General features: G+C 39.4%; 2 protein-coding genes across 4 annotated transcripts; one reads left to right on the top strand and one right to left on the bottom strand.

Annotated features, from left to right (window-relative positions):
* The first annotated feature begins 1,178 nt into the window (after positions 1–1,178).
* On the top strand, positions 1,179–32,043 carry CSTF2 (cleavage stimulation factor subunit 2). 3 transcript variants are annotated; one of them, XR_008201591.1, is made up of 16 exons: positions 1,179–1,311; positions 2,443–2,521; positions 3,079–3,248; positions 3,848–3,984; positions 4,748–4,867; positions 4,961–5,098; positions 8,871–8,994; positions 14,584–14,646; positions 17,400–17,459; positions 18,101–18,242; positions 19,031–19,206; positions 19,491–19,768; positions 26,556–26,666; positions 27,382–27,506; positions 29,670–29,782; positions 31,978–32,043. XR_008201591.1 is itself a non-coding variant. In XM_052663275.1 (15 exons), the coding sequence occupies exons 1-14, from the start codon at positions 1,254–1,256 to the stop codon at positions 27,502–27,504; spliced, it is 1,779 nt and encodes a 592-aa protein (XP_052519235.1). In that variant the 5' UTR covers positions 1,179–1,253; the 3' UTR covers positions 27,505–27,506; positions 29,670–29,836. The 3 variants fall into 3 exon arrangements, 2 of the variants coding, with proteins under 2 accessions (XP_052519235.1, XP_052519237.1); XM_052663275.1 differs by lacking the exon at positions 31,978–32,043 and having other exon boundaries at positions 29,670–29,836; XM_052663277.1 differs by lacking the exons at positions 17,400–17,459; positions 31,978–32,043 and having other exon boundaries at positions 29,670–29,836.
* A 971-nt stretch (positions 32,044–33,014) lies between these two features.
* Positions 33,015–56,355, bottom strand: NOX1 (NADPH oxidase 1). The gene is made up of 14 exons (XM_052663482.1): positions 56,313–56,355; positions 55,940–56,094; positions 52,421–52,516; positions 42,731–42,841; positions 42,180–42,264; positions 41,700–41,845; positions 41,415–41,596; positions 41,195–41,327; positions 39,756–39,848; positions 38,489–38,724; positions 38,110–38,272; positions 37,579–37,725; positions 37,266–37,390; positions 33,015–33,141 (listed from the first exon to the last, which is right to left on the bottom strand). The coding sequence occupies exons 1-14, from the start codon at positions 56,353–56,355 to the stop codon at positions 33,015–33,017; spliced, it is 1,842 nt and encodes a 613-aa protein (XP_052519442.1).
* Between the last annotated feature and the right edge of the window lie 5,534 nt (positions 56,356–61,889).

Genomic DNA, 61,889 nt, shown 5'->3' with positions numbered 1-61,889 from the left:
TTCCATGATTCTCTGAGATGTTATACCTATAACAGCATCAGACAACACCTTCTATCTTCATTTTGCTGCAAACTGGAGGCAAAACAAATGTGCCTCTCTGGGAGTGAAGCAATGAAGGGAAAAGACAATCATGGACAATAGCAATGAGACGTAGGGTCATAGGTATCTAGCCTGTATCTGAACCCCCCGCCCCAAAAAAAAAGCTTAGGAAATATCTCTTGTACACATCTCCTCTTTTTTAACCAATAGGAGTGGTTGATGAAGTGACAGAACCAACAGTCCATTCTCCACAAATGGCTGAAGGCAGAACAAGCCGTGGTGCCTCAACCTGTTCTTCGTGGTTCGTTATTATGAGCCATTGATCCACCATCACCAGGCCCTATGCTCTTAAGTTCTTTCCCAAAAATGATTTCAAGTTACGCCATTAAAATTCTGAGTTATATTTGAAAGTAGTAGATACATCACATAAACATTCATCCTCTGGAGCCAAAGCAACCCGAGTTAAAATCATACCTTAGCTGCTTGCTGTGTACCCGGGATCAAAGATACTTCCAGTTTCGATGTTTTCTGATACCCTGCCTGCCAACATCCTCCGTCGCCCCGCCCCCTCACCACCAAGCACAGGGAGCCCAAAGGCTACATGAAAGCAGGCAAATTTGTTCTGTTTTTACTTCCCCATATCCTCAGCTATGTTGACGCCTTGACACTGAGCAACCCTCATTCTCTAGGATGCCTCGACTCTTTCTCTCAGTCCGAACGTTCACAGCTTTTGCAAAAGAATAAAACTCACGCCGCTGGGGCGGGGCCACGCGTTTCCCTTCCCTAACAGGGAGGAACTAAAGTTAAAGTGCCAGGGTTGTTTATCAAATGACTTCCCTGTTACTATGGTAAAGCCGCCGCCACCATCATTTTTGTGGTCAGCAATTACTTGCGTTAGCCTAAGGAAAAAATGAATAATAAGAAATTCTATATACTAAAAGCCTTCAAATTAACCGAGCTCTAGCTCAGAACCGGGTTACTCTCAAGCGGGGTACGGGGAGAGGGGGACAGGGCGGGGGCCCTAGTGCTCCAGTGGAAGTAATACGTGCCGATTGTGACGGAATGACGCCGAGGGACGGACCCTGCGTCCATCCGGCCCCAGCGCCTCCGGCTCAGGCGCTTCCGGCTCACGGGCCGTAGGGAAGTGTGTTCCGCGCTGGGCTCGAGCGCTGTCCAGAAGTCTTCGGCGCACCGGAAGCCGCCGGAAAAGAGCGATGGCGGGTTTGACTGTGAGAGACCCTGCGGTGGACCGTTCTCTACGTTCCGTGTTCGGTGAGAGGAATTCTGAGGAACCAAGCATCGGGGAGGGACAGAAAAAGACTGGGAGCGGCGGGGAATCCCCTCCCTGCGCCTCAGAAATCGCCATGGGAGCCATAGGTCGGGCTTACAGCTCGACCTGCCTATCCTGTGGGGCCCCTAGCCTGATAGACTCGTGATCAAAGTGATGCATCCCTTCCCCCAAGGTCTCTCAGCAAAAACTACAGTGTTGTAAAAAACTACCGTTTAGCTTCTATGCGTTTCTCTTTTCATGAGCTTCAATTATTAGCCAGAAGCGAGGGATCATGGCAACTGTCCTGTGGTACTTCTCACCCTCTAACTAGAATACAGGTTGTGTGCTGAGGGTATTAGAGCCTGTGTTCACTTCCCGCCCTCTCATAAGGGCTTTCATCCTCTGCTTTTTACCGGTTACATTTTAGTTCGTGTTTAGTAGTAGTGGCTACCTGGCGTCTTAAGGTGGATTGTAAATGAAAGAATGAATGAATGAACGAACGATTAAAACCACGTTGAAGAAATTTTAAAGAGGGTCGAGTCTATTCTGAGTAATCTTCAGCCGAAATAAGTTTGTTGTTTTTTTTTTTTTAAGTACGCGTGGTGATTTTAAAGCATCTTTTGGAAGAAACGTGAGGAAATAGTTCCCAATATTTTTCGTTATAGTTGTTTTACAACAGAATAATTTTTAAACATCCTCTAGTACACTCATGGTCATTCTCTTTTGAGTGCATGTATATGTGAAAATAAAGACATGTGCCAGCTTTAAAAATTATAATATTGACATTTTTAGTAGTTAATGATAAAACTTAACTTCAGATAAATACCAATGCCTAAATATTTATTCTCACCATAGTTAAGGGAAATCTAACACTTGTCAGTCTAGTCTGAGAACTGATACTTAAAGAGTGCCTTTTTCTTTTGTGTCCAGTCTCAGTGGTTTATTTCTCTTGTAATTGAAGTCAGCAGCCAGAATTAAAATCTTATCTAACGGACTACCAGGGAACTGAGGTTGAAGGATCATTGTATTTGAACCAGTTGTTACATTGTCAGTGATATATTCAGATACTTTGTCACTAAAGATCTAGGTTAGAAAAATCAGACTTTTGTTATGTTATCTATTTTCTTCCTTAGTGGGGAACATTCCTTATGAGGCTACTGAAGAGCAGTTAAAGGACATCTTTTCTGAGGTTGGACCTGTTGTTAGTTTCAGGTGAGATCCTCTTTTACTACTTGGTGGAAGTTTCTTAAGAATCACCACAGACTTGGCCCTTAGTAATAATGGCAAGGTTTTTACTAGTGAGTTTTCACATGCATTCTTCTTTGTTAGTTTGTAACAGCTTCATTGAGATTCACATACCATAGGACTCACATTCATTTTTACTAAGATACATTGTTTTCAGTTAAAAAGATGTGTAAACAATGTTTCAGTGGGACAGAGCAATGGGGTTATTTGTCTTACCTAGACCAAATTACAAGGCAGTGGTAGTGGGAGGGGCTTCCCAGGTAGCCCAGTGCTAAAGAATCCACCTGCCAATGCAGGAGACTTGGGTTCAATCTCTGGGTTGGGAAGATCCCCTGGAGGAGAGAATAGCAACTCACTCCAGTATTCTTGTCTGGAAAATCCCCTGGACAGAGGAGCCTGGTGGGTTACAGTTCATGGGGTCACAAAAGAGTTGGATACAACTTAGCGACTAAAACAACAGTAATGATAATAGGAACCCTATGTGTTTGTAACATTTGTACCTGACGCTTGCTTCTGCTCTCCAGGTTGGTTTATGATAGGGAGACAGGAAAGCCAAAAGGTTATGGCTTCTGTGAATACCAAGACCAGGAGACAGCACTTAGTGCCATGCGAAACCTAAATGGCCGTGAATTTAGTGGGAGAGCACTTCGAGTGGACAATGCTGCCAGCGAAAAGAACAAAGAAGAGCTGAAGAGTGAGTATACATCCAAGCTGTATATAACATGAGTTAGTAAAGATGTAACAATGAAGTGTGTGTGTATCTTTGAGAAATAAGGTAAAATTGGCTTAAGCCCTTCCATTTCCAAGGAGTTAATTTCCAGTTGAAGATGAATTTCAGGCTTACCAAGCCGTAAGTCATGTTAACTGTCATTAGTGTTTGCCACTCCTGTAATTATGTTGCCAGATCTGTAACTGGTGGGGATACCAAGGCATTCTCATGGCTTTTTCACAAGGTAATAGATCCAAAAATTCCATTTTGAAATTAGAACTTTTTCTGTTTGAACCTTTTGCTTCTGAAACGACTTGTGAAAGGAAATGGATATGCCTAGTCCCTAATTTAGGTTAACACTGTTCACCTGTATGCTCTTGGTCTCAACTTTCATCAGAGAACAGAAAATACACTCTGTGACTTTACTTCACAGAAATAAAATATTTGCAAATCACTTATTTCTAGGCTCCAGAAAATTTAAAGTTATCAACAAGTTCTTACAGCAGCCTTGGAAAGGAGATACATGAAATGATTTAGCTCTTTGTTTTACCTCCTTAACATTTTTGTACCTTCTTCCCAATCAGGCCTTGGAACTGGTGCCCCTGTCATTGAGTCACCTTATGGAGAGACCATCAGTCCTGAGGATGCCCCTGAGTCCATTAGCAAAGCAGTTGCCAGCCTTCCACCAGAGCAGATGTTTGAGCTGATGAAACAGATGAAGGTGGGAGGAGGGATTAGGTTATGATTAAATCATATTTTGTCATATCAACTCTTCAAGGAGTCATTGATAAGTTAATGGAAATGATATCCTGAGCTCAAATAGTAGATGTGCCTGTTGACCAACATTTCTTACACCTTCAATATTCCACATGTACACAGTGTATTATATATTTCATACAAAGAGTTTTCTATTTTTTGTGCACAGACACCTACACAATCTGGCTGGGTTTTTGTGGCCCATAGATACCATATGTAGATGTTAAAATGTGGCTTTTTTCCCTAAATGGTGGTATATGGTATTTGAAATACCTTCTCCTATTCTGGCCTACCATGCCCAAGATTTTCTGTGCTATGTAAAAATTGATAATTGCTTCTTTTTAAAAAAGTAATTAATTATCTATGGCTGTGCTGGGTCTTCATTGCTGCATGGGCTTGTTCTAGTTGCAACAAGTGAGGCTCTTCTAGTTGCAGTGTGCCAGCTTCTGATGTTGCAGAGCATGGGCTTTAGAGCATGTGGGCTCAGGAGTTGTGGCACATAGGCTTAGTTGCCCTGCGGCATGTAGAATCTTCCTGGACCAGGGATGGAACCAATGTTTCCTGCATTGGCAGGTGGATTCTTAACCAGGAGACCTCCAGGAAAGTCCCAGTAATAGCTTTAAAAGCCTCTTGCATATTACATTTCTCAGATGAGAATAGCTCTAAATCACTGTCAATTTCTGAGTAATAAGTATTGAACCTAATGATGAATCTGTTTATCTTCACAGCTCTGTGTCCAGAATAGTCCTCAAGAAGCACGGAACATGCTGCTTCAGAACCCTCAACTGGCTTATGCTTTGCTACAAGCACAGGTAGTCATGAGAATTGTGGATCCAGAAATTGCCTTGGTAAGTGCTTCTGGTTCTTTTATGGAAATGCTAAGGTAAACCATGAGTAGGAAAGAAACAGATAGCATATAGATTTGTCTTCTCACTTTTTAGAAAATTCTGCATCGCCAGACAAATATCCCTACGCTGATTGCAGGCAACCCGCAGACAGTCCACAGTGCCGGACCTGGCTCAGGATCCAGTGTGTCAATGAACCAGCAGAATCCTCAGACACCTCAGGCCCAGACTTTGGTAAGATTTTATCTCTTAACATTTTTTAAAATTTGCCTTGAAAATGTCATTTTCATTTTAAAAAGGTATATTTAAGGAAGAATGTTCAACAGCCAGAGATGATAATTTCCATTTCCAAGCATAAAAACAGTTAACAAGGTTGCATAGTACATGACATCTGAATGAAGACATATTTGGTGCCAAGTTTGTAAAACAAAGATCCTTGCTTTGTGTCCTTTTTTATAAGCTAATTTTGTGTGTATGCATGCATGGCACTGTGGTTGGCACTTTGTTCTTCCATAGATATTATCTCATTTAATACTTAGAGCATTGTATGATGTTGGCACTCTTATCTCCATTCTTACCAATGAAAAAAGTGAAGCTAATTTTCTAAGTGTGACACAAAACCTTGAAGCCATGAAAATCAATATATTTGAAAACTGAAAAATCCTGTATGGAGAAAAAGAAATAAACACCAGAGACAAACAAAAAATTGGAAAAAAGTATTTGCCACACACACGATGCATTGCAGGCTGACTACTTAAGGTAGTCCTGTTCTAGAATGTTTATCACCACTTTATAATAGTGAAATTTGGAAACATCCTAAATGTATAACAATGGAAGAATGGAAAAAAGTGTATTTATTTAATGAAATACTCTATAACACTTCAATAAAATACATTGTGTCACCATGAATAACTTTCAGAATGTAGTTTCATGTAGCAGTTAAGGTGAACTAAGATACATGCTATCAACACAGATAACTCAAAAATGTAATGCCATACAGAAGTGAAAATAAGTAAATGTGGATGTATTTCCAAAATATGGGATGTATGTGTCTGTACATATCCCAGAAGCATGTTGAGTGAGTTGCAAAGAATATGTTCAATATGTAATTGTTTACATAAAATTTCAAAACATCCATCAGAATTGTTCCGTGGTTGTCTTAAAGGGAGATACAGGATGCAACCGGGGAAGACCTATGGGAGATTTCAATTGTATATGTATATGTGTATATATATGTATACACATATATGTATATGTATATATATATGTATATGTGTGTGTATATATATAATATGTTTCCTTGGGCTGGATGAAGCAGAAGCTTGAATTAAGATTGCAGGGAGAAATATCAATAACCTCAGATATGCAGATGACACCACCCTTAAGGCAGAAAGCAAAGAGGGACTAAAGGACCTCTTGATGAAAGTGAAAGAGGAGAGTGAAAAAGCTGGCTTAAAACTCATTGTTCAAAAAACTAAGATCATAACATCCAGGTCCCATCACTTCACGGCAAATAGATGGAGGAAGAAATGGAAACAGTGACGGATTTTATTTTCTTGGGCTGCACAATCACTGCAGATGGTGACTGCAGCCGTGAAATTAAAAGACGCTTGCGCCTTGGAAGGAAAGCTGTGACAAACCTAGACAGCATTTTGAAAAGCAGAGATGTTAGTTTCCTAACAAAGGTCCTTCTAGTCAAAGCTATGGCTTTTCCAGTAGTCATGTATGGATGTGAGAGTTGGACCCTAAGGAAAGCAGAGGGCCAAAGAAATGATGCTTTTGAACTGTGGTGTTGGAGAAGACTCTTGAGAGTCCCTTGGACAGCAAGGACATCAAACCAGTCAATCCTAAAGGAAATCACTCCTGAATGTCCATTGGAAGGACTGATGCTGAAGCTAAGGCTCCAGCATTTTGACCACCTGATGTGAAGAACTGACTCATTGGAAAAGACCCTGATGCTGGGAAAGATTAAAGGGAGGAAAAGGGGACGACAGAGGATGAGATGGTGGGATGGCATCACCAGTTCAATGGACATGAGTTTGAGCAAGCTCTGGGAGCTGGTGATGGGCAGGGAAGCCTGGCATGCTGCAGTCCATGGGGTCACAAAGAGTCAGACATGACTGAGCAACTGAACTGACTGAATATGTTTCCTAAGATGTGTGGTTATTTTATTCTCTCTATAACATATATCTGGAATTTTTCACAATAAACAACAAAAAAGACCTCAAATAAATTAGTAAGAAATTTGCCAGTAACCCAGTAGAAAACTATGCAATGGACATGAACTGTTCATAAGGATAGAAATGCAGATATATATTAAATGTGTGAAAACTGTTCAACTTCAAAACAAGATAAATATGAATGAAATACAATAAGCTACCATTTTTCACCTGTTAGATTGGCAGAGGTAAACAACTTGGATGACTCATACAAAGGTTTATGGTAAGGGTCAGCAAACATCTTCTAAATGGCCAGATAGTAAATTTGGGGGCAGCTTTGCAGGCCATGGGATCTGTGTTGATTACCCAGCTCTGCCATTGGAGTATGAAATGAACCACAGGGAATACGTAAACAAATGTGCATGATTGTGTTCTGGTAAAACTTTATTTATGAAACCAAGCAGTGAGCCAAATTTGGCCCCATGGGTCATAGTTTACCAACCCGTGCTCTGATTCAGTAAATGCGGAAATAAATTAAGATCCAGAGAGGTTAACTGCTCCAAAAATAACAATCTAAGTGGCAAATCCAGGATCTGAACCTGGTTCTATCTGTCCTCATAGCCTGTTTTCTCTTAACCACCTCACTATACAGTTTTCTTTTTTCTGTTCTAGAGTTTCGTGTGTGTTCTCTGAGACCATGTGATTTTTAAAATATTTGTATACTTTAGTTTTATTCTGTATTTATTGAGCTCTTCCTATTCCAAGGGACTCCTCAGTTCTCTTGGAAATACACAGATGAAAACATAACATTCCCTTTCCCTCCAGGAGCTTTAATGTAGCATTAAATTGTTTTGTTTTTTACATTCCCTTCGAATAAGAATTGTATCTAAGGAAAGTGATGAGAAAAGAATGGTCAAAAAATTTTTTTCACCTTAAAAATATAGACTGCAAACAGTTCTGTTTTTAAAAGGAAAAAGTCCTAAATTCTTTCCTCTTCGTTTCAAGGCACTTTAAAAAAAAACAACAACTCTTATTGCCAGGCCCTGGTCTTGAAGTCGACAATAGGTGCTATATATGGCCTTGGAAGAAAAGTTAGGACAAACCTAGACAGCATATTAAAAAGCAGAGATATTATTTTGCCAACAAAGGTCCATCTAGTCAAAGCTATGGTTTTTCCAGTAGTCATGTATGGATGGGAGAGTTGGACCCTAAAGAAAGCTGAGTGCCAAAGAATTGATGCTTTTGAACTGTGGTATTGGAGAAGACTCTTGAGAGTCCCTTGGACTACAAGAAGATCAAACCAGTCAATCCTAAAGGAAATCAATCCTGAATATTCATTGGAAGGACTGATTCTACAGCTCCAATACTTTAGCCACCTGATGTGAAGAGCTGACTCATTAGAAAGACCTTGATGCTGGGAAAGATTGAAGGCGGGAGAAGGGGATGACAGAGGATGAGAGGGTTGGATGGTATCACCGACTCAATGGACATGAGTTTGAGCACACTCTGGGAAGTGATGAAGGACAGGGGAGCCTGGTGTGCTGTAGTCCATGGGGTCACAAAGAGTTGGACACAGCTGAGCCACTGAACAACAAAATGGCCTCACTGCACAGACAAGACTTGTGTATCTCTACTTTTAGAATATGTTCTCTCTCAGTCATGTTCTGTGTAACCAGGTTCATTGTATGTATTGCAACTTCTATTCAAAGTGTTATAAGTCTAATGTTGCATTAGACATGCTGTAAGAAAAGGGTATTTGGTAGAATATTTGGTGCTGTCCATTTGAAGACTTTGCATGTTGAGTCTCCACAGAGGCATATACATACTCTGGTTTTTCTCTTGGTCAGAGTGGAATGCATGTCAATGGTGCGCCTCCTCTGATGCAAGCTTCCCTGCAGGCTGGAGTTGCAGCACCAGGGCAGATACCAGCCACTGTAACAGGACCTGGCCCTGGTTCCTTAGCTCCTGGAGGTATGTTTTCATTTAGAGTCTTTGCCATTTTGGTGTTTTGCTAGTGTTTTGTTACGGAGAAGGCAATGGCACCCCACTCCAGTACTGTTGCCTGGAAAATCCCATGGACGGAGGAGCCTGGTAGGCTGCAGTCCATGGGGTCGCTAAGAGTTGACACAACTGAGCAACTTCACTTTCACTTTTCACTTCCATGCATTGGAGAAGGAAATGGCAACCCACTCCAGTGTTCTTGCCTGGAGAATCCCAGGGACGGGGGAGCCTGGGGGGCTGCCATCTCTGGGGTCGCACAGAGTCGGACATGACTGAAGCGACTTAGCAGCAGTGTTTTGTTATAGCAAATGGCATAGTATATAGCAAAATTATAATGTGGCAATGAGATCTTGATACTAATGTGTAGCTAGGCAGTATATATCCTAGGTGGAACAAATAGTTGATTTATTGTATACAAATTTACATGTCTGATTATGAGAGCAAGGCAAAGAATGACAAAATTCCTAGTTAATGAGGGGAAAAATAGAATGAATGGAAACTAGACCAAATCAACAAATACAGAGAAAAGGAAACACATTGTGAAGTTATAATAATAAACATAGAGTTAAGGTGGAAGGAATAAAGTCTCATGTAGTCATTCTGCTAAATGTGAATGGACTCAGTTCTCCCACTAAAAGCTAGAGACTGTTAGGTTAGGTTAAAAAGTACATGGGTTGGGTGGGGGGCAATAAACAAAAACAAAATGCCTGGTCTTGTTACCATTATGTTTAACAAACGTAACACTGTATTTCATGAACTATAGTGAGACAACAACAAGAGGAAAAAAGAATTTTAAAAACTAATATGTTCACTAAAATTGTGTATGTAAGAATTAATATTACACTTACAGCTTTTCATCATTCAGTAACTATAACTAAAAATGTTACGGGTGGAATAGTGATTCCTCATATGAAACACCTGTGTGAACATATGACATGTATTTAAAGTTTTTTATGCAACAAACTCGCTTGTTATTTTATCTAATCTGGGTTAGATTAACTGCAACACAACCAATAGGTGATAATTTGGATTTAAATTTTTCTGCTTTATAAAGAAACCAGTCTAAAGATCTAAGTTTACAGGGAATGGGAGAAGGGATTTTTTTTTCATTTTAATTGGAGACTAATTACTTTACAGTATTGTAGTATTTTTTGCCATACACTGACATGAATCAGCCACAGGCGCACATGTGTTCCCCATCCAGAACCCCCCTCCCATCTTCCTCCCCATCTCATCCCCCAGGGTCATCCCAGTGCACCAGCCCTGAGCACCTTGTCTCAGGCATCAAACCTGAACCGGCAGTCTGCTTCACATATGATAATATACACGTTTCAATGCTACCCTCTCAAATCATCCCACCCTCACCGTCTCCCACAGAGTCCAAAAGACTGTTTTTCACATCTGTGTCTCTTTTGCAGTCTCGCATATAGGGACATCATTACCATCTTTCTAAATTCCATATATACGCATTAGTATACTGTATTGGTGTTTTTCTTTCTGACCTACTTCACTCTATAATAGGCTCCAGTTTCATCCACCTCATTAGGACTGATTGAAATGCTTTCTTTTTAATGGCCGAGGAATATTCCATTGTGTATATGTACCACAGCTTTCTTATCCATTCATTTGCTGATGGACATCTAGGTTGCTTCCATTCCTAGCTATTGTAAACAGTGCTGTGATGAACATTGGGGTACACTTGTCTCTTTCAATTCTGCTTTTCTCGGTGTGTATGTCCAGCAGTGGGATTGCTGGGTCGTATGGCAGTTCTATTTCCAGTTTTTTTAGGAATCTCCATACTGTTCTCCATAGTGGCTGTACTAGTTTGCATTCCCACCAACAGTGGAAAAGGGTTCCCTTTTCTCCACACCCTCTCCAGCATTTATTGTTTGTAGATTTTGGATAGAAGCCATTCTGACTGGTGTGAGATGGTACCTCACTGTGGTTTTGATTTGCAGTTCTCTGGTAATGAGTGATGTTGAGCATCTTTCCATGTGTTTGTTAGCCATCGGTCTGTCTTCTTTGGAGAAATATCTGTTTAGTTCTTTGGCCCATTTTTTGATTGGGTCATTTATTTTTCTGGAATTGAGTTTCAGGAGCTGCTTGTATAATTTTGAGATTAAATTCTTTGTCAGTTGCTTCATTTGCTATTATTTTCTCCCATTCTGAAGGCTGTCTTTTCACCTTGCTTATAGTTTCTTCCATTGTGCAAAAGCTTTTAAGTTTAATTAGGTCCCATTTGTTTTATTTTTGCTTTTATTTCCATTACTCTGGGAGGTGGGTCATAGAGGATCCTGCTGTGATTTCTGTCAGAGAGTGTTTTGCCTATGTTTTCCATGTTTTATATATTTTCTTGTGTTATAGGTTCCTAGCTAATCTTAAAATATCACAGGTTGTATGTAACGTGGTCCTAGTACACATGGCAAGTGTGCAACTTGTGACATGCAACTCATTACTGAGTTGAGAAGCACCTAAGCTGGTCTATGCCCTCTTCAGGGAGCCTAGTGCACATCATGCATTTGTATGTCACAGCAGTGTCAAGTTTCTATAAAAATGTCTGCTCTCCATTTCTGTACTTAACATTGTCATGAACTATTAACATACAGTGTATAAATATTGTCATCTGTAGACAAAACATAAGTAAGAGAAATAAAATAATGGAACCAATAAACTTGATTTAATATATAGAGAAAGCCTTACATATTTTGACTAGAAAATATACTCACATCATTAAAAAGTGACTGCTGCTGCTGCTAAGTCGCTCCAGTCGTGTCCGACTCTGTGCGACCCCATAGACACCAGTCTACCAGGCTCCCCTGTCCCTGGGATTCTCCAGGCAAGAACACTGGAGTGGGAAAAAAATAAAAACAAGTTTTAATATGTAGAGATTTTACATGCTGAATTCTTTGCTTATAAGCCAATAAAGATAGGAATAAATAATTTAAAAAAACCTTTTAAAGTTAAGGAGCATAGTCTTGATAATCCTTGAATTAAAGAGGAAATAAAAAGAAATTTATAAATTATCAAAAATACAACAAAAAGTAATACACGCCATTAAAAAGTATGTGGGGAAATAGTGAAAGCAGTATTTAAAGGAAAGTGAATATCCTTAGCACCTTATTAAAGAATAAAGGAACTTTGCTAGTTCTAGAGTATTAGACGGAGAAGGCAATGGCGACCCACTCCAGTACTGTTGCCTGGAAACTCCCATGGATGGAGGAGCCAGGAAATGGCAACCTACTCCAGCGTTCTTGCCTGGAGAATCCCAGGGACAGGGGAACCTGGTGGGCTGCCATCTATGGGGTTGCACAGAGTCGGACACAACTGGAGTGACTTAGCAGCAGCAGCAGAGTATTAGAAACGTAAAATAAGTATAAAAGGAATTTAATTGAATTTTCAAGTTTTTTTTAATGAGTTTGTAGCATGTATAGTTCTAAAGTTATTAAAACTTCACTACAAGTTTTGGGATACCCTGTACGAAGCTCTTTGGCAGTAGCTGAGAAAGGGAAACAAACTAGTAGAAAAATAAGCAAAGAAGATGAGTAGGCACTTCATAGAAGAGCAAATCCAGATGGCAACAAAAACTTTCATTTCTTTTCAGGGGATTACAAATTAAATAACAAGATTTCATTATACTTGAGCCTAGCAGACAAGCAAAAGTTTTCAGAGATGACACTTGGTGGAGGGAGTGATACTATACATTGCTAGTGGAAATGTGAAGTTTTTCATCTTTTTAATAGTCTCACATTAAAAATTCATGTATACTTTATTTAACCCGCCAGTTCCACTTCTGGGAAGCTAACCCATATAAACAAAGGTGCCGTTATGTGATAGTGTAATGAGAAATTAGGCTCATGATGCCTTCTGCTACTGCTTACCTCAGATCCTAAATCTTTGTATTGTTTTGGTGAGTGGTCTGAATAAATCATAGCATGTTATAGCTAAAAGAGAAGTTTGAAATCATTTAGACTTCAGATGTTAATGTGCATTAGCTTCACCTGAAGGGCTTATTAAAACACAGATTACTGGTCTCCACACCCAGACTTTCTAATTCAGCAGGTCTGAGGTAGGGCTCTGAGCTTTGCAGCTCTGACACATTCTTGGTGATGCTGATGCTGCTCGTCTGGGGACCACGTTCTGAGAAGATACTCATTCCCTGTACAGATGAGCAAGCCTGGAGGCTATGTTAATTTTATCAAATCCGTTGTCTAAAATGACAATTACTTAGTAACATTGTTAGAGCTAGCACAGATTCAGGTTCTCAATTCATGGCTCTTTGGTGCCTGACATGTTAAATGGGATAAGAGAATGTGACATGTACTTGGGTATTTTAGTTAACTATTACAGAACTGCAAATAGTTCAGCCTGTCCTTTCTCCCCTTTCGCAGCAAATATTACTGTTTTGAGGAAAAGAAAATTACTGCTGTGTGGGAAGGACCAGACAAGTACTTATGGTATATGTTTAGTCTGTATAGCAATCATACCCCTGCTGGTTAGAGCAGAGCTGTCATTCTCAACACTGTTAGACACAGTGACTCCTTTTTGTAACAGATATCTTACAGTGATGCTTTACTATCCTAAAATGAAACGTACAGATGACATAACATACTTAACATGGTTTCCAAGAAAATTCGGTATAGTTACCCTAACTATAATATAAGGGGGAAGTAAAAGGAAATTAACTTATAATAAAAAATATTATAAATATGCAAGTATTTAAGCAAAAGTATACTAGAAAACAAAAAATAACAGATGCTTGCACCTATACTATAAAAGACAGATCCAGGTATGTTTTGCAATTCAGATACCACAAGGACCATTGACATTGATGATGTGATTTTCTGAATGGTGAAAATGAAAACTCTTGGTAAAGTTATTAACAAGAGACAGTACCCATAATACTCAGTAATTGCGTTTTTGGAAAATTCAGTGTGTGTATGTGTTGGTGTAAAAACAGGGCAAAGAAGCTCTTTGCTTACAAATAAAACAGACAAGTTCTAAGTTCAGACGGTTGTAAAAAGATTTTCATTTATGTGAATATTCAGCAAGACATGAAAGTTTTGCAAGATAGAGTAATGCTCAGTTTGATAGAACTGTCTCACACTTTGCAGGACATCTATTAATAGTATACCTGTCAGCTTCTCATAAAATGCCTGCTGTGCCCCCACAAATCTTTGTCACCACTGAAACAGTATACTCACAGATTTATAATACAGAGTACCCTGGGAACAGTACTACCTCTTGTGGGAGGAAGTATGTGCCATTATGCTGTATTACAGAACCCCCTGCCAAGATTTTGGTAATGAGTGAGATTAAGAATCTTAATCTTAACTTGCTTAATCTTACTTAATCTCACATAACTCACTTTTCTGTCACTGAAGCTTCAGTACACTAACAAACTCCCATCTTCTGTATAAATCCATTGTTTAGTGGTAGTTAATGATCCTCCTTTGTAGGTTTCTGCTTGTGGGGCAGAAAGAGGAAATTTGTTAATTCAGCCAGTGTCCAAATTTTTCCCCTACTGTCTTTATGTTTACTTTCCTGCCGTTTATCTTCTAGGAGGAATGCAGGCCCAGGTTGGAATGCCAGGAAGTGGACCAGTGTCCATGGAGCGGGGACAAGGTAAATAAATACTAATATCCAATTAATGTGTAATAGACATGGAAATGTTCTGTATCTGCACTGATATGGCAGCCAGAAACCACACGTGGCTATTCAAATATGAAATTAATTAAATGGAATTAAATGGAAATTAGGTGAAATCTAAAACTCAGTTCCTCACATACACTAGCTTCATTCTAAGTGCTCAGGAGCTGCATATGGCTAGGGTACCATACTGGATATTGCAGATATAGAACATTCCCATCACTGCAGAAAATTCTGTTGGACAGCACTGTCAAGTGATTTAGAGCCCAACTCTACAAGAATTAATGATGAAGCAAATGAATCCTTTGTTTCTATTTAACTTATATCGCATTTTCCTGGTAGTTTAATGCTTCTACTCACATGTTCTCTCTGCCTCTATGGAGAGCTGAGTAAGGAATTTTAGTAACAAGCATGTAACATATGGCTAAATATGTGGAAGACTAAAATTAAACCCCAGAGAAAACTGGGGGAGTGGGGGCTGGGAATCAAAGGTCTGTGATGCCTGCTCGGTAAGTGTATGTTATACTGTGGTAGTAACACTGGATTCCACCACAGCAACAGCCACTCCAACATCACCACGTTATTTCTATTACTGAAGTTTGAAGAAAAAGAATGCAGTGATTTGTTTGAAACCAACATTGGGAAGCGAGGAAAAAAAAAAAAACAAAAAACAGAGGGAACTAACAATAAAACTGAGTGCATCCTCTAGGCCACGCACTTTAGTTTTCATAAACAACCTTGGGAGTTGTGGGGGGGGGCGGATCACGGGGGTGGCAGCACTTCAGTTTTCAGGTGAAGAGCCGGAAGCTCAGAGTTCTAAGTTACTTTCTCAAGGGGACGAGGTAAGTAAATACTGGTATCTGAATAATGTAGACTGGGCTTGGTGCACTCGTCTTCTCTTCCAGCTAATAAGTTGCAGAACTAAGATTCCAAAGTCTCTGACTCTAAAATCTCTCCTCTTTCTGTCAGTCCACACTGCTTCTATTAACTTCCAAAAATGCTTTTTAATGTATGCTGTTCTAATTCATGGGCTTCCCTGGTGGCTCAGATGGTAAAGAATCTGCCTACAATGCGAGAGAGTGAGCGAGCTGGGTTCAATTCCTGGGTCAGAAAGATCCCCTGGAGGAGGAAATGACAACCCACTCAAGTATTCTTGCCTGGGAAATCCCATGGACTGAGGAGCCTGGTGGGCTGTAGTCCATGGGGTTGCAAAGAGTTGGACACAACTGAGTGACTAAGCACATATTCTTGTTCATTGTGTCCTGTGATTAGAAAGAACTGCTTTGGATAAGTATAGGGAAGCTTAAATTACTTAATAGCATGTGGTCTATAAGTAAAACCCATTTTTGAGTTAGTTTTTAATTTTTTTTTTTAGCTATGCCCCATGGTTTGGGGGATCTTAATTCCCCAACCAGGGATTGAACCCAGGCCATCTCATTAAACGCACTGAGTCCTAACCACTGGACTGCCAGGGAATTCCCCCAAACCCTTTTTTTTTTTTAAAGCAAAATACTAAGATAAAAGTCTATGCACTGTACTCCTTGTCTGTGGTTTATAAGTGACAATGCATAATCTTGTCAGGCTGTTGACAGTGGAACAAGCTTTCATCCAAACACCTCATCTGAGCAGCCCATGCTTTTGTGCTGTTGTGCCCTACCCAGCTCGGCCACTATCAGTACTATGTGTCACAAAGTATTTCTGCTTTGAATACTTAGAAAGAAGGAATTAGAGATTCAGTCATACCTTTGCCTCTTCCCCAGCCATGAATAAATCAAACTTTGTTTAATACATACTTCCATAAAACATCTTCCCTCTTGATGTAGTTATCTTCACCTTTCTGGTCAAAAGTTAACAAAGGGAAATGAGTTGAGTTTTGAAGGTATATCAAGGATGTATTCATGAAGAGATAAAATGAGACTTTCCTTCCTAGTTTTCCTTTAGTACCCAGCAGAAGAAGCAAGAATCTTTCATTTGTACCCAGTTTGTCATTCTTTTCCTGCAATCCATACTTCTTTTGAACATTTGTAAAGGTGGAAAGAGACAGTGAGATGTTTAAGAAGAGACTTCTTGCCTTCTGCTGCCTTAGTTTAACATTGGTGCCCTGTCATCTTATTAGTCTTTAATAATGTCGTGGTATTTGTTTATCGAAAACTTACAGTGGTTGAGTACTTCTTGAGGAGTGATATTCTTTTTCTTTATCTAAAGTTCATTCACTGTATTTCCCCATTTGATAGCAGAAATTTTTGTGCCTTAAAGTATGATAGAAGTAATACTGTCCCACTTTTGTTATGGGCTTTTCCAGAATAAATCTTGCCTTCCAGATTCACTGCGATTTCTTCCATTTTTTGCTTATGAAAATATGTTTGCCTTCTTTGCCTAACTAGAGATTCAATAGCATCTGTTTTATATTTTGTTTCTTTTTTTCATAGTATCATAAGATTTAAGGGGAATCCTAGTAGCAGAGGTGAAAATTACAAGTGGCTGGTTATTCCTGCCCAGATAAAATCAGTGGCCTACAGGTTTTACCTTAGGAAGCAATCTCATCAAAGCAGGACAGTTTCAGATCATATAGTTTAGGAAGATTTTGTAGCCCAAGGCAAGCTAATGACCTCTTGACTTTTTAACTGATACTATGAATAAATCTCCAGTGTCTGTATGCTTCTGCATGTGTGTGTGCAAGCTATTTTAAGTGTCTGCTCTTTCTCCTTTTGAACTTGCTGCTCACTTAGGAACTGTACAGCACTCGCCCGTGGGACCCACCGGGCCTGCATCAATTGAGCGAGTTCAAGGTACCCATTGTATCTGCGGGTTTCCTTTTGCTTGTGATGTTCAGGGTGGGACATTGAGAGGATAAGGACTGCTCGGCAGTCATCCGCACGTTCGGAACCCAAAAGGGTAGCGTTTGGGGTTTGTTTGTTTGTTTGTTTTTTCCTCTTGGGGCCACAGGCCTAAGATTGATGTCTTCACACAGGGCAGAGAACATGGAGGATATGGGCATCTGTCTGAGGCTGTACTCCCTCCCTACTGGTGTCAGGAGGCTTGGATGGAATAGCAGTCTGTAAGGAGACAGCCAGTTCTCACAGAGCCATGGCAGTGTTCACATATGCCCAGACCCTAACTTTTGTGGCTCTGGTCCTTGAACTAAGATTGATTCTAAGCAAAACCACGGGCCCAAGTTTCTTCTTCAGATTGCAGTGCTAGGCCTTGGCAGGTTGCTCCCCAGTTTGCTCTTTATATAATTCCATCCATACCTCTGACCTGGCACAGATTCTGCCTATACCCTGCTTCTGTTCTTGAGCTGCAAGAGGACTCTGCTGTGGTGAGCTTTCATCCACTCTACAGTGTCTGAACTACGTTGTCAGTGGTAGAGTCATTCCTTGTTGCCATATGTGTCCTTCACAGCAGTAACTCCCCGTTTGTTTCCTGTCAGTGCCAATGCAAGACCCCAGAGCAGCTATGCAGCGTGGGCCCTTGCCTGCCAACGTCCCAACGCCTCGAGGTCTGTTGGGAGATGCTCCAAATGACCCACGTGGAGGCACTTTACTTTCTGTAACTGGAGAGGTAGAACCTAGGTAAGCCCTGACACAGAAGAAAAAGATTGGAGGAATTAGAATTTTCCCTTGCTTTGAGAACAAAGTCTTCTTATACCGTTTGTGCCTGTTTGCTTATTTCAAAAGATAAATATTCACGACCACTGTCCAAAACGAAGCACTTGCTGGGCAGAATTTGTAGTTGAAGTATGTCATTTTGAACTAACCATTGCTACTTCATCCTCAGGAATTAGAAATTCTAGCAGACATATCAGACTGGGAAAGAGCTACTAATAATAGCAATAATAATAATAATGGATATTAATGGGGTTTATGACTCTGAATCTGCTTTGAATACTTGAATGCTTTATTGAGACTATTTCATTAAATCTACACAACAACCCTGTTATTGATACTAACCCTGAGGTTGATACTAATATCAGTCCCATGTTACAGATGAAGAAACCAAGGCATCAAGAAGTTAAGCAAATGTGCTGAAGATCAACACAACTAATACGTGATAAAGCCCAGATTTGAACCTATACAGTAACCCATGTTCTTAAGCACCATACTGTGTATTCATTATATATAATGAATATCCATTAATTCCTCCTTAATATGAGTTCCCTGACGAAATATGAAATTCTGAAATACATGGGTTTACATCTCTATAGTTTGTCTTTGATCTGTTTTGTGTTATTCTCTTAGAATTTGCAGACTGATGTTTGTATCAGTTCTTTATCTAATTTTTACTTAGTGATCTTCTGGTTGACACTTTTCATGTTGTTTTGTTCTCTTTTAAAATATAACATTTTTTTCTCCATCTCTAGAGGTTACCTGGGACCACCTCATCAGGGTCCGCCCATGCACCATGTCCCTGGCCATGACAGCCGTGGCCCACCCCCACATGAGATGAGGGGAGGGCCATTAACTGAGCCCAGACCTCTAATGGCAGAGCCAAGAGGACCCATGATAGATCAGAGGGGTCCACCCTTGGATGGCAGAGGTGAGGGGAAACCATGTCACAAAGCTGACTGGTAGTTGTGGACTCATGATGAATGCTCTGTCCTAGGCTCCAATCTGGGATACAGAATGCTGGGGCAGTAGAGTTGGCAAACATTTTTCAAGTTTATCTGCAAATTTGAGAAATTGAGAAGGAGAAAGCAATCTCATGTAGCTGGGGGACATGTGACTGGAGAAAATAGATTTCTGTCTTTCTTTGATTATTGGTTCTTCTTGCAGTAAATGTGGGTAGCTACCGAATAGTTTTCTTTCAACTTTTTTTTATAGGTGGAAGAGATCCACGAGGCATAGATGCACGAGCCATGGAGGCTAGAGGATTAGATGCTAGAGGATTAGAAGCCCGTGCAATGGAGGCCCGTGCAATGGAGGCCCGTGCTATGGAGGCCCGTGCTATGGAGGCTCGTGCAATGGAAGTCAGAGGAATGGAGGCCAGAAGCATGGATACAAGGGGCCCAGTGCCAGGCCCAAGAGGCCCTATACCTAGTGGAATCCAAGGTCCCAGTCCAATTAACATGGGGGCCGTTGGACCCCAGGGATCCAGACAGGTATGTGTAGTACTCTCACTTCCATGTGAAGTCTTGATCTATTCAGGAATTGGTTATTGAGGCTGATTATTACTGCTTTCTGGTTTCTGAGCTTGTTGGGGAAGATTAAGATCTCCCTTCCTTTTGTTTCTCTGTTCCTTAGGTTGTGGTGGTTTTCTGACTGCCAGGAGTGTAGTCCATAAGTGTAACCTTGTCCCACAATTTCAAATTCCATTCAGAACAGAGCCCCTGATTTTAAGGGACAGCGTGTACATCAGTAGAATCTAGGCATGGATAATTTGAAAAGCCTCCCCCAAATGATTCTAATGTATAGCCCTAAGAACTACTGCATTCAAGCATATGAAGAGCTATTCGTGGTCATTTAGCTAATCTTAGGTTTGCAGAAATCTGTTTTAATTTACTTTCATCACATAGCCTAAAGTGAACAGTGGAGTATGAATGGCAGTTTACTAATGCTTACCTTAAAAGCTGTGCAACTGAATTTTCTCTTCTTTCTCTTTATTTGGCTCTCCAGCTATGTGTTATGATGGGCTATGATTATCTATATGTTGTCATCTCCATCCTTTTTACCCTTCAGGTAGTACGTATGTATCTTCTCCCTGAGTTTGTTTGCTTATTTTTTTTTTTCTGCTAATACTTATGTTTGCCTCTAGCTCTTCCACCTTCATATTTCTTCAGTGTGACTTCCTCCTTCCTATATGTACTTGTGTTTCTCTTTTCTCTCCCATGTGTTTCTGTGCTTTATTCCCTCTCAGGCATGCATGTGTATGTATGTATGAGAGAGAATTGTATGGTCAGAGTGGAATGGAACATGTCAGACATCCAGTTCTCTCATTTTATAGGTTTGGAAACTGAGACCCAAGAATTCAGGTGGCTTATCCAAATTCACAAAACTAAGAAGTGGTACAGCAAGGAACAGAGCCTATGTTGTTTCCTACTATACTGCAACGTCTCTGTGGCCTGCACATTGTATATTGTGTATATGTGTATTGTCCCTCCTCTTTAATATGAAATGTGAATATGTTGTTTTCTGGTATGTGTAGGAAAAAACTTGGTTACTGTTTTTCTAGTTGTACTTTTTTAAAAAATGTGTTTTGGGGCTTGATTTTTATTGTGCCGTCTATGGTCAGTAAGCCTCATAATTAAAATGGGTTTTTAATGCTTTCATTCAGTCGTTCAACAAATATTTGTTGAGCACTTACTGTATATCAGACAGAGCTATAGGTAGTGGGGATAGAGCAGAGTGAGCAAAGTAAAGTCCTGCCCCTGTAGAGCTTACGTTCTAGTAGAGAGATAAATAACAAATAACTGCATGATGTCCTTATATAATTCTATTGAGAAGCCTTTTGAGAAGGATGTCAAAAATAATTGTTGGAAGACTGTCAATAATTCCTTGGTCCTTTATCTTCTAGTACTCGGACTTGTTACTCTGCAATGTTAAATTTGTCATAGTTTTCATTAGTAGATTTTGTAAAGCCAATTAGATTTGAGGTAGAGAAAAAATTTTATCTTCAAACTTTAAAAAATTGTTCAATGTGTTTTCTTATACACAAATAAAATACATTCACTCATGTATAAAAGATAGACAGTAAGAACCTCCCTTCCTCCCTCTACCTGTCTCCCTATGACCCCCATTTCTTGTAGATAACCACATTTTATTATAATGTATCTTTCTAGCAAATCAGAATACATACTATTTTTACAAATATGAATATACATGCATTCTTATTTTTTCCTCCTGTCACTTTTCTGCACCTTGTTTTTTAACCTAATAGTATATCCTTAATTCATAATTTTAAATCAAATTTTGAAATTAACTTCCGTCCACCTAATTGGAAACTTGTTGATAAAGGCTTTTTATTACTAGGATAATTATATAACTTATTGTCTATACAGAGACACATTTGAGGGTGCTGTCAGTAATTACTGTGAGGTAAAAGCATAAACTTGGACTGTCTTAGTAAACCTAGATTCATGCTTACCTGTATTATTACTTGTCTGCCTAGAACAGGTTCTTCGAGAAACTTTAAATGGCCATTATTAAATGGTTATACATTACAGTACCTCAAATTAGTATTGACTGAAGCCTCAAAAATGTTATTCTCATAGATATTTCAGGTCCATAACAGATCATTGAGGTTCAGACTGGTCTCTGGATTCAGTATTGATAAAGAACTGAAAGTGATAGTATGTTAGCTATCTGTACCAAGCTGTTTTAATGCTTCATGTCTCTAGTGTCTTTGGGAACTGAGTTAATGCATGCAAATGAATATTCCAGATAATAGAATTATTCAACCAAGTTTTTAAACTATTTTAATGAAAAATCATTTATAAAATATACTATGCTTTCTTCTTTTCTTAAACAGGATGCAAAAATGATTTTGATCATTTTTGATTACTCAAGGTCATCATTAAATACACCCACTCATTATTATATATGCTATAATAGAAATCATAGTTATTTCCTGCTTTGCTTTTTGGTGTCCTTCACTGTCAGACTGTCACCTGGTTCTTCACAATGCTATTATGATATCTGCTCCTAATGGTTTATCCACATTTCTTTTATGCTTTGCTGCTTTTCATCTGCTGGGGAAGCAGGTAACATGTATATTAACAATTTGTATTTAATAAGAGCAGAGATCAAATTGCCAACATCCATTGGATTATAGAATAAGCAAGGGAATTAAAAAAAAAAACATGTACTTTTGCTACATTGACTATGCTAAAGCCTTTGACTCTGTGGATCACAACAAACTGGAAAATTCTTAGAGGTGGGAATACCAGACCACCTTACCTATCCCCTGAGAAACCTGTATGCAGGACAAAAAACTATAGTTGGAACCGGACACGGAACAACAGACTCGTTCCGAATTGGGAAAGGAGTACGTCAAAGCTATTTATTGTCACCCTGCTTATTTACTTATATGCAGGGTTCAGTTCAGTCACTCAGTCGTGTCCGACTCTTTGCGACCCCATGAATCACAGCACGCCAGGCCTCCTTGTCCATCACCAACTCGCGGAGCTCACTCTAACTCATGTCCATTGAGTCGGTGATGCCATCCAGCTGTCTCATCCTCTGTCATCCCCTTCTCCTCCTGCCCCCAATCCCTCCCAGCATCAGGGTCTTTTCCAATGAGTCAAACTCTTCGCATGAGGTGGCCAAAGTACTGGAGCTTCAGCTTTAGCATCAGTCCTTCCAATGAACACCCAGGACTGATCTCCTTTAGGACAGACTGGTTAGATCTCCTTGCAGTCCAAGAGACTCTCAAGAGTCTTCTCAAACACCACAGTTCAAAAGCATCAATTCTTTGGCACTCAGCTTTCTTCACAGTCCAACTTTCCCATCCATACATGACCACTGGAAAAACCATAGCCTTGACTAGACGGACCTTTGTTGGCAAAGTAATATCTCTGCTTTTCAATATGCTATCTAGGTGGGTCATAACTTTCCTTCCAAGGAGTAAGCATCTTTTAATTTCATGGCTACAGTCACCATCTGCAGTGATTTTGGAGCCCAAAACAATAAAGTCTGACACTGTTTCCACTGTTTCCCCATCTATTTCCCATGAAGTGATGGGACCGGATGCCATGATCTTAGTTTTCTGAATGCTGAGCTTTAAGCCAGCTTTTTCACTCTCCTCTTTCATCTTCATCAAGAGGCTCTTTAGTTTTTCTTCACTTTCTGCCATAAGGATGGTGTCATCTGCATATCTGAGGTTATTGATATTTCTCCCAGCAATCTTGACTCCAGCTTGTGCTTATTCCAGCCCAGTGTTTCTCATGATGTACTCTGCATAGAAGTTAAATAAGCAGGGTGACAATATACAACCTTGAAGTACTCCTTTTCCTATTTGGAACCAGTCTGTTGTTCCATGTCCAGTTCTAACTGTTGTTTCCTGACCTGCATACAGATTTCTCAAGAGGCAGGTCAGGTGGTCTGGTATTCCCATCTCTTTCAGAATTTTCCACAGTTTATTGTGATCCACACAGGCAAAGGCTTTGGCATAGTCAATAAAGCAGAAATAGATGTTTTTCTGGAACTCTCTTGCTTTTTTGATGATCCAGCAGATGTTGGCAATTTGGTCTCTGGTTCCTCTGCCTTTTCTAAAACCAGCTTGAACATCTGGAAGTTCACGGTTCACATATTGCTGAAGCCTGGCTTGGAGAATTTTGAGCATTACTTTACTAGCGTGTGAGATGAGTGCAATTGTGCAGTAGTTTGAGCATTCTTTGGCATTGCCTTTCTTTGGGATTGGAATGAAAACCGACCTTTTCCAGTCCTGTGGCCACTGCTGAGTTTTCCAAATTTGATGGCATATTGAGTACAGCACTTTCACAGCATCATCTTCCAGGATTTGAAATAGCTCAACTGGAATTCCATCACCTCCACTAGCTTTGTTCGGAGTGATGCTTTCTAAGGCCCACTTGACTTCACATTCGAGGATGTCTGGCTCTAGGTGGGTGATCACACCATCATGACTATCTGGGTCATGAAGATTTTTTTGTACAGTTCTTCTGTGTGTTCTTGCCACCTCTTATTAATATCTTCTGCTTCTATTAGGTCCATACCATTTCTGTCCTTTATCGAGCCCATCTTTGCATGAAATGTTCCCTTGGTATCTCTAATTTTCTTGAAGAGATCTCTAGTCTTTCCCATTCTGTTGTTTTCCTCTATTTCTTTGCATTGATTGCTGAGGAAGGCTTTCTTATCTCTCCTTGCTATTCTTTGGAACTCACATCCATTGCCTTCTCCATTCGGATGCTTATATCTTTCCTTTTCTCCTTTGCTTTTCACTTCTCTTCTTTTCACAGCTATTTGTAAGGCCTCCTCAGACAACCATTTATGCAGGTTACATCATGTGAAATGCCAGGCTTGATGAAGCACAAGCTGGAATCAAGATTACCAGGAGAAATATCAGTAACCTCAGATATGCGGCTGATACCACTCTAATGGCAGAAAGTGAAAAGGAACTAAAGAGCCTCTTGATGAGGTTGAAAGAGGAGAGTGAAAAAGCTGGCTTAAAACTGAACATTCAAAAAACTAAGATCATGGCATCCGGTCCCATCACTTCATGGCAAATAGATGGGGAAACAGTGGAAACAGTGTCAGACTTTATTTTCTTGTCTCCAAAATCACTGCAGATGGTGACTGCAGCCATGAAATTAAAAGACGCTTGCTCCTTGGAAGAAAAGCTATGACAGACCTAGACAGCATATTAAAAAGCAGAGACATCACTTTGCCAGCAAAGGTCCGTATAGTCAAATATATGGTTTTTTCTAGTAGTCATGTATGGACGTGAGAGTTGGGCCATAAAAAAGACTGGGCACTGAAAAATTGATGCTTTCGAGTTGTGCTCAAGAAGACTGTTGAGCGTCCTTTGGACAGCAGAGATCAAACCAGTTAGTCCTCAAGGAAATCATCCCTGAATATTCATTAGAAGGACTTATGCTGAAGCTGAAGTTCCAATTCTTTAGCCACCTGATTGCAAACAGCCAATTCATTGGAAAAAAACCCTGATGACAGGAAAGATTGAGGACAAGAGGAAAAGGGGTGGCAGAGGATGAGATGGTTAGGTAGAATCACTGACTCAATGGACATGACTTTGAGCAAACTCCAGGAGATAGTGAAGGACAGCGAAGCCTGCCATGCTGCAGGTCATGGGTTCACAGAGTTACAAAGAGACGACTTAGCAGCTGATCAACAACCACCACCTAAGCTCTGGGTGAATGCTTTGAGTGTGAACATAATTCCAGCATAGGGACCTTTTAACAAGTATTCTAGGTGCTCTGAGGCCTTTTCCTTGGGTTCTGTTTGTTTTCCAAAAGATTGAACCCATTGAAGATCTTATATACCAGTAAGAATGATATAACTGCACTTGGTTAACTCAGGTCAATCATGTTTCTTAGTCTGTATTTAGCAGAAAGCATCTGCTGTGTATTCTCTGAGGGAAGTTATAAAAAAACAAATGTTGGGCTAATAATAGTCGTTTCCCCAGAGACCTTCCCGTCTCCTTTCTGCCCCTGGCATTATGATCATTTCTGCCTTACTTATGGGATAGGGCCCTTTGGGACGAACCGTGTTTGATTGAATTAGAGGTAGGCAGTATCCCTGTGAATGTAGCTCCCCAATGGGCCAGCATATGTTATTCTATAATATGTCAGCTTTCATTTCTGTTTCTGCTGAGTGATAGTTTCTCAGATGCTGTCAGTTTTCCCTGTGCTTATGTGGCTGAATTTTGCTTGATTTAATAGTATCCAGTTGTGCTTGGTGGAGAAGGAAATGGCAACCCACTCCAGTATTCTTGCCTAGAGAATCCTGTGGACCAAGGAGCCTTGTGGACTGCCATCTATGGGATCGCACAGAGTTGGACATGACTGAAGTGACTTAGCATGCATGCATGCATTGGAGAAGGAAATGGCAACCCACTCCAGTATTCTTGCCTGGAGAATCCCAGGGACAGAGGAGCCTGGTGGGCTGCTGTCTATGGGGTCGCAGAGTCAGATACGACGAAAGCGACTTAGCAGCAGCAGAAGCAGTTATGCTTTGTGGTATTTGTTGATGATGCTGGTGCTGTCATAAGCAAATGTATCAACTTACTAGTTGATCTCTGGCTAAACCCTGCCTTCTGCGGTTGCTAACAGTAGGAACTGATCTTCAGAGTCATTTATTTGCCTTTTTTACTCGTCTCCACAATCTGATCCTATTTTTTCACGTTGCTAATATTACTGGATTCTGGTAACCTAAATGAGAAGTACCAAAAATCTCTCCTTGTCTCTGTGCTCATAGGTCCCAGTCATGCAGGGAGCAGGCATGCAGGGAGCAAGCATTCAGGGTGGAGGCCAGCCTGGTGGCTTTAGTCCTGGCCAGAACCAAGTCACTCCACAGGACCATGAGAAGGTAAGTAATGTTGTCCAGCTGCCTCCATTTGCACAAATCTTTTGGAGTCCTCTTTTCATAGTCACCATGTGGAGGTCCTGGGTCTTCAGAGTCCCTTTGGAAATGATGCTTATACTCTTAGAATTCTTTATGATCTTGTTACCTGAAAATCTGTGGGCCAGGTCCTAAAATTCTTAAATGGCTATACATCAGTGGTAGCTTGTCTTAACTTTTCAGACTCATCTGCCAATAGATATTTTGTGTGCAGGCCTGATTGACCTGGAAATCCAAATCCCTTTCATACCTTATCCCTAAAGATGATAGCAGATTCCCCACAAGCATATCTTTCTGTTTCTATATTTGACCATTGTAGGGAGCTCAAAACTTGTGAAAAGGAGCAACTTTCAAAGCTCCTTTCAAAGGATTCAATTCTTTCAAAGGATTAAAAACTGTAGATTTCCAAGGGGTTACCAATATCATCTTCATCAGTAAGAATTTGGGGTTCATGAATGTGTCTGCTTTGAATCTTCTAATCTTAGGCATTGTACCTGTGCTTTTCATTTTGCCTCTTCTCACCAGCTGGTTTTGTTTTTTTCTTTGGTTTGGTTTGATTTAAAAAAATTTTTTTTTTTGGTTTTCTGTATGTGAACTATCCTTCCGTCTTGGACAGAAGCCGGTGGTAGTTTTTTAGCCACCATCGTTAAAACTCATTATGTTTTTTTTTTCCTCTGCACAGGCTGCTTTGATTATGCAGGTTCTTCAACTAACTGCAGACCAGATCGCCATGCTGCCTCCTGAGCAGAGGCAGAGTATCCTGATCTTAAAGGAACAAATACAGAAATCTACTGGAGCTCCTTAAAGGTGAGCAGACTTACTGTGCCTGAGTCAGACAAGCTCCTTGTGCATTTGGGGTATGTACTTTTCAAGCTTAACCAACAAGAGTCTCTTGATCTCAAGACTACCTGAGGCCTGTACCCCTCTTGACTAGACCCTTCACTCTTCAGTAACTCAGTCCCTGTCATGGTAGGCGAAGGTGATAGGCATTTGTTCAGTTGTTGAATTGATTGTAATCTCATTTAACCTTTTTTTCCTAAAATTGGCAACAGTGACATATGATCAAATTATGATTAACCAAATCAATCAAAATCAAATAAAAATTAACCAAAGTCAAATCAAAATTAACCAAATCAAATTAAAATATGATTAACCAAATTAATTGAATATAGAAATGTAGAAAGTTCAGGGTAAAAGCTCTGGTTTCTCAGTCTCATTACAAAGACATAACTGCTAACTATAGTTTGGTATGTATTCTTCCAGAATCAGTTGTTATGTTATTCTCAACTCTCCCATCAAAATGAAAATACAAACCATTTCAATAAAATATGTAAACATTTTAGTTTCAAGTATTTATTTTACATTGAATATTTTGAGGTTAAACTGTTACAGCACATAATTTAAGGTAGTGAATGTCCACCATCACCATCAGTCCCTGTACATTTTCGAGGTTGCTGTACACTACTGCCCTTAGTTTCCTTGCTCTTCAGTCAGCTAGAAAGGAACATAATCATGTGACCTAACCTGATTACATGTACAGGGTTTATAAAAAAAATTTTCCCCAACATCTTGTATTTCATAAACAATTTTGCTTTTTAAAAACAGTTTAAAATTTACATTGTCCCAATATCAGTTGGAATTTCACATTTTGAATTTCTGCTTTTTATTCCCTCTTTGTAACAATTTCTGTCCGTATATCATTTAACAATGGTCTCATTTACACTAACTAGCAGTCTTTACTAAATATATTGTATTTTAATCCATATTTGTAATATTGTTAAAACTTTTAAAGTGTAAATATGCATTGTATCTGTATCTAGACATTAACTTGACTGAACTTTAATGGGAAGCTGTCATAGATGGATGGCACCAGACTTACAGTGCAACTAGATCTTTTAGTCCAGATACCCAAGGCATTCTATTTTCTTTAGTGAAAGTGTAGACTGCCTATTAGAGTTGGAGGAATAGATTTTTAAAAACTAGTCCTCTCTTACTTTTTCTAATCTATTTATGCCGGAAAAGGTATCCCCTAGAATGTGAGAAAATTATGTTTTGGGATAGTAGAGGTAAAAAATGTTTCTGAAATTTCTCTCCTTGTGTATTCTTGCTTATAAGGTACTTCATTTCAAAGCCTTGCACATAAACCACAGAGCAGGGTTTTTTGTTTGTTTTATCTTTTATTTTGAAATAATTAGAAATTCACAGGAAGTTGGGAAAATAGTACAGAGAGCCACATGCACCTTTCCTTTAGCTTCCCACAATGATCAAATTTTGGGAATCTTGTACATAATACCTTTTTGGTATATAGTGCAAAAGGAAGAAATGTACATTGGTACATTACTCTTAACTAGACTACAGACCTCATTGACCTTTTAACTCTTTTAAACCTCCACTAATATGTACGTGTGGAGCATGTAGTTCTTCGCAATTTTCCACTGGAAAGGTTTTAATGTGTATTTGCTGGTATTGGTGCATACTGGAGCCAAGAGGTTGGCTCTCCCTCCATCCTATACCTTACTGGTTGTGATCCAGCTCTGCTATCAGTGACAGGCTTATGTACCATTACCATTAGGTCAGTGGTTCTCAGCCAGAGGTGGTTTTGCCTACATGATACTGGGAAATGTCTGGAGACATTTTTGGTTATCACAGCTTTAGCGGGTATGGTGTGCTACTGGCTTTCAGTGGGTAGGGACCAGAGATACTGCTAAACCTCCTGTAATGCTCAGGACACACCCTGATAACAAAGAGTTATCTGGCCCCAGATGTCAGTAGTGCTGAGGTTGAGAAACTCCACTGTAAGAGATGATTATTTTGGGGAAGCAGGAGGCAGACACCTTAGGAATCTGTTCCTGGTGATTTGTTCTTATGCATAGACTCCTTCTCCTACCTTTAAATTCTTTTCTTCCTGATGTTTGGGGAAGAGAACTTTGTCTGCACTTGTAATGGCTTTCTCCCAACTTTTCCTTACAGGTTTTCAAAAATACCTGGCAACAGATATGGAAATTAATTCCATTACTTTGTTGAAATGTTGCAAAAAGATGACTTCTGCATCCTAACCCATGAATGACTCAAATTGGTGCCAGGTGGAGGACTCCTATCACCTTCTCTCAGAACAAAATCAAATCATTCTGTTGTCTTAGTTTGTATATTTTCTGTGACTTGAAATAAACTTTGAACATAATTTTAGTATACTGCAAATTGATATGCATAACCTTTTTGCTTTTAAAAGGCTGAACTCCAAGGGTGAAACCTCACATGTGTTTTCTACCCTTACTGCAATATTGTACTTTAATGTTGCATAGCTGTTTTTCCTTTTAAGTTAACCAGTTATTCTTAATGATATTTGAGAATTTCTCAGAAACCGGATTTTCTGGAACTTGGTTTTTGCTTAGTTTGCTTCCAACAGAAATAATATTTGCCCTTTGAGAACTTGCTAGAGCTTCTGAGTCTACTCAGAAAATAGCATGTGCTTAGAGCTGTAAAATGGTCACAAGGCCAGCGAAGCAAAGAGCCTACATAGCAGAGCAGTGTATTTAGTCTAGAAAAATCCAAATATCAAAATGTATTTTTTGGTCAGTGCCAGGAAGGGGATGACAGGATGAGATGTTTGGATGGCATCACCAACTCAGTGGACATGAGTTTGAGTAAACTCCGGGAGTTGGTGATGGATAGGGAGGCCTAGCATGCTGCAGTCCCTAGGGTCACAAAGTTGGACAAGACTGAATGAATGAACTGAAATGAACTGAAGTCTATTCACATACATAGTTCAGAGTTAAGACAAGGGCTTTTAAGTTAAGACAAGTTAAGACAAGGACTGGTTTTAATGTGTCAGCAACACAAGAGACTGTTGACATTTTTTTGTTCTAAAACTCTTCAGTCTGGGTAGTTAACTTTAAAAGTTTAGAAAACCACTAATTTTTCCTGTGTTCAAGATGAAATAAACACTGAACAGAAATCAAGCAATACATTTCATCTTACCTTCTAAATAATTACTAATGTGCAGCCCTACCCAGTAACCAGATTTATTCTAGGAAATTAAAACATAGGAATTCTAAAATTTTTACATTTACATTTTTCTCATTTATTTCAAAAGGACCAAATGTATAAGCAGTCAGATTGCCCATTAGGCCTGACTCTGCCTTCTTCCTTTTAGATGGGTGTGAACACAATCAGTGCCACTGGCTATAACCTACAGCTCTTCCGGCCTAGTATTCTCTCTCATAGTGGCATTAAGGAGAAACATGATTTATCTCCATCAGGCCAACCTCACGAGGTTAAGAGGTGCCTTAATAATTAGTAAAGTTCCACTGGAACTACTCCTGAATCTGTTTATATTCTCAAAGTCCTAGCCTCTGCGTTAGGATTATGGTCAAGTGAATTAAAAGCCTGCCATAGGTGTAGAGAATGTAATAGCATATTGCTTACATGTCAAGCAAAAGAATGCAAAGATAATCAAAATTATGAGGGACATTAAAATTGAGAGATTTTGTACTCATGTATAAGCATTTACTACAACAAAAGTTTGCTGAGAAAGATACTCGATAATTGCAACCTACACAGAAAAACTTGATCAAAACAGCTGAGAAGCTTTCTAGGTAGCCTGCTCATCCCTAATTTGGGCTTAGATGTTGATTGTATGTAGGATTTATTATTATCATTACCTTTTCTGCTAGCTTCCATGAACATTCTAGGCCTTGATATATTGATTTTAGCAGCAGCCATGACTTGAAGTGTCAATATATTGAGACATCGAGACCGAGAATACAGTCTTTCTCCTTAAGAACACACTATAATAAGTTTTAAGGAACACTAAGATTCCAAATCAGACTCATTGGAGATCAAATTATAATTTGGTCAGCAGTTGTCTAATAGGAACCAAATCATCAAAGCTACAGTGTGCATGTTCCAGAAGCCTTATTAAATTTAAATTAGCTGAAATCCGGGAAATTGGTAACAGCAGGGGTATCCCAATCTATTCTCTTGGAAACGTCCATTAGTAATTTTTCTTGATGTCTAGTTAATACATGAAACACAATTAGCTACCATGAGTTCATGACCTTCCTTTATTTTGTTCAGACTAGTTACTGAAAAAATTCAGTTTTTCTAATCCTTCAAGTCATGTAGGTTTCTGGACAATTAGAAGTAATCATTCATTTTTGGTCACAATGGTAGAGAGAGAGGTGCACTAATGTTAATTCAGTGGAAACATTCTTGTAAATCTTATGATTTGAATTGTCTTTGAGCACAACAAAATGTGTATTATTTTTCCTCTTTTAAGGGCCCCAGTCTTCTTTCCTTCTACTGATTCACTGTGACTACTGACACCCCAGAGCCATGTGGATGGAAAAAATAAAAGAGCATTTTGATAGGAGAAAGAAAAGGCATTTTGCTTCTGTTACTGAATGATTCCTTAATAGGTACGTAGGAGCCAAGGAAATGTTATCAAAATTTTAAATTATCTTTTTAAGACAAGACATTAATCACTCCCCTTGAGTAAAATGGTAATAAAGAGTCCTTGTTGACTAAATAATCATCCTAAGATGGAGTTCAAGTTTTCACAATTATTTCCAACAGAACAAGGCAAGCTAATGACAACATAGCTGACTTTCATTATGATACAATTTCAGTTACGATTAGCATACTTTCAAGATTATCTTTCCTAAATGGAGAGCCTAGATAAGGTAACAAAGATTTATTCATTCATTAAACAGAAAAATCCTTCATTTTTTGATAAGCAAAAATAAGTAAAGCATAAGTTGCCGTTCACACTGGATAAGACCATGTTTAACAGAATGTACATACTGTTATATAGGGATTGAGTTCTTGGTAATTTTATGTTTGTTGTTTTACTATTTATGTTTATTATATTTTGTCATTAATTCTTTAATAAATTTTTATTTGAAAAAAAATCACCTTACTTAGAAATTTTCTTGGTGGGTAGGAGGACTAGGAGAATGACCCAGAGTCCAGGATATGGTTAACACTTGGAATCAACAGAATCACCCGAGGTTAAATTATGTAACTGTCAACTGCATCTGCTATCAGGCCTTGCTGCAATCAGGGCATTCCAGAAGGATTTACAATGATTTCTAAAGAAAGAATCCATGGGCTTTGCAATTATGATAACTTCTGAAGTTCTTAGGTCCATGAAGCTCAGTGATGACTAAGTTGAATCCAATCAAAAAAGAGTGCCAGGGACTCGAGGCTTGAAGAAATATGTTACTGTTTTAAATGGTTGCCTCAATGTGACCAAACCAAGTAAATTGTTGAAGATGAAGAGACTTAAATGCAGGTTACTATCTTTATTCCTATAGCTCAGAAATTTTCTTTGTTGAAGTAGAATTGAACCTTCCTAGGATCCAGGCTGGAGTACTGGCGACAGCATTTGCTCAGGCTCTTTGCCAAAGTCTGCGGACCACATAGGAAGACTCCCACCGCCGACCTGCAAGAATAGAATGGTAGCCAGAGCTAGAAGGCAGCAAAGGCTGCTGATGGTTTGTGGGAATGTTTTCTACCTCTGCTATGCCTCTCCTCCCACCAACCTTACATAAAAATTCAGTCATTGACGGTCTCACGTTCTTCATGTTCACCTCACCTTTTCTGTTTGCAATCCCCAATATGCTCCCAGCCCTTAACCCTCTCAGTACTTAGCCTTGCCTATTCTACATAACCCATAGGATATGGAGAGCAGTGTACTACGAACTACTAGACTCTAAAGCCAGGCTGTCTAGGTTCTAATCCCTGTACTGACATTTGTCCCAGCTGTATGACTTTAGGCAAGTTTCTTATCTCTCTTTCACCATTCCCCCCGACCCTGTAAAATGGGGCTAAAAATAGTATCCAGCTCATAGTCTTGTTTGGAGGTTTAAACAAAAACAACATGTGTAAAGCAATTAGAAAAATGCCTGGCACATAGCAAGTGCTTATGTTAGCTGCTGTTACAGCCATCCAGTGTTTTCTCACATTGAAGAGGTGGTGATTCTTCTTGCCAAAGATACTCTTTCTAACTAGGCTCTGGGCCTCACTCTCTCCTTCCTTCCTTCATATCTTCCTCTCCTCTCTTTTATTTGAAATGTAATTCCCATGACATAACATCTACTCTTTTAGAGTGTGCAGGTGGTGCTTTTTAGTATAACCACCAAGTTGTGCAAAATCTGAGAACATTTTCATCTCAAAAAACCCATACACATTAGCAGTCATTTGCCATTTTCTGCCAACTGCCCCCATCCCTGCCCTAGATAATCAAATCTACTTCCTGTCTCTAGATTTGCCTAATCTGGAATCAAATGATATGTGGCCTTTTGTGTTGGATTTCTTGCACTTACCATACTGTTTTCAAGGTTCACCCATGTTGTATCATATAACAGTACTTCATTCCTTTTTACAACTGAATAATATTCCCTTGTGTGAATACATCATATTTTGTTTATCCATTCATCTGTTGATGGACACTTTTGTTTCCACACTTTTTGGCTATTTTACATACATACATACACAAGTTTGTGTGTGGACATATGTTTTCATTTCTTTTGGTATATACTTAGGAGTCAAAATGCTGAGTCATGTGGTGATGGAATTTAACATTTTGAGGAAATGCCAGAGTTTTCCCAAAGTGGTGCACTGTTTCACATTCCCGTAAACAATGTGGGAGAAACCCCTTTTGCATGTTTTATTTTGCATGTTTATTTTATTCCTATCTACTGGCTCCTGATCTGTCTATAAGTATGGTTAGATCATCCTTAAACTAAGCATTCGCTGGAGCCTGCCATTCCTCTGACACTGTTGGCAACACTCCTCTACTATATCCTCTCTTTCTGTGACACTGCTTCTCTACACGACACGACTGAGCGACTTCCCTTTCACTTTTCACTTTCATGCATTGGAGAAGGAAATGGCAACCCACTCCAGTTTCTTGCCTGGAGAATCCCAGGGACAGGGGACCCTGGTGGGCTGCCGTCTATGGGGTCGCACAGAGTCGGACACGACCGAAGCGACTTAGCAGCAGCAGCAGCAGCAGCTTCTCCACATACTCCTACTCCCCTGGCTCATCTTTCTCCTTTCCCACATAATGTAAACATTCCTTAATGCATCTTCAACTATGGTCAACCTGACAATAATGAACAATCTCTTTTGTTTATATGCTGCTTTCCAGTTTACAAGGCACTTTTTATATATTGTCTTGCCTATTATTCATGACAATCCTGCAAGTGAGTAGAGCAGGCGCTTACTAATACAAACCCCATTTACAGAAGAATCTGAAGATGAGAGTTTTCCTTCTAGCTCAAGGTTCCAGAATTGGAAAGTGTCAGGAATTTATCTGATACAATCAGCTTAATCTCCTTCCCATCTGAATGGCTGATTTTATGACTGATTTTCATGTTCCAGAGTGTCTCAAAACCCCTCAGAAAACTGAGGTCAGGTCATCAGTTATTTAGTTTTGTGCTCAGTCATGTCTGACTCTGCAACCCCATGGAATGTAGCCCGCCAGACTCCTCTGTCCATGGGATTCTCCAGGCAAGAATACTGGAGTGGGTTGCCATGCCCTCCTCTAGGAGATCTTCCTGACCAGGCATTGAACCCACGTCTCCTGTGGCTCCTGCCTTGCAGGTGGTTTCTTTACTACTGAGCCACTGGAGAAGCCCATACATAGTGGTGTGTATCTGTTAATCCCCTACTCCCAATTTATTCCTCCCCCTCCCCTTTCCCCTTTGATAACCATCAGTTCGTTTTCTGTCTTTGAGTCCATTTCTGTTTTATAAATAAGTTCATTTGTACCATATTTTTTAGATTCCACATATAACTGATATTATATCTTTGACTTACTTTGCTTAGTATGGTAATCTCTAGCTCCCTCCATGTTGCTGCAAATGGCATTATCTGAGTAGGATTCCATTGTGTGTGAGGATGTGTATCACACCCTCTTTATCCATTCATCTATCAATAGATATTTAGGTTGCTTTCATGTCTTGACTATTGTAAATAGTGCTGTTATGAACATTGGGATGGCATGTATATTTGCAAATTAGACTTTTCTCTGGATATATGCCACAGAGTGGGATTGCTGAATCATATGGTAACTCTAGTTTTAAAGAGACCTCCATACTGCTTTCCATAGTGGCTTTAATTTATATTCCCACTACTACTGTCAGAGGATTTCCTTTGCTTCATACCCTCTCCAGCATTTGCTACTTGTTTAGACATTTTGATGATGGCCATTCTGACTGGTCGGAGAAGGTGATGGCACCCCACTTCAGTACTCTTGCCTGGAAAATCCCATAGGCTGCAGTCCATGGGGTCGCGAAGAGTCAGACACAACTGAGCAACTTCACTTTCACTTTTCACTTTCATGCATTGGAGAAGGAAATGGCAACCCACTCCAGTGTTCTTGCCTGGAGAATCCCAGGGACAGTGGAGTCTGGTGGGCTGCTGTCTATGGGGTCGCACAGAGTTGGACACGACTGAAGCGACTTAGCAGCAGCAGCAGCATTCTGACTGGTGTGAAATGATACTTCATTTTTAGTTTTGATTTGCATTTCTCTAACAATTAGCAATGCTGAGAATCTTTTCATGTGCCTGTTGGTCACCTGTATGCCTTCTCTGCAGAAATGGCTATTTAGGTCTTCTGCCCATTTTTTAATAGAGTTGTTTTTTTGATATTGAGTTGTATAAGCTGTCTGTATATTTTGAAAAGTAAGCCCTTGTCAGTTGCACTGCTTGGAAATATTTTCTCCCAGATATTTGTCTTTTCATTTTGTTTATGGTTTCCTTTGCTGTGCAAAAGCTTTAAAGTTTGATATGATCCTATTTTTTTTTTTTTGCTTTCATTTCTTTTGCCTTGGGAACCTGATCTAAGAAAATATTACTATGATTTATGTCCAAGAATGTTTTACCTAGGTTCTCTTCTAGGAATTTTATGGTGTCGTGTTTTACATTTAAGTCTTTAAGCCATTTTGAATTTATTTTTGTATATAGTATGAGGGAGCATTCTAACTTCATTGATTTACCTGAGGCTGTCCAGCTTTCCCAACACCATTTGCTGAAAAGACTGTCTTTTTTCCATTGTATATTCTTGCTTCCTTTGTCAAAAATTAACTGGCCCTAAGTGTGTGGGTTTATTTCCAGGCTCTCTGTTCTGTCCCATTGATCTCTATGTTTGTGCAAATACCAAGATGTTTTGATTACTGTAGCTTTGTAGTATTATCTAAAGTCTGAGAGAGTTATTCCTCCAGCTTTGTTATTTTTCTTCAGAATTGCTTTGGCCGAAAACAATGCACTTGAATGGTTCTAGTTCTCTCTTTTATTTGGTAATACAACCAGAACTGAGTTTCTTTGCCTCACTGTTTGAGTGCAGGTGGGGACAACAAACTTCTTCTCATCAGTTACAAGATCAAGACCCCTATTTGGCTGAAATCTCAGATGAAATTTCCTCACTTTTAAGCAAGAATCTAAGATTGGTGCAAATAGTTTTAGCCCCAGAGATCTTTTCCCAAGAGTCTTCAACATGCTGTAATACTTTTCCTAAACCTAATTCTGCAAAATCAACCAACTAGAGGAGAATACACTTACTTGGGGTGAGCGGTAGCTATTGTAGAGAACTCATTGTCCCACTTAGGTCTCCCAAAGAAGGTTTTCTGTTTCAGACCTGTCAGGATGTCATTGGCCTTATCAAAGTTTAGTGCTGCATGACCAGCCTGGAGTTGGAGAAATAGGAAGTTAGAAAAAGCAGGTCTTGATAGCTGCCCTTCCTTCAGCCACTTTTAAACATGGGTGTGAAGGTGAGAGCAGGTAGGAAATCATAAGATATGATTATTTCTGCTCAGCATGCATTATGTTTAATCTGACCTTCATCTTAGGGAATTAGTGTGTTGTTTGAACTCACAAAGTTGCTGTCCCATCCGGTGAGAAACAGACGGTAGTTTAGAAAACCCACTTTGCCTAGTTCCTCCATCTCCTGTTCCAGGGAAGCCAATAGGTCATTGAACCAAGCAAAAGCACCCATCTCCCTGCAGATCCAGTAGAAATAGATCTGGAATCAGCAAAAGAGAATATAGCCTTATTAAGTGCCTCTTACAATGTGCACTATGGTGACATGATTATGCACATATACACTGTATTTGTTGATCAAGTCTAAGAGTGACCTGGAAAAAATCACTTCTACAGAGCTGCTGACCTCAAGTGGCATTAGTATCCAGAGTCCTGACAACTTCCCTTATGGAAAGAGCCAAACATCAGCTTCAGTTCAAGGTGCTTTTAAACTCCAGTTGAAGAGCTGGTTCTTATGGCAAGTCTGCAGGAGCGGATGCCTTGGCTGGGAGAGGTTACTCTCTTACTAATTGTAAAATGCTTAGCCCATGAAAACCATGGACCTGTCAGGCTCAGACCAGATGAAAAATGTTACTCAGGAGTGTACCTTTTGTGTTTTGAGGTTCTGATCTGCATGCTGAAATTTGTACCAGATGGATTTCAAGATAGAAGCAAAGGGGGTAACCCCAATTCCCGCTCCAACCAACACAGCCACTTCATACTGGAAAACATCCTCACTGGCAGTGCCAAAAGGTCCGTCCACCTGGATCCTGGCAGAAGGCAAAAGACAATGGGCAAAAGTGAAGTCTCACCTCTACCTGCAACCTCAAACGTCCTCCCAGAGGCATATGCTCCACAGCTCATTGTTGCTTGTTTATTTTAATCATATTCCATTTTTACCAGACTTAAGGTTCAGTGATGAATTACCTTCTCTTTTCTGCCTGTCTGCATTCTGGTCTGGGTCTCTACTGCTCTTAAGGACCTACCTGGGAACTGGCGAATACTGTTTTTCAAAAGTCCTTATGAGATTTTCTGTCCAGTCCCCCACTGCTCGGATATGAATGGAGAAGAAGTCTTCCTCTGGAGCAGAGGTCAGGGTAAAGGGATGCCACTCCAGGTTAGAGATTGAGGGGCAATTAACAAAAATATACTGTCCCACTTCCATACTGAAGCCATGCTTGTGCATCTGCAATTCCAAAACTTTGGATGGGTGCATGACAACCTATGAACGAAGCACAGAGGCCAAAAGAGGCAAATTCAAATGGCAACAGGGACAAGCAGATAAAGTAAATGGGTAAAGCTGGAGGGCTGGTGATGACAGTAAATTGCAAACAACTCCTTTCTGAACGAGGCAGCAATTACCAAGTCCAGACAATGGTTGCACTATGGAGTGGAGATTCAGCATTATCAAGTTGCTTGATTCTTCAAGAGAGGCTAGAAATGCCAGTTTTAAATTGAAGCATAGTTGATTTACAATATTGTGTTAGTTTCAGGTATATAGCAAAGTGATTCAGTTACTATTTTCAGATTAAATTCCATTCTATCTTGTTACAAAATATTGAATACAGTTCCCTGTGCTATAACTGGATAAGCTGGAAAACCAACAAGAAATGACATTTTTTTGATGTGAAAGCCTCCATCCAGATTTCTAAATGTTAGCGACCAATTTGACTTTCTAAACAATCAGTGTAAGGGCCAAACAAAATATGTCCGTGGGCTAGATTGTTGTTGCAGTTCATTTGCTCAGTCATGTCTGACATTTTGCAACCCCATGGACATGCCAGGATTCCCTGTCCTTCACCATCTCCTGGAGTTTGCTCAAACTCATGTCCATTGAGTTGGTGATGCTACCCAACCATCTCATCCTTTGTCATCCCCTTCTCCTCCTGCCCTCAATCTTTTCCCAGCATCAGGGTCTTTTCCAATGAGTCAGCTCTCCGTATCAGGTGGCCAAAGTGTTGGAGAAGGGAATGGCTACCCACTCTAGTATTCTTGCTTGGTGAATCCCATGGACAGAGGAGCCTGACAGGCTACAGAGATATGGTGTAGACTGCCTGTCAGCAACTTCTGACATAGACCCATGCTGATGATTTCTGCCAAACCTCTCCAGTTCTGTCCAGCACCAGAGGAACTCAAATATATTGCCCTCAAGTTCTTTTTTATTCCTGTGAAGGTGACAACATGGCAATTTATTTCTAGAATCAGGAAGAACAGAACTCTTAGCACAGCAAGAAGAAAGTGCATATTCTTTACCTTGGTAATCACAACCTTCTGCTGAGAGCGGTAAAATCGAAGGATCCTTTCAAAGATGTAAAGAATGCCTGGTGCAAGGATCCATTTCCAAGACTGCACACAGAGACAATAAAAAGCAAGGTTACACACTAATCTCTAGGATTTATTTGTGTAGCAGTTCATTCCTTCATTCAATAAATAAATATTTTTGAGTGACGTATATCATTATTAAGCCACTAATTTCACCAAAACTTGAAGACGGAAATGGAAAGGAGTGATCTACAACAGTTTTATTAATCTGTTACTCATAAAGCAGATCATTTCCTGAAATTTTACAAGTCTCACCAGGAAACAAGAGAAAAGCACAGAAATAAACTACATGGTAATAATATATATTTTTAAATATAGTCATTAAGACAGTATGGTAATTTTTAAATTATATTTAAAGTTTAATTTTAAGAATCTAAGGCTGGGACTTCCTTGGTGGCCCAGTGGTTGGGACTTCACCTTTCAATGCAAGAGGCATGGTTTCGATCCCTGGTCAAGGAGCTAAGATCCTGCATGCCTCTCAGTCAAAAAACCAAAACATGAAACAGAAGCAATGCTGTAAAGACTTAAAAAAAAAAAAAAACTGAAGACTCTCTTCCAGGACAACTTGTCCAGTCTGAAAAGCCAACAAAGAAGGTTGATGTGAAATAGAAGCAGATGATTAAAAACAAGGCAAACAAAAAATTGTGTGGCTCACACTATTGATAACAGCAATATATAAAATTTGGTATTTATTCATCACCTCTTTTCTCAGGTGCTCAAAACATCTAACATAGTACCCTGAGGGTATTATGCAAAGTTAAATAAGTCAGAGAAAGACAAATACCACATGATTTCACTTACATGTGGAATCTAAAAAGCAAAACAAATGAACAAACAAAATGGAAACAGATTCATTGATACAGAGAAGAGATTGGTGATGCCAGAAGGGGTATGGGGGAAATTCATAACATAGGTGAGGAGATTAAAAGGTACAAACTTTCCGTTATAAAATAAGTCATGGAGATGTAATGTACAGCATGCGGAATATAGTCAATAATATTTTAATAACTCTCTATGGTGACAGATGGCATCTTATTACAGTGATCATTTTGTAATATATAAAAATACCAAATCACTCTGTTGTACACTCGAAACTAATATATACGGTAAGTCAATTATACTTCAATTTGAAAAAAAAGAAAGTTGAACTCAAAAACAAAGTAGTAAGGGAGAGCTGGAAGGTGAGGGAAATTGGGAGATGCTGGTCAAAAAGTACAAGCATTCAGCCATAAGATGAATAACCTATAGCATATGTCCTCCATAGGAGTCAGCACCAGGCTGAACTAATAATGATTATAAGATGAGCGATAATAACAACAATGACAATAACATCTCCTAGCAAGAGTCTACTATCCTTGTCCTGGTCGTACCTCAGCAGGGAGCCCTTCAAACTGGGGAGGCTTGCAGTGGGAGGCAGGATCATCCCACTTCTCAAAAAACTCTGCACACTTGTGAGGATGATTCTCAGCCATGCTCTCTTCTGTTTGACCCCGGACAATTCCACTGAGGCAGAAAAAAGGACAATATGTGGCAAAGAATTATACAAGATCAGGAACTGGGGCATGAAAAATGGGAGTTTGAGGACCTTACCCAAGACCATGAATTCCTAAGCCAATGAAGTAGATGATAAAAATGTGGTGTGTATACCAGAAGACCTCAAAATAACTCCTCCGGATGAATTCCATAGCTGAAGTCACCATGAGAACCAGAGCCATTGTGATGATCACTCCAGTGAGACCAGCAATGCTGGTGAATGTCACATACACCACTGTCTATGAAAGGAGAAATTTCAGCCAGACACCATGTCCACCAAGGACACCATGACCTTCCTGCTCGTGTTCAGATCCCACATGCTTTTCCCTTGAATCAACTCACTGTATTTGGGGACTGGATGGGATTTAGCCATGAATAATTCTCCTGATGAGGTAGGTTGGAGAGAATGGAAGCAAGGGATCCATCTGTGGCCTGTCTGCTTCTGCTATATCGTTCAAGGTTAAACAGGTGTGCAATGATGTGAATAGCTAAATGGAAAGATGGAAAGGAATGTGAAAGTTGTCTCAGAAACATCATGGCAGGCATGCCTCACTAGAAAGGGAAAATCCTACATGTGGTACCAAGCAGAATGGTGAGTCCACATAAAGTGCCCAATAATAATTACAGAGAGAATTAAGAATTTTTGTCATATTCAGTCCCAAAGGAATAGAATGTAAATTCCATGAAAGCAGGTCTAAAATGGTGCCTGGCAAATAGTGCCAGGTATTCAGTAAATATATTTTGAATGTTTATACACATGGATGAATGAAACTAGATTCTGAATGTCTGGAAGCCGGCAGGTTCATCCGTTTCCCCAGTTACCTGTGTGTAGGCAGATCATATATCCCACCAGTTTGTGGAAGGCGCGGTTGTGATCCAGTTGCTTTCTCAGGGTACTCCTATAAAACTACAAATGTGAAATGATCATGGTGAGGTATCTCCAGGCAGCTTTATGAAATTCACTATACGGCCTTCCCTGGTGGCTCAGATGGTAAAGAATCTGCCTGCAGTGCAGGAGACACAGGTTCAATCCCTGGGTTGCGAAGATACCCCGGAGAAAGAAATGGCTACCCACTCCAGTATTCTTGCCTGGAGAATTCCAAGGACAGTGGAGCCTGGGACCCTGCAGTCCGTGGTATCGCAAAGAGTTGGATACAACTGAGCAACTACGACTTTCACCTTCAATATATAACCAACATGTCTTACATAAAGCATGCCAATACCCACCCACTCTTGCTCACCCCCTAACCTCACCCCCCAAAGGAGATTTCTGGCTTCCATTCCTAGGGGCTTGGTGCTGAGCTGTCCTACTGAGCTGTACAGAGTCTTTTGTCTTTAATGTGAAAAATGACCTACAAGTGGTTAGGACTCACTGAGCAGGTGCCTCTCAGGAAAGACAGCAAATTTCGACACACGGGAAGAAGGATCAGCATGCTGTTAAAATTCAAGCAGCGAGCAGAGGCTCGGGCCCAGGCCAGCGCTGACTAGAACAGAGGAGACAAGAAACCGTCAGCTGCTTCATCTCTTTATCTAGCAGGTGAGCACGAGCCTGGTCCACTTGTCTGAAACCCGGACAATGAGTCCAAACTTTCTGTTTACAAATGACAGAAAAATTGCTGAATTTAATATTGAATTGAGAAATCCTCTTGACAGTGGTTTTGAAATCTTTGACTACACATTTATCAATATGAAAGAGAACAGGATTTAATGATTTGACAAATAAATTCTATGAATGTAACACTTTGCATTCAGGATTTTTGCTTAATACAGTCAATTGTGAATTTAGTTCATCATTTGTAAAACAATCTTGAATATATATATTGCATTTTAAATATAGCTTAGATATTTTGAGTTATAGTGACTATTTTTCTCTTTTCTATACTTTCTAATGTTGCAGTTATAAGTATGCAATAATCATGTAATAAAAACAATAAAAAATTAACTTTATATTTAAGATCCCTTTAATAACTGAAAAAAACAAAACAAAGAAACCTCTCAGAGTAAAAATTTAAACTTAGGTAGAGATTTGAGAAGGGAGAACTTCTAAGAACAGAATTTCAAAATGATTTCCTTGGGTGGTCAGGCAACATACATCATCAGTTCAGTTCAGTTTAGTTCAGTCACTCAGTCATGTCCATCTCTTTATGACCCCATGAACTGTAGCACACCAGGCCTTCCTGTCCATCACCAACTCGCAGAGTTTACACAAACTCATGTCCATTGAGTCTGTGATGCCATATAACCATCTCATCCTCTGTCGTCCCCTTCTCCTCCTGCCCTCAATCTTTCCCAGCATGAAGGTCTTTTCAAATGAGTCAGCTCTTTGCATCAGGTGGCCAAAGTATTGCAGTTTCAGCTTTAACACCAGTCCTTCCAATGAACATCCAAGACAGATTTCCCCTAGAATGGACTGGTTGGATCTCCCTGCACTCCAAGGGACTCTCAAGAGTCTTCTCCAACACCACACTTCAAAAGCATCAATTCTTCTGCACTCAGCCCTCTTTATAGTCCAACTCTCACATCCATACATGACCACTGGAAAAACCATAGCCTTGATTAGATGGACCTTTGTTGGCAAAGTAATATCTCTGCTTTTGAATATGCTATCTAGGTTGGTCATAATTTTCCTTCCAAGGAGTAAGCATCTTTTAATTTCATGGCTGCAGTCACCATCTGCAGTGATTTTGGAGCCCCCCAAAATAAAGTCAGCCACTGTTTCCACTGTTTCCCCATCTATCTGCCATGAAGTAATGGGACCAGATGCCATGATCTTCGTTTTCTGAATGTTGAGCTTTAAGCCAACTTTTTCACTCTCCTCTTTCAATTGCATTAAGAGACTCTTTAGTTCTTCTTCACTTTCTGCCATAAGGATGGTGTCATCTGCATATCTGAGGTTATTGATATTTCTTGTGGCAATCTTAATTCCAGCTTGTGCTTATTCCAGCCCAGTGTTTCTCATGATGTACTCTGCATAGAAGTTAAATAAGCAGGGTGACAATATACAGCCTTGATGTACTCCTTTTCCTATTTGGAACTGGTCTGTTGTTCCATGTCCAGTTCTAACTGTTGCTTCCTGACCTGCATACAGATTTCTCAAGAGGCAGGTCAGGTGGTCTGGTATTCCCATCTCTTTCAGAATTTTCCACAGTTTATTGTGATGCACACAGTCAAAGGCTTTGGCATAGTCAATAAAGCAGAAATCGATACTTTTCCTGAACTCTCTTGCTTTTTCGATGATCAGCGGATGTTGGCAATTTGATCTCTGGTTCCTCTGCCTTTTCTAAAACCAGCTTGAACACCTGGAAATTCATGGTTCATGTATTGCTGAAGCCTGGCTTGGAGAATTTTGAGCCTTACTTTGCTAGCATGTGAGATGAGTGCAATTGTGTGGTAGTTTGAGCATTCTTTGGCATTGCCTTTCTTTGGGACTGGAATGAAAACTGATCTTTTCCAGTCCTGTGGACACTGCTGAGTTTTCCAAATTTGCTGGTATATTGAGTGCAGCACATTTATAGCAACAGCTCTCAAGATTTGAAATAGCTCAACTGGAATTCCATCACCTCTACTAGCTTTGTTCGTAGTGATGCTTCCAAAGGCCCACTTGACTTCACATTCCAGGATGTCTGGCTCTAGGTGAGTGATCACACCATCGTGATTATCTGGGTCGTGAAGATCTTTTTTGTACAGTTCTGTGTATTCTTGCCGCCTCTTCTTAAATCTGCTTCTGTTAGGTCCATACCATTTCTATCCTTTATTGAGCCCATCTTTGCATGAAATGTTCCCTTGGTATCTCTAATTTTCTTGAAGAAATCTCTAGTCTTTCCCATTCTATTATTTTCCTCTATTTCTTTGCACTGATCACTGAGCAAGGCTTTCTTATCTCTCCTTGCTATTCTTTGGAACTCTGCACTCAAATGGGTATATCTTTCCTTTTCTCCTTTGCTTTTCGCCTCTCTTCTTTTCACAGCTATTTGTAAGACCTCCTCAGATAGCCATTTTGATTTTTTGCATTAGTTTTTCTTGGAGATGGTCTTGTTCCCTGTCTCCTGTACAATGTCACAAACCTCCATCCATAGTTCACCAGGTACTCGTCTATTAGATCTAGACCCTTAAATCTATTTCTCACTTTTACTGTATAATCATAAGGGATTTGATTTAGGTCATACCTGAATGGTTTAGTGGTTTTCCCCACTTTCTTCGACTTAAGTCGGAATTTGGCAATAAGGAGTTCATGATCTGAGCCACAGTCAGCTCCTGGTCTTGTTTTTGCTGACTGTATAGAGCTTCTCCATCTTTGGCTGCAAAGAATATAATCAAACTGATTTCAGGGTTGACCATCTGGTGATGTCCATGTGTAGAGTCTTCTCTTGTGTTTTTGGAAGAGGGTTTTTGGTATGACCAGTGCATTTTCTTGGCAAAACTCTATTAGTCTTTGCCCTGCTTCATTCTGTACTCCAAGCCCAAATTTGCCTGTTACTCCAAGTGTTTCTTGACTTCATACTTTTGCATTCCAGTCCCCTATAATAAAAAGGACATCCTTTTGTGTGTTAGTTCTAAAAGGTCTTGTAGGTCTTCTAGAAGCATTCAACTTCAGCTTCTTCAGTGTTACTGGTAGGGGCATAGACTTGGATAACTGTGATATTGAATGGATTGCCCTGGAGACGAACAGAGATCATTCTGTCGTTTCTGAGATTGCCTGCAAGTACTGCATTTTGGACTCTTTTGTTGACTGTGATGGCTACTCCATTTCCTCTAAGGGATTCCTGCCCACAGTAGTAGATATAATGGTCATCTGAGTTAAATTCACCCACTCCAGTCCATTTTAGTTTGCTGATTCCTAGAATGTCGATGTTCACTCTTGCCATCTCCTGTTTGACCACTTCCAATTTGCCTTGATTCATGGACCTAACATTCCAGGTTCCTATGCAATATTGCTCTTTACAGCATCGGACCTTGCTTCTATCACCAGTCACATCCACAACTGGGTGTTGTTTTTGCTTTGGCTCCATCCCTTCATTCTTTCTGGAGTTATTTCTCCACTGATCTCCAGTAGCATATTGGGCACCTACCGACCTGGGGAGTTCATCTTTCAGTGTCCTATCTTTTTGCCTTTTCATACTGTTCATGGGGTTCTCAAGGCAAGAATACTAAAGTGGTTTGCCATTCCTTTCTCCAGTGGATCACATCTGATCTAATAGTAGAAGCTGCCAGAAAAGGAGACAAGGAATCAGTGCTTCAAAGTAATGAGCCAAGAAACAGGCTTGATTAGATATAGACTGGACAGAATATGTTCAACTCTGTGGTAGCTAATTTTGATTTCTCTCCTCAACTGTACAACTGGTCTCTGAGTCAGCTCCATGTACTTGGGACTGCATACAATGTAGTATGACAATTTCACAGCAGCAAGAAAGGTGGTGGCAGCAGCCAGACAACTTTTGTTGCACTTCATCTGACTGGCCAGCCTTACATTTGTGCCTGTCAGTGACTTGCTAAAAGGAAGAAGATGAGGCAGAGTTAACAATTTCTTTGCCTTTTTCTTGGAAAAGGAAATGACGATCCCGTCCAGTATTCTTGCCTGGAGAATCCAAAGGACAGAGAAGCCTGGCAGCCTAAAGTCCATGGAGTGTCAAAGAGTTAGACATGACTTAGAGACTAAACAACAACAACTAAAGAAGCAGATAGATATTACTCTATCACAAATTTGTTTTATTGTATATTTTGATTATATTTCAATATAATTGGTTTCTATTATAATCCCATGTATTTTATTAACTATGTTTAAAAATATTATTCTGAAAGGGAGTTGGTAGGTAGGCTTCACTAAACAGAGTAATCCATGGTATTGAAAAAGGACCCCTCTAGTTATGCAATTGGTTTTTACAATAAACAATTTGTCACTGACTTTGGATCAGGAAGATCCCCTGGAGTAGGAAATGGCAACAGTGGAAAATTCCATGGACAGAGGAGCCTGATGGGCTACAGTCCATGGGGTCACAAGAGTCAGACATGACTGAGCAACTAAATCATCACCACCACCCACTGTTTTCTAATAATCTTTTTGGCACAATGACTATTTTTCCATACAACCTAAACCCAGACAACGTGACACTGGTTTAATAAGCCAGGTCAAGATCTGCCTACATCCATAATGGCTTACAATGTCTGGCAGTACAGTGAACATGAGCTGCCCTACTGTTTTCCATTTCTGACTCTTCCACATGACCTGTGTTTTCTCCCTCTGCTGAGTCACACCCCAACTGTTTTTGGTAGAGATAGCCTGTTCTGTTTCTGAGTAAATTTCCTCTGCTCATCTCAAAGATCCTGCATTTCCATATTAGTTCCCACCGCTTGCTTATTTGAATCACAGAGGTTCCTTAAAGCTAAAATTGACAATTGAATTGAAAAATATAGGACTACAACTTCACAGCTTCATATTCTGTTGACGATATGTGTATGGATGATTTTTTTTCAGAGAAAATCTTTTTTTTTCCCCCATAGCTGCACATTGAAATACACCAATTTATGTTCACTTTTCAACACTAACAATAACTGATGTTTTAATTCAATTGCAGCTGTCATTAATGCTTCATTGACTATGGATTTAAACTCATTCCTCTGAATAAAATAACTCTGTATTTTCCTAAAGGAAGCATAAATTTAAGACATACCCTTGGGAGTGAGTAAATAAATTATGGTGCTTCAATGCCATGAACTGTTATTCTCTTAAAAGAATGAGCGTTATCTATATGCAATAGTGTAAGGCTGGTAAATGCTTCACAACCAGTTTTCAGGGGAAGGGAGATTCTTGATTTCCAGTGTTTGTCAAATTGCCTGTTGTAAATACTCCCACCATGGTAGATTTCAAGATACCAACCTTATGTCATTAAACAACACTGGATGTAGGGTTGGGAAGAGATGTACAACTGGCAACTGCATACTGGCATGAGCTAGTTCCAGCACATCACTGGTTATGTACTTACATGGAGAGATATCTGAGATACATGAAGTGTGAGAAGAAATTTCCAGCCAATATCTACAATGTGATCCTTTTTTTCCTTTGGTTAATTTTTTTTAAAAGTGTCCTATTGAATGTGCTTATCAAAACTCATAGAAGCATACACCAAACAGAGCAAGTTTTACTGTTTATATGGAATAAGTGAATAAAAATATTACCTTTCTCAAAAACAAAACCTATATGTCTGATGCATTTGTGAGTATACGTCAGTGTGTCTTTAGAGACACACAAGTCGAACAATTAACAAAGGTTATCTCCACGGAATGTGATGGGAGAGTGATTTTCACATTTTATTCTAACACTTCTATATCATTTGATCTCCTTGAAAGCAGTATCATGTATAGTTAATTTTTTATAGAAAGGATTTTACAAAATGAAATTGCCACAGGATATCAGCGTGATTCATTTTTCTGCTGCTGACTTTTTGATCATAAAGCAATTCTGTTAATAGTTAGTCACATTTATTATATCATTCTCTTCGTAAAAAACTATTTTTTAAACAAATTAACACTTCCTTTGGAGTTATAGTTTCCAAAGAAGGATCAAGGACCAACATTTAAAATGGAAAACAGCAGGGTGAAATAAGTCTGAACAGAACATTCAAATGAGTTGTGATCTCAAGACGAATCGTTTGATTATGAAGAAACAAGGATTTTTAAAAAGGACAAGCTGTCTTTATTTTTCTTAAGATCTTTTTTTAAATATGAATTTATTTATTTTAATTGGAGGTTAATTACTTTACAATATTGTATTGGTTTTGCCATACATCAACATGAATCTGCCACAGGTATACACGTGTTCCCCATCCTGAACCCCCCTCCTTCCTCCCTCCCCATAACATCCCTCTGAGTCGTCTCAGTGCACCAGCCCCAAGCATCCAGTATCATGCATCGAACATAGACTGGTGATTCGTTTCATATATGTTATTATACATGTTTCAATGCCATTCTCCCAAATCATCCCACCCACCCCCTCTCCCACAAAGACTATTCTATACATCTGTGTCTCTTTTGCTGTCTCACATACAGGGTTATCATTACCATCTTTCTAAATTCCACGTATATGCATTAGTATACTGTATTGGTGCTTTTCTTTCTGGCTTACTTCACTCTGTATAATAGGCTCTAGTTTCATCCACCTCATTAGAACTGATTCAAATGTATTCTTTTTAATGGCTGAGTAATACTCCATTGTGTATATGTACCACAGCTTTCTTATCCATTCATCTGCTGATGGACTTCTAGGTTGCTTCCATGTCCTGGCTATTATAAACAGTGTTGCGATGAACACTGGGGTACACATGTCTCTTTCAACTCAAAGAGGACACTAACAGATGGAGAAATATACCATGTTCATGGATTGGGAGAATCAATAGATTGAAAATGAGTATACTCCCCAAAGCAACCTATAGATCCAGTGCAATCCCTATCAAGCTACCAACGGTATTTTTCACAGAACTAGAACAAATAATTTCACAACTTGTATGGAAATACAAAAAACCTCGAATAACCAAAGCAATCTTGAGAAAGAAGAATGGAACTGGAGGAATCAACCTTCCTGACTTCAGGCTCTACTACAAAGCCACAGTCATCAAGACAGTATGGTACTGGCACAAAGACAGAAATATAGATCAATGGAACAAAATAGAAAACCCAGAGATAAATCCACACGCCTATGGACACCTTATCTCTGACAAAGGAGGCAAGAATATACAATAAATTAAAGACAATCTCTTTAACAAGTGGTGCTAGGAAAACTGGTCAACCACTTGTAAAAGAATGAAACTAGAACACTTTCTAACATCATACACAAAAATAAACTCAAAATGGATTAAAGATCTAAATCTAAGACCAGAAACTATAAAACTCCTAGAGGAGAACATAGGTAAAACACTATCCGACATAAATCACAGCAGGGTCCTCTATGACCCACCTCCGAGAGTAATGGAAATAAAAACAAAAATAAACAAATCGCACCTAATTTAAATTAAAAGTTTCTGCACAACAAAGAAAACTATAAGCAAGGTGAAAAGACAGCCTTCAGAATGGGAGAAAATAATAGCAAATGAAGCAACTGACAAACAACTAATCTCAAAAATATATAAGCAACTCCTCCAGCTCAATTCCAGAAAAATAAACGACCCAATCAAAAAATGGGCCAAAGAACTAAACAGACATTTCTTCAAAGAAGACATACAGATGGCTAACAAACACATGAAAAGATGCTCAACATCACTCAGTATCAGAGAAACGCAAATCAAAACCACAATGAGGTACCATTTCATGCCAGTCAGAATGGCTGCAATCCAAAAGTCTACAAGCAATAAATGCTGGAGAGGGTGTGGAGAAAAGGGAACCCTCTTACAGTGTTGGTGGGAATGCAAACTAGTACAGCCACTATGGAAAACAGTGTGGAGATTCCTTAAAAAACTGGAAATAGAACTGCCTTATGACCCAGAAATCCCACTGCTGGGCATACACACAAAGGAAACAAGCTGTCTTTAAACATGTACACTGGGTGAGTCTTCCTGGAAAGCTAATGAAAAAAGGCACCATCAAGATGAAAGTGACTTCTTCAAATCCTTACCTGTTACTGAATAACTGACAAGAGTTAGCAGTCAAATTTGTTTCTTTAACCAGGCAGTGGCCAGATTGATGAGCCTGTGAGAGAACCATTCTCATCTCCAAGCTTCTTCTTGTTCACTTCCATGCCAACATGCCATACCCACTGCACCCTTCCTCTCCTGTCCTTATAATCTGCTCCTTCCCCAGGCTTCTCCATCCTGTTACTCTGACTTGATCCCATCATTCTACAGGCCTTGAATTTGGCAACACCACCCACTCCACAAAACTCACCGCACCAAGTATCCCTCTTGTTTGATAGGTAGTTTTCTGTGAGATCAGTCCACAGCAATGGTTTTCAAGTTGTTCATTCATTTATTTTCAGCCAAACTCTTTCTTAAAATCATAAGCAGGAATCCACAAGACAGATAAATGCTGCTTTGGTTGATGTAGGGACACTGTCCTGTTAGCTTTGATGTAGGGACACTGTCCTGTTAGCTTTCCCCTCACACTCTGCAGGGACACCTGAATTTCTATGGAAACCGGTTCGAAAATTACTCAATATTTCTTTATTGTGTGTTTTTATTATTGGAGCCACGGAGTATGCCCTGGATAAGGCTGTCAGATTAACAAACAAAAATATAGGATGCTCAGCTAAATTTGAACTTTAAAAAATGAATCATTTTCTGATATGTCCCTGTCTCATGCAATATTTGGAATAAATGATACCCCCAAAAAAATACTTGTTGGGACTTGCCTGGTGATCCAGTGGTTGAGAGTCCACTTTGCAATGGAGGAGGGGGACACCGGTTCAATCCCTAATGAGGGAACTGGGATCCTACTGCCATGCAGCAACTAAACCCACCCGCCACAGCTACTGAGCCCAGGTGCTACAACTAGAGAGTCCTTGCACCGCAGAGCCACAAGGAGGGATCTCTCATGCCGCAACTAACACCTGACACAGCCAAATAAGTAAATACTAACTAAAAAAAAAAGATTCGGGGCTTCCCTGGTGGTCTAGTGGTTAAGAATTCGCCTTGCAATGCAAGGGGCACCTGTTCGATCCCTGGTCCGGGAAGATCCCACGTGTGGTGGAGCAACTAAGTGGCCACAACTATTTAGCATGTGCTCTAGAGCCTGGGAGCTGCAACTACTGAAGCCCAGATGCCCTAGAGCCCATGCTCCACAACAAGAGAAGCCACCATAGTGAGAAGCCTGGGCACTGCAAAGAAGAGTAGTCCTGGCTCAACAAAACTAGAGCAAAGGCCCACATAGCAGTGAAAACCCAGCACAGCCAAAAATAAATAAGTAAAATAAATAAAACAGATTTGTTATTTTTCTGGAATTCAAATTTACCTGGGTAGCCTGAAGTTTTTTTTCTGGCGACCCTAACCCTAGGGGAAATGAGGGTATTGGGTCACAAAGGAGCCAGAGTTATAGACAAGAAAAAACAGAGAGATTCCTCACATCACAACTGTGACACTCACCCCCAGTATTTGTCTTGTGTAGTAGTACTTGGTGGCCTTCTCAAATGACAGGAAGGCATGCACGAACAGGAAAACATTCAGCCCCAACCAAGCAACCTAGAGGAAGAAAAATGAAGCAGGAATAAAGTGAAATTTGGGTATGGGAAGGAGTAGATAAGGGGTAAAGAATAGTTTCACCATTTGGCTATTTTGTGTTTATATGTTTTCTTTTTTTGGCAGAGGGCATGCACTGCGAGGCATGTGGAATCTTAGTTCCCTGACCAGGGATCTAATCTGTACCTCTGCAGTGAAAGTGCAGATTCCTAGCCACTGGACCATCAGGGAAATCCTATATCTGTTTTCATTTTAAATGAGTAAACTTAATTTCAAAGTGAGTCAGGACTTCAAGACATGCACTAATGATGCCAATCACCAAGGTCAGCCAATCAAGGCTCATAGGCCAAATCTAGCTCACCACCTGTTTTGTACAGCCTACAGGCTAAAGAATGGGTTTTATATTTTTTCCCATTTTTAAATGGTTGGAAAAATGAAAAGAAGAATATATTTCATGACACACAAAAATTATATGAAATTCAAATTCCAGTATCTATAAATACAATGGTATTGGAACTTAGCCACACCTACTTATTTCTGTATTGTTTATAACTGCTTTTGTGATTCAATGGAAGTGTTGAGAAATTGTGACAGAGAACATATGGCCCGCAAAGCCTAAAATTGTACAATCTAGCCTTTTGCAGAAAACATTCGCCAACTTCTGGACCAGATCATTCCAACTATTATACCTGAAAGATGGCAATAAGTGAATAAGTGGATTTCTAAAGAAACAAAGAATAAATTCAACATCTGTAACAATACCCATCTGAAGGGAATAAACCATTCCAGATGGGCCTGCCTCTTTAATTATACCCTGACGTACACTTCCCTATTTTTTGTTGCAATTCTTTTCTTCAAATTAACCTATCATTGGTGTGGACTCATTTGAGCGCTTAAGACTTTGTCTGTCCCAAGATCTGTCTCCATTGGCAAAGAGAGAAATTTGGAACCTACTCCCCATCGCTTTGGAGAACAAAGTCTGTAATTGATCAGGACTCTAGGGGCACTGGAATACATACCTCTAATATATATCTATGGCCCTAGGATGGTCCAGAACCATCTCAGCCCTATGGGTAGAGGGCCTTTAGTCTAGAATATGGCCCATTCAGATTCCCTAGATATGGACCAGTCACATACCTGTAGCATCATAACATAGTGATTTGAAGCATGATGTTGGAGTCAAACTCCCTGGGCTCAAATTCTAGTTCCACCACTTTCTAGCTCTGTAATCTTAGATCTGTGATTTAACTTTTCTGAACTTCAATTTCTTTACTTATAAAATGAGGATAATAACAATATCTACACAACAGCAATGCTGTGAATGTTACATGAAATAATACATGTGAAGTGATTAATACAATGCTCGGTGCACTGTACAAGCTCAATAAATTCTGGCTGTGTCATCACCAGACTGGCTTTTCCACTCAATTTCTTTCTTCATTCTTTGCCCACACACCCTTTCCAGAGTTGTGTGTCTTCCAGAGATCTTTGACCTTAATGGAAAAAGAGAGGTGAAAGCCACAGATAATTCAAGAGTTTATAAGACAAGGTAGAGAACCTTATTTAGAGAGAGCAAAAATATTTCAGAATCTGACAGGGACACAGAGGCAAAGAACACTGTGTCAGCCAAATAATCAACTGCAAGAAAGATGAATTGTGAAATACAGTGACATCTGTAAGGAATTCCATTCCCTTCCCCACCTAGACTATAATTTCCTCCACTATGAATGGAAAAGAAAGTCAAGTAGAAGACCTGGCAGGAAGGAGGAGTAAAAGTATTTTTGGGGTAATTTATTTTTCATTTTAAAAAGATAGCAAAGGAGTACATGTCAGAGATAAGAAGAAGTCTGAGACCTCTAGAGAGATTGGTGCAAGGTGGAAAGATACTTAAATTATCATCACCTAAGAGAGGGATTATAAAAAGAGGATTTTAGAGCTAGAAACACTCATATTTATATATAATCTAGTTTTCATTAATCCCCCCCCCCCCCCAGCTACAACACAGGTGACCTGAAGTCTAGAGAAGATAAGTAATTTGATCTTGGTCAGTCAGTTAATAGCAGAAAGGAAGCTAGAGTTCAGTTAGAGAGTGTGTTAGGAGAAGGGGATTTTGTACATGTAGTGTGGTAAAGGAGTTCTGGCTTGAACAATGGGGAGCGGGAATTGAGTGATGGCTCTGCAACCAATTCACTGTGTGACATCTGGATCTTACTTTCCCTTGTAAAATCAAAGAGTTGGTTTCTTTCTGCACTACCTAAAGCCATAGCCACTAACCACATGTGGCAACTAAGTACACGAAATATGTCTAGTTTTAATTGAGATGTGCTGTAAGTATAAAATACACATTAGATTTCAAAAACAGTAAAAATAAAATAATATCAATTATCTCATTAATATTTTCATATTGATTACATGTTTAAAGGATGACATTTTAAATATACTGGGTTAAACAAGATATATTACTGGACATTCATTTCACCATTTTCTTCTTACCTTTTTCAACATAGGTATTCAGTTCAGTTCAGTCGCTCAGTCGTGTCCAACTCTTTGCAACCCCATGAACTGCAGCACGCCAGGCCTCCCTGTCCATCACCAACTCCCGGAGTTTACACAAATCCATGTCCATTGAGTCAGTGATGCCATCCAACCATCCCATCCTCTGTCATCCCCTTCTCCTCCTGCCTTCAAACTTTCCCAGTATCAGGGTCTTTTCAAATGAGTCAGCTCTTCACATCAGGTGGCCAAAAAACTGGAGTTTCAGCTTCAGCATCAGTCCTTCCAATGAACACCCAGGATTGATTTCCCCTAGGATGGACTGGTTGGATCTCCCTGTAGTCTAAGGGACTCTCAAGAGTCTTCTCCAACACCACAGTTCAAAAGCATCAATTCTGCACTCAGCCCTCTTTATAGTCCAACTCTCACATCCAAACATAGGTATTAGACAATTTAAAAATTACATATGTGACTTCGCATTATATTTCTAATGGACAGTGCTAGGCCATAATCTCTAAGATCACTTCTACCTCAAACATTCAATGATTTGATGATTTTTTGGTGTGAGCAGGACAGAAAGAATGGAGAGAAATGAGTGCTCCATAGCAGTAGTTAGAAGTCAAATGGAAAAGAAAAAGAGAAAAAAAAAGAAAACAGATTGAAATTCCACACACTTGTGGTTTATATTCTTGTCTCTTTATCAATCAATTTCTAGAGTTGGACTGATTTCTAAAATACTGAAATACATCATACACAGAAAAGTATATTAAACATACATATGTAATCCTAGGATTGTACCTTTCAGTGATAACTGACCTTGAAAAGTTCAATATTGTCATGGAATTTTTCCTTTTCCAGTAACTGTACACATATTAACAAACGTAACATCTCTTTACTCTAAGAGTAATTAATAGAAAGTGAAAAATCACTTACCAGAAACAAAACTGAAAACCAGTGATTAACCACCCAGTTTACCATTGTCAAAAGGTGGTTTGGAGCCTCTGCAGGCAGCAAGGAAGATTCAGCAGCTTGGATTCTGGAGAGGTTCTTCAGGGTTAGCACCTCTGTCCAGCTCAGAGTCTGTGAAACTTTAATATTGCAGATTACAGAAAGATGCACATCTACCCACAAAGCTTTCGGAAATGAATAAATGCACTCTATCTTCCTCCTCTGGTCAGAACTATGTTATCAGCCTTGGTAAACCAGCCCTACCTATAAGTACCACAGGGGTTTTCCCTGGTGGGGTTTTATCCCTTCAGGAAATAACAATCTTCTTAGGTGAGGATATTCTCTCCCATTAACTTACCAGCATGACTTAATGTGAGGCATTGTCTTCCTTGATAACACATTCGCTAAGGTTTCTCAGAAGGAAGAGTTTAGGCTGAAGCTATAAACAGATGACCTCTGGAAAAACAGGGCAGAACAGAAGCATGTTAAGGAAGCTGCTTTGAGGTGGGTTTTCAGAAGAGTTATTGTCTCTGCTGGCTGCAATTTGGACCTCAGTTTGGCTAGCTCAGAGACTTAGTTTACCAGTTCTCCTGGAAGATGACCTGGCTCTGGAGAGCTCTTGACTGGTTGGAAGGACAAGTGAAAAGAATGGCCACATAGAATAAAAGAAAATTTAGCAGGTATAAATGTATACCTCAGCTCAGAGGAAAATAGAGGCAAAGTATTTGTCTCAAAATATTTGGGAATTTTTATGTTATATAGATAGATAAAGCTGAAAGCCACTGTTGAGTCAAGACTGTATAATAAAATCAGTACAATACTTTTCAGTTGAATGATTTGCCAAATCAGATTTTAGGTTACTTATAAAAATATTCTAAGATAGTACACCCATATGCACAAATGTGTCTGATAATTTGTTATATAAGGGGGTATTATGAAAATGAAGGAAATGGCAACCCACTCCACTGTTCTTGCCTGGAGAATCCCAGGGACGGGGGAGCCTGGTGGGCTGCCGTCTATGGGGTCACAGAGTCGGACACGACTGAAGCGACTTAGCAGCAGCTGCAGCAGTAATATTTAACATCTAGTCTATAAAGTTTGAATTCTTCTCCATGAATGCAAGTAATTTTCGTCAGTAAATACTGGGTTTTATGAGCTTTCCTGGTGGCTGAGGGGTAAAGAATGCACATCCAATGCAGGAGATGTGGACACCCAGGTTTGACACTTGGGTCGGAAGATCCCTTGGAGAAGGAAATGGCAACCCACTCCAGTATTCTTGCCTGGAAAATCCCAAGGACAGAGGAGGCTGTTGGGCTATAGTCCATGGCGTCAGAAAGAGTTGGACACGATTGAGTTACTAAACAAAAACAGCAAAATATTTTAAATGAGGGAGGTGATTTTCTTCTAGTATGATGGATTAGCTAGAGTTATGTGTTCAGTTCTGGGCATTGCTATTTATCCTTTTCTAAAATGATGAAATATGTGCAGAAGAATGTGTAAAACATATATATATATATAATTTTAAAATAATTTTAAGGAGTGAATATCTATGTATTCAGTACCCAGGTTTAAAAAATTGAATATTCATTTCCAGTATCTTAAAGTCCTCTGTGCGTCCCTCCGTGATCACAGTCTCCCTTCTTCCCCAGATGTAACTACTATCCTGAAATTTGGAGTAATCATTGCCCTGTTTTTCTTTATAGTTTTACTAACTAAATGCATTCCTAAACAACATATTGTTTAGATTTTCTCTGTTTTTGAACTTTTAAATAAATGGAATCTAGCTGTTTGTATGTATGTATATATGCTCCTGTGATTTGTTTCTTTCACTCAACATTATTTCTGAGATTCATACATGTTGGCATGTGTAGTTCCCATAGTATGTAGTATCTCAGTTCCCAGAACAGGGATTGAACCCAGGCCACATCACTGAAAGCCTGGAATCCTAACCACTAGGTCACCAGGGAACTCCCAGTTGAACATCTTTTAATTCAACTGTTGGCAATTTGAGTTTTCTTCTTTAAGAAATTGCCTACTTTTTGACCTTTCTTTTCTTTGATTTACTTTCTTTCCTTCCTTCCTTCCTTTTTTCTCTGTGTAAATTCCCAAGTCTTTATTGTGTGGTTACAGAGGATGTGGTCACTGATTTCTGGAGTTTTGGTGTGATGGGAAAGACATAGTATTCCCTGAGCTCTTCCGTGTTTCTGTAGGATTCACAGCGCTTGGCTCTGCATCCTTGTTTGGCCACCTTACACCACATGACTGTTGTGGAAATCAAAAGGTTCAATCTGTCTTGGGCCCCTCTTGGAAAGGTGATACATGAACTTGTTTCTTCCCTTTTTCTTCTCTTTCTTTTTTCTTGATGTTTCATCTTTTGTTCCACTTCATTAAGATTCTATCTTTATATCTTTAGTTGTATTAATAGAAGATCTTTTCTGCTAGTCTTTTGTTTAACTCATCAATAGTTTCCCTGTAAATATCTGTAATTTCTGTGTGCCCACAGGAGGAGGTGAGCTCACAGTATTTCTGCTCTGCCATCTTGACCACTTTGCCCTCTGGCCTGTATTTCTGTTGGTTTGTTTTTCTATGGCTTAAAGATTCTTAGAGTTCTGTTTATAATTGGATATCAATCCTTAATTGATTATGCTTATAGCGTGTGATTTCACTCTCCTAATAGAGTTTTCTGATAAGTAGAAGTTCTTAATTTTGATATAGTCTGATTTACCATCTTTTCCTTTATGATATATACATTTTATGTATCCTTTTAGAAATCCTTCACTTACTCAGAGATCATTAAGGTATTCTTTTATATTCTCTTCTAAAATTTTATATTTTGCTTTTCACATTTATGCTTTGAATCCATCTAGAGTTGGTTTTGTGTGTATGGTGTGAAGTAGGGGTCCAATTAATTATTTTTCTATATGAAAAACTAATTATTCTTTGAAAAGAACACTTTCTTCACTGATCTGAAATATCAGTTCTATTATACATTAATGTCTATATACAGGTGGATTTGTTCTTGAACACTCTATTTAGTTTTCCCCACACCACAGCCTTAATTTTTATGACTTTATAATAAGTCTTGACATTTGATAGGGAAAGATTCTCCATCTTGTTTTTCAAGAGTGATTTCGCTATTCTTGGTCTTTTACACTTTCATGTCAATTTTAGATTCAACTTCTTCTTTCTTGCACCTTTTTGCTACATTTATTGCTAAATACTTTACATTTTTCTAAGAATGTAAATTATATCTTTTAATTGAAATTGTGGTTATTATATAAAAGTGCAACATATTGACTTTTGTGTCCAACAATGTTGCTAAATGCACTTGTTAATTCTAATAATATCCCTGTGTTTAGTCTTTCACATTTTCTATAAACAGTCATTTTTTTGGTATAATAACAATTTTACTTCTTCCTTTATGATTTTTAAATCTTTTACAGTTGACCCTTGAACAACATGGGTTTGAACTAAACATGGCTTTTTAAAATAGTAAATATTACAGTATTACTTGATCCCCAGTTGGTTGAATCTGCAGATGCAGAACCACAGATATGGAAGTACCACAGACCCTAAACAGAGGCCTGACTATATGCAGATTTTCAACTGGGTGGAGGGTCGGTATTCCTAACTTCCATCCTGTTCAAAAGTCCACTGTATTTTTTTTCCTGGCTTATCTTACTTACTAGAACTTCTAACACGATGTTGAACAAAAGTAGTAATATCAATTCCTTTGTCTAATCCCCAGTCTCAAAGGGGATTCTTTCAACATTTCACCCTTAAGTATGATGTTTGGTGTAGCTTTTTATAGATACCTGGCTATATATATTCTTATTTTACTTCACTTTACGCACAAAAGTGAATATTTATTTAAAATATAAAAAGAAGTTATAGCACATTTTAACAAATTTTTGAGATATAATTTACATACCATAAAATTTCCCCATTTTAAGGGTACAGCTCAATGCATATAGCACATTTTGTATTTTAAAAAGCTGTAAACTTTCTTCAATACCACAAAGCTCATAAAATAATATAACACTTTCTTTAACTGTCTAACACACCTGTAACCTAGTGTCGCAATGCTGTGTGAAATTAGCACAGTTAGTGGTAGGAGTATTCCTGGAAGCCATTCCTACACTAAGACAATCAGCTGACTTACACGAAAGTATCAGGGAACCACATAAAGTAAATTCTTTTAAATTCAAACTAAATACATTTCCAATGCAACTTCCCCTTTGCTCTATTCCAGAATTCACATGGCCACTCCAGCATTGACTGACAGGAGGGGAATTGTGACAGAGGAGAAGGAGGAATGGAAAAGGACACTCATTTTAGCGATTTGTGATGAAGATATTTTAACTTTTGCAAATTTTACAAATACACTTGACCCTGTCTAAGACCACAGCTTAAAAGAATAATTAAAGCCTGTCCATGAGAGGGTGACCAGGATGCTGTAATGATTTGAAACTACCCTATATTAGGAACTTTTAAAAATTGGGGGAGTTTGGCCTGGAAGAGTGGTTTGCCAGGGACATGAGCTTATCTATGGTTTCTTGTTTTTGGAGGCTTAGTTTGCTTTGTAGCTGGATACAAGGAGTCAAGCTAGGACTGGAGCCTCTAAAGTGATACACTTTTGTTCAATATAAAACAGAATTTCCTATTACAGGTGTTCAAAGAAGTAAAGAGATAGTAAATTTCCTGTTGCTTGAGATGCTCAAGGAAAAATTAACGACCCTCTTGCCATTATAGGGCTTTCCCGGAAGTGTCTGCCTCCAATGCAGGGGATCCAGGTTCGATCCCTGGGTCGAGAAGATCCCCTGGAGAGGGAAATGGTAGCCCATTTCAGTATTGTTGCCTGGAGAATCCCACGGACGGAGAAGCCTGGTAGGCTACAGTCCATGGGGTCGCAAAGAATCGGATACAACTGAGCAACTTCTCTTTCACTTTGCCATTATAGGAGGAATTTCAGCAACAGATGGATAGTTAATTAAATGTCTTTGAAGAACCCTCCAATCTTGAGATCTTGTGATTCATTGGAGAATGACATAATTTAGATGATTTATGTACTACCCAAGGGATTATATAGGCCGTGCTGGAGGACCCCCATTCCCAATGTGCTAGGAAGTCAACTGATGAGTTGGTGAGCACAGAATCTGAACAAATCTTAATGGAATATTATTAAGCTACAGCAGCAGGATCAGTTGGGCCCTCTGAAAATAAGACTATATCAGCTAATCCAACTAAAACATTCATGACCCAAAACTGAAGTCTCTCTTTCTTAGGCAATGTTGAACATACTAAAAACTTTTCTAGCGTCAAATTTCCTTTCTTGTAAATTCTCTAAGAATATTTTTCCTTCTTTTGGTTTTACATATTATAATGCTTTCCCTCTTTGTTTCACCAGATTATCTTAATGTTTGCATTTCCCAGGTTTATAGACTGACATTACTTAAGTGTGACATTGGCTGCTTCCTGGAGACCTCTAGGGAGTATTCAAATGTCATCAGTAACTTATCCATAGTTATGCTATTGATGTAAATAGGTTTCAGTCTTTTTGAAGGATTTCCTGTAGACAGTTGATTCCACACATTGTAGGTGGATTTTGTAAACTGCAAACACAGAGCCCTTCTCTGACTTGCTTGCTCTCTTTTCTGATCATTTGTCTCTGTCATTGTTTGTCCTAAACTTACTTTCACATTTATAACTCTTGTATACAATTTCCAGGAATTAATATGTAACGGTCAATGCTGAATTACTTAACAGTTTAAACTGCTACTTGGGACATCCAGAAAAATGTTTTTAAGAATTCTTCTAAGAATTTGATTGTTGGTGTTTCAAAAAAAAAACAAAATTAAGTAGTCATGATGGGGAAAATTGGTACTTTGTTATATATATTTTACTGTTTATAAAGGCTTTTAATTCGAATCCATAG

Source organism: Budorcas taxicolor, chromosome X (assembly GCF_023091745.1).
Source record: "Budorcas taxicolor isolate Tak-1 chromosome X, Takin1.1, whole genome shotgun sequence".
Classification (NCBI taxonomy): Eukaryota; Metazoa; Chordata; class Mammalia; order Artiodactyla; family Bovidae; genus Budorcas; species Budorcas taxicolor.
This window is presented reverse-complemented; position numbering and strand designations above follow the sequence as displayed.

Excerpts from the sequence above, each read along its gene's own strand:
- CSTF2 (XM_052663275.1), top strand. The coding sequence starts at position 1,254 with ATGGCGGGTTTGACTGTGAGAGACCCTGCGGTGGACCGTTCTCTACGT. Across the intron at positions 19,207-19,490 it reads TCCACCCTTGGATGGCAGAG|GTGGAAGAGATCCACGAGGC; the intron begins GTGAGGGGAAAC and ends TTTTTTTTATAG. Across the intron at positions 26,667-27,381 it reads CTCCACAGGACCATGAGAAG|GCTGCTTTGATTATGCAGGT; the intron begins GTAAGTAATGTT and ends TCCTCTGCACAG.
- NOX1 (XM_052663482.1), bottom strand. The coding sequence starts at position 56,355 with ATGTGTTATCAAGGAAGACAATGCCTCACATTAAGTCATGCTG. Across the intron at positions 41,846-42,179 it reads TATGATCTGCCTACACACAG|CTATTCACATCATTGCACAC; the intron begins GTAACTGGGGAA and ends CTTTCCATTTAG. Across the intron at positions 41,328-41,414 it reads TTAGGAATTCATGGTCTTGG|TGGAATTGTCCGGGGTCAAA; the intron begins GTAAGGTCCTCA and ends TTTCTGCCTCAG.